The sequence below is a fragment of the Urocitellus parryii genome, chromosome X (genome assembly GCF_045843805.1).
Source record: "Urocitellus parryii isolate mUroPar1 chromosome X, mUroPar1.hap1, whole genome shotgun sequence".
Lineage (NCBI taxonomy): Eukaryota > Metazoa > Chordata > Mammalia > Rodentia > Sciuridae > Urocitellus > Urocitellus parryii.
In genome coordinates, this window is record NC_135547.1 from 52,343,565 (window position 1) to 52,415,653 (window position 72,089).

Here is a 72,089-nt window from a genome sequence, read left to right on the forward strand (position 1 = left end):
TAACACCAATACTTTTCAAGCTATTTCAGGAAATAGAAAAAGAGGGAGAACTTCCAAGTTCATTCTACGAGGCCAACATCACCCTGATTCCGAAACCAGACAAAGACACTTCAAAGAAAGAAAACTACAGACCAATATCTCTAATGAACCTTGATGCAAAAATCCTCAATAAAATTCTGGCGAATCGGATTCAAATACATATCAAAAAAATTATACACCATGATCAAGTAGGATTCATCCCTGGTATGCAAGGTTGGTTCAATATACGGAAATCAATAAATGTTATCCACCACATCAATAGACTTAAAAACAAGAACCATATGATCATCTCGATAGATGCAGAAAAAGCTTTCGACAAAGTACAGCATCCCTTTATGTTCAAAACTCTAGAAAAATTAGGGATAACTGGATCATACCTCAACATTGTAAAAGCAATCTATGATAAGCCACAGGCCAGCATCATTCTGAATGGAGAAAAATTGAAGGCATTCCCTCTAAAATCAGGAACAAGACAGGGATGCCCCCTCTCGCCACTTCTGTTCAACATAGTCCTCGAAACACTGGCCAGAGCAATTAGGCAGACGAAAGAAATTAAAGGCATAAAAATAGGAAAAGAAGAACTTAAATTATCACTATTTGCAGATGATATGATTCTATACCTAGCAGACCCAAAAGGGTCCACAAAGAAGCTATTAGAGCTAATAAATGAATTCAGCAAAGTGGCAGGATATAAGATCAACACGCATAAATCAAAGGCATTCCTGTATATCAGCGACAAATCCTCTGAAACGGAAATGAGGACAACTACTCCATTCACAATATCCCCCCAAAAAATAAAATACTTGGGAATCAACCTAACAAAAGAGGTGAAAGATTTATACAATGAAAATTACAGAACCCTAAAGAAAGACATAGAAGAAGACCTTAGAAGATGGAAAAATATACCCTGCTCATGGATAGGCAGAACTAACATCATCAAAATGGCGATATTACCAAAAGTCCTATATAAGTTCAATGCAATGCCAATCAAAATCCCAACAGCATATCTTATAGAAATCGATAAAAGAATCATGAAATTCATATGGAATAATAAAAGACCCAGAATAGCAAAAACAATACTAAGCAGGAAGTGTGAATCAGGTGGTATAGCGATACCAGACTTCAAACTATACTACAGAGCAATAGTAACAAAAACAGCATGGTACTGGTACCAAAACAGGCGGGTGGACCAATGGTACAGAATAGAGGACACAGTAACCAATCCAAAAACTACAACTATCTTATTTTTGATAAAAGGGCTAAAAGCATGCAATGGAGGAAGGATAGCATCTTCAACAAATGGTGCTAGGAAAACTGGAAATCCATTTGCACCAAAATGAATCTGAATCCCTATCTCTCGCCGTGCACAAAAGTTAACTCAAAATGGATCAAGGAGCTTGATATTAGAGCAGAGACACGGCATCTGATAGAAGAAAAAGTTGGTTATGATCTACACGCTGTGGGATCGGGCTCCAAATTCCTCAATAGGACACCCATAGCGCTAGAGTTAACAAATAGAATCAACAAATGGGACTTACTCAAACTAAAAAGTTTTTTCTCAGCAAAAGAAACAATAAGAGAGATAAACAGGGAGCCTACATCCTGGGAACAAATCTTTACTCCACACACTTCAGATAGAGCCCTAATAACCAGAATATACAAAGAACTCAAAAAATTAGACAATAAGATAACAAATAACCCAATCAATAAATGGGCCAAGGACCTGAACAGACACTTCTCAGAGGAGGACATACAATCAATCAACACGTACATGAAAAAATGCTCACCATCGCTAGCAGTCAGAGAAATGCAAATCAAAACTACCCTAAGATACCATCTCACTCCAGTAAGACTGGCAGCCATTAGGAAGTCAAACAACAATAAGTGCTGGAGAGGATGCGGGGAAAAGGGCACTCTTGTTCATTGCTGGTGGGACTGCAAATTGGTGCAGCCAATTTGGAAAGCAGTATGGAGATTTCTTGGAAAGCTGGGAATGGAACCACCATTCGACCCAGCTATTCCCCTTCTCGGTCTATTCCCTAAAGCCCTAACAAGAGCATGCTACAGGGACACTGCTACATCGATGTTCATAGCAGCTCAATTCACGATAGCAAGACTGTGGAACCAGCCTAGATGCCCTTCAATAGATGAATGGATAAAAAAAATGTGGCATTTATATACTATGGAGTATTATTCTGCATTAAAAAATGACAAAATCATAGAATTTGGAGGGAAATGGATGGCATTAGAGCAGATTATGCTAAGTGAAGCTAGTCAATCTTTAAAAAACAAATACCAAATGACTCCTTTGATATAAGGGGAGTAAACAAGGACAGGGTAGGGACGAAGAGCTTGAGAAGAAGATTTACATTAAACAGGGATGTGAGGTGGGAGGGAAAGGGAGTGAGAAGGGAAATTGCATGGAAATGGAAGGCGATCCTCAGGGATATACAAAATGTCATATAAGAGGAAAGGAGGGGTAAGACAAGAGAATACAAATGGAAGAAATGATTTACAGTAGAAGGGGTAGAGAGAGAAAAGGGGAGGGGAGGGGAGGGGAGGGGGGATAGTAGAGAATAGGACAGACAGCAGAATACATCAGACACTAGAAAGGCAATATGTCAATCAATGGAAGGGAAACTGATGTGATACAGCAATTTGCATACGGGGTAAAAGGGGGAGTTCATAATCCACGTGAATCAAACCGTGTAATACGATGTATTAAGAACTATGTAATGTTATGAACGACCAATAAAAAAAAAAATAAAAAAAAAATTAACCATTTTAAACAGTTATTTTTCATAGAAGTAGATGATAGATAACATCTCCTGCAATATCCCTAGTGCCCTGTATCCTAACCAGTGGTGTGCCTGAAAATAACAACTACCTTCCCAATGGCAGAGTGTGGGGGTAGGGAAAAAGTCATGATGATAGAGTTTACTGATTTCCACCAGGTAAATAATCTCAACATGGACAATTTCAGGATACCAATGTAAAAACAACTGGCTCACAAAAATCCTGAACATTTAAAAATCATCTCAAATTGGTACCAGTTGGCTCCAGTACAACATTGAGCTTAAGTCAGGCATGACTATGACTATACCTTCAATATATCTTGTTTTTTTATGATTAATTTATTACTGGAACTACTAAACAACACCCCACAACATAGGTTGCTATCCAGTTTTTGTACTTTGCTTTATAATCTGAAAACATCTATATAAAGTATTATCAATTAATTTTAAATGACTTGCTCTTCAACTAATATTTGTTCTGAGGGTCTGTCATGTGCATTGTTAGGATATTCACTAGTATCCCTTTCCTCTACACACTTGATACCAGTAGCATTCCATAGATATGACAACCAAAATGTCTCTAAAGGAATTTCATTAAAATACAGAAAACATCAGTAGAGTACATGAAGGGTTTTGAGCAGGAGGAAGAAGGGACAGTAAAAGGGAAAAAACAGTGGAATGAATCAGATTGAAATTTCATAGGTGCATACATGGATGTGACACACTCCTGGAATTGAATGTATTCATAGGACACTAATTTTAAAAAAGTAAATTGGAATTAAATGAAAAGTGATCCATGGAATTGAGAGAGGACAGTGGGGGGTTGGGGGGAAAGTGCTGGGGATAGAATTGGAGTGGGTTGTGTTCCATGCTTTTGTGATAATATCAGGATGTATCTTGCTGTTGTATATAACTAGAAAGAATAAGTGAAAGAAATTAAAAGGATTTTCAGACATCACTGAGTATCCCCAGTGTTATGGTTTGGATATGAAATGTTCTCCCAAAAGCTTGTGTGTAAGATAATGCAAAAAAAAAAGTTTACAGGAGAAAGATTGGGTTATGAGACCCTTAGCCATATCAGTGAATTAATTCCCTGATGTGATTAACTGAGTGGTAACTGAAGGTGGGTAGGGTGTGGCTGGAGGAGGTGGGCATTAGGGGAATGGCTTAGGGGTATTTATTTTGTATCTGGTAAGTGGAGTCTCTCTCTGCTTTCTGATCATCATGTGACCTGCTGCCCTCTACCACACTCTTCTTCCATGATGTTCTGCCTCACCTGGAGCCCCAAAGAGTGGAGCCAGCTTACTATGGACTGATACCTCTGAAACTATGAGCCCCCAAATAAACTATTCCTCCTCTAGAATTATTCTGGCCAGATCTTTTATTTACAGCAGCAAAAAAGCTTACTAAAATATGCAGGAAGGAAATTACTCCCTGTTTCAGTGTTTTATGCACACATAAATTCACACTTACATATTTATAACACTACTGAATTATAGGGAATGTATGAACCTAAGGAAGTCTTGAAGGCTGTTTACATGACACTGAACAGTTGAAAGGAAAGTTAAGAATGCGGTTAATCATCTGAATGTTTCCAAATATCCAGATGTGTTACCAAATAGGCTAAAAATCAGTGAGGGAAACTGAATTTTTCAAGTTTTCATCTGGAAGTTTATCATTTTGTAAATACAAGCTTCATATATTGGTCTAATGACTATACTGGTTTGGAAATTTGTTCATCTGGTGTTTTGAGCCGTCTTACTCTCTGATTTGGATCATAGCCCAGCTGCGCTGACTCAGTGTGTAATTCAAGATGACGCACAAGAAAAAAAGTTGATATTTTTTATATATTAGTCACGTTTTAGTACTACAGCTCAATAGCACTGCTATCCTATGTTCGGTATTTTTTAAGTCTCTTGTTATTTGGTATAAATGGAGCTTTAAAATATAGGGAAGAGAATTTAACAATAGAAAGCTGAACATTATATATCATAAATATAATAACGTTTCTTTCTCCCTTTCTTTCCCTCTTTTCCTCCCTTCTAGCAAATGTATCTCATCTCTGGACATTAGGTATCACTTTGCCAAATCACAAAGCAGAATCTTGCTTCAATATGTATCTCCATATTAGATTACTTCACTAAAGCATATTAATTACAGTAAAGAAATTAAAATTATATATGGCTCCCCTTATGAACTGCACTTTCATGATGACCAAATGGAGGCCCTTTCCAAACCTTTTGGTTATTTCTACATGAAAGCAAACTTCCAAGTATAAGGAAGAAATCTCTTTTTTTTTTTTTTTTTTTTTTGTGCTGCTGGGGATTGAACCCCCAGGGCCTTGTGCATGCAAGGCAAGCACTCTACCAACTGAGCTATATCCCCAGCCCAGGAAGGAATCATAAATAAGCATATAAAGTGTACTTTAGCCACAACAATAGGATCAACCTTGGTTTATCTTTCTTGTTTTTGTAGTGATCGTGGTAGTTATGGTTGTTGCTGCTATTTTAGGGGAAAGGGAATGAACACAAATTTTATTTTTTTTACACTTGCTTGACATGAACAAACATTTTCCTTATCAGAGGAAATTTTGATTCAAAACTAATCTTATTTCAATCACAACATTGTTGAGTGGTTTGACATTATTTTAATATCTGTCTTAATGATATTAGTAACAGACTGAGATGTAGAAAAAAAGTTGCTCTTGAAAATATTCAATTTATTAATCACATTTATCTTGTTTACATTTTTGATCATTAATGGTCCTAATACAACCAAATGAAACTGGATTTTAAGGGGGAAAACTCACATTAATATAGGAAGAAACACACAAATAATATAATCTAAATATGGAACTTCTTCCTTAATGTAGATATTATATTTAATTCCAAGCCACTTGCTCTTTTTCCAAGTTACTGTTTAGTCTGCAAAGAAAAAGAGATGTTAGAAGAATCATAATTTACATCCCATCTCCTCTTTTTTTCCTTTTTTAAACTAAATAAAGGTATCCAACATATCTTTTAGAATAAAACAAATCTACTGTACACTAATCTTTGGCACTTTTTATAATTTTCTGTCAATTATTTCAATTAATTTGGAAGTTTACCAAATTAATTAAACTACATATATTTCAGGCTCTTTTCCATTCTATTTAATTTTGGGATATCCTATTTTCTCTTTTCCATGGGAGATTGAATTTTCTTCACTTTAGAACACTATTCAGATTTTATATTTGGCTTGATACTTCCCAATGATTCATTATATATACAATCCAAAATGCATGGCCAGAAATTTACTGAGTAAAGGACAGAAATGTTGAGTTTAATTCTAAATGTTGATGTCTGGCAGACTTTCAGCAAACTTTGCAAGATTTTTATGGTTCATTGTGTTCTCAGGAAAGAGATGAATTTATGATTTAATCTCTTTTGTATTTTAGATGCTTCTATAATAAACTTGGCAGACAAGTAATTGTTACCCATTGACAATGGATATAATGCACAGTTGAGTTGAAGTTAAAGAATAATAAATGCATAAAATAAAATCACCAGCTAAATACTGTATCACTGAGTCCAATATAAATATGCTTACTAGATAAAATGTTCTTTTAGAATCGATGTTTTTAAAGAATATGCTCAACCACAAGAACAAATAAGAAAACTGGTTTTCCAGGGGTAAAATTGATCTAGTAATATTAGTCAGAAGGCAATGAGTAATTTTCTCCTCAAATTATTCAGTGGATCTTAACAAGGTAAAATTAATATATTCTTTTGATCTATATTTTCAGATAAATTCATTGTTATAGTCCTAAAAGCAAAACTATTTACTAGTCAATATTAAATTTGACACACTTTAATTAATTAATGACACATTTTCTAGGGAAGAATAAATTTATTCATGGCCCTAACAAATATTTTGCTTAAATTTGAAGTAAAAACTTCCATTGGTTTAATATTAAAATGTAAATATGAATTATAAATTATAGTTGCTGCAGAAGAGTTGTGCCGAATTATGCATAATTACACCTTGAAAATAGTTTTTTTTTAATCATCCTTTTGAGAAAAGTAGGCAGGATGACATTTTATAGATAACTGATTCATTTTATGCAAAATAATGTATCTTAAACAGGGTAGCAATCAGCTACTGTCACCAGTCTGCCCATAAAAGAGAACTCTTGCCAGAAGCTTCCTCTTCTTTCTCTTCAGCAGTCAGAATTTGCTTCTGGTTCCCTTTATTCCACATATATTTATTAATCAGTGAACTCTGCCACACTCTATACTATGCACTGCAGAACTTTTTCATCTTCTTATTCTTCCTTATGTCAGGTCCCATAAAGCATGACCAAAATGATGCTATTTGCTGTATATTCATTGTTATATTACAAATTAAAATGATTCCTTCAAATCCATGATGTGGTTGAATTACAGCCACAATGGGTGAAGGAGACACTACATTTGATTATACAATATTAGATTTGTTATTGCTGTTTCCTTCAAAACAATGCCTGATGAAAATATAAAAGATCCAGGCATGGTGGCTCACACCTGTAATCCCAGTGACTTGGAAGGCTAAGGCAGGAGGATTGAGAGTTCAAGGGCATCCTCAGCAACTTAGTGAGACCTTGTCTCAATATAAAAATGTGAAAAGGGCTGGGGAAGGGCTGGGAATGTAACTCAGTGGTGAAGCACTCCGGGTTCAGCCACCAGTTTAAAAAAAAAAAAAAGTAAGAAAGAAAGCAAAAGAAGGTAATCTTGTTACATTTCTAATCTTACAAGTAGGCTCTTTGAAAGAGACAGTATATAATATTTGTTTTCTCCTTGCTTCTGACATCATCCATGATATTTACAAAGTCTCCTGAACCTATGTCCTCAGTACCCCAGTGGATAGCTGAAACCATGGATAATAACAAACCCTGTGTATGCTATTTTTAGCATGAATATATAAACGTATTTCTTAAAGCAGCACTATCTTAGTCCGTTCAGGCTGCTTTAATTATTCAATTAGCCTAGCTGTTTACAAACAAAAGAATGTCTATTTCACAGTTTTAGAGTCTGGGAAGTGCACAAGAAAGTTGATGAAGGTTTACTTCTTAATTCATACAGGACCATCATTCACTATATCCTCAGATGGCATAATATATAAAGAAATTCTCTAACATTTCTTTTATAAGGGCACTAATCCTGTCTATGAGGGCTCTGTTCTCGTTATCTAATCACTTATCAAAGTCCCTACCTGCTAATACTATTACATTAGGGAGTAAGGATTTCAGCATAAGAATTTTGGGGCAACACAAATATTTGGTCTAGAGTAAGCACCTCAAGATAACTCCTGATTTAACTCAAAGATTAGGCTTTAAGAACTATTCATTTGAGTTAAAGTTCTTAGGCTTGGATTACAAACACTTTAGTGAAAATCCAGAGTTTAAAAGAGGTTATAAATAGGAAATAATGTCAAAACAAGAATAAGTGAGTCACATTTTTAGCTGAGGTTTGGTGCTCTGAAAATCATAATTGATGAATTGCTTGTAGCTTAAGGTTGTTGATAGATAGTACTGATATGAACATTCTCAAATATTTTTGGTAATTTGTGTATTTATACACACACACACTTCTGGAGGTAAATATCTAGGAAAGGGGTGGAATTGATGTTTCATAACATATGTGTATGCTCAGCCTAGTAAACACTTTCCAATGTGATCACACTAATTCACACTCTAATAGCAATATATGAGAGTTATAGTTGTTTTATATCCTTTCCCACAGTTTGTCTTTTTGTTTTTGTCTTAACCATTATTTTGGGTATGTAACTATCATGGGAGAAGAATGTCTGTGAAGAAGGGTCTGAGGAGTTTGGGGAGAGGGAGGAATTCAACTTAGGATCAGCAGGACTCTTGATATATGTGACAGAAAATAATTTCACAACCTACCAGTTAAAGTCATAGCAGAGGTTTATTTAGGAAGGAGATACACATTAAAGGGAGAATGTGGGCTTTCTCAAGAGTGAGAAGACCCTTCTTGAGTTGGGGCTCCAATATTTTTACAGATGCAATATTTAAGAACGGGACAGGAGGTTGAAACAGGGTGAAACTACATGATTTTATACCAATTTTCCTTGTGTTTGTGCACTGCCTTTTCATGTTTCTTTTTGCAAATGAGTACATGGGCCAAGGGAACAGACTAAGGTGGGGATCTTGCTCAGGAGTTACAGGAGTTCCTGGTCACTCTTTGCATCTTAGTGATCCCTGGGTGTTTTCTGCATCTCAATGTTCATGGGTACATACTTAGAGATTCAGTGTATCTCTCCCTTTTTTCTTAAATTCCTGTTTCACTTCCTCATCCCTGAGATTTAGACACCCTTATTCTTAAGGGGTTCAAAAATAAGAACTTTCATCTTTCCTATCTACTTCACGGTGATATGGGGCATTGTCCCCATCTACCTAGGGGATCTAAAGTCTCTTCCTATCTGATCTAATGAACACAGAGATAGATTGGTCTCAGTTGTTGAAATGAATTAGAATCCTTATGTTGCCATCATCTTAAAATAGAATTGTTGTAATCTGGAAGATATAAACTTTATTAGGAGATTAAAAATGTAAAGGTAAAATTTCTAAGCTGATTCTAAGCTGCAAAGCCTGAGTTAACGTGTAAAAGACCGGGCATTGTAAAGTTTCTAAACTGCAAGGCCTGGGTTAAAAAGTAAAAGACTAGGCATTGTTAAAATTCCTCTGCTACCTCCAGAACCTGTAATCCCTGTAGCTGTTAGGACAATATTGGAACTGCCCAGTAAATATTTTCACTGATTCTCTGGTTGTTTAATAGCTAAGGGCTCTGAGTAGCTCAGCACATAGGCATCCAGGTCCCAAAACCAATCAGTTTGAATGTGTACCCCGCTTAGGAGTGACCAATCACCCCTTCCCAGACTGTTCCCGCCAATGAATGTACTAATCATGTCTCAGAGTTGTTGTTCAATTTTCCCCGCACCTCATGATGATTTGTTCTGATGTATGCAAAGCCCCCGCCCTCTCCAAAAAGTGTACTTAAGCTCTGCTTGACCTCTGCTCTGGGCTCTGGGCTGCTCTATCTTCCTGAGTGAGCCTGGAACCTCAGCATGCTGAATTAATAAATCCCCTTTGCCAATTGCATGAAGCCAGTCTCTTGTGTGGTCTCTTCCTCCGACGCTTCGCCGGACCCTTACAAAAAGGCAAGAGTCAAACAATAGGAACACAAGTATAATTCTACATTATAAAACTATGTAGTATAGTCTATATAGTGGAGGTCCTAGTAATGGTAACAGCCATGTGAGGTTAGTCAAGGAAGCTTTAATAATTTTCCACCATTTTCCTTAGTATTACATGGATAAAGATTTTTAATCCAAACAGCTCTTGATAAAATTTTGTCAGTGGTAGTTTCTATTAGTCAAGACACATTGATATAAAAACAGCAAGAGATATTTACCAGAGCACAAACTCTACCTTCTCAAGATAGCAAATAGGCCAGAGCTAGCCTAGCTTTTATCATCATTTGCGCTTGAGGGTCTAAAGGTTTTTGTACTAGTTTAAAGTCTTTTCCAGTTTTTATGGCAATGTCCTCCATGGTTGCTGAAATGTTTTTGGTAATTACTACATTTTAAGTTATTCCTCCTGCTAATCATATGAGCAATCCAATTAGAGTTACTATTACAACTTAGACCTAGACTTCTTTTTATTCTGAGTCTGTGTAAGTTGAAATGATGTCTTGGGGATCTCTGGTGAAAAAATTAATTTGCTGGAGAGACAACATATCCTATTCCTAATGTTCCAGTCATCTCTTTCCAATCTATTCATAAAATTGCACTGTATGTCCTTCATAGGACCCTATATGGCTTTTTGTTTGTGTCATGAAGAACATGCCCTGGTTGAGCTTGGAAGTCCAGGTTTAAGAGTAGATATTTCTTATCTTTAGGAGTGTATTAAGGGTCACTAGTCCATTTTCTTAAAGGAGATAGACTGGTGTTTGTTAGGAGGCCATGGAGGCCTCTAATACTCATTGGTTGGTGTAGATTGTTAACCCATTGTTCCCAATGATCATGAATATCCCATGTGCTTTTGTAACCATGAGTGGGAGGATCACCTGTGTAGTTAGAAAAACCTGTGCCATCATATAATGATGACTCTGAGGAGTGGTGAGATAATCTGACCAAGTAATACCCAGTAATGTTAAAACACAAATATACAAGTTTTATCCCAGTAAAAAGACACTAGAAGATTTTTTGAAATGTATGAATAGAACTGGAGTTTGATGGCCATCACCTAGGATTCCTAGAGTTGATAAAATTGTATTAAAGTGTATTAGTCTACAAGGTCAAACTGAAAGTTGAAATAATGTGGTGGGGGTTCCTGTGTGGAAGTCAATTTTAGTTGTTGGGTTTGGATAGGTGGCATTAAGCTCAGTCAGGTAGATTAAGAATTATATCAATTTTGGGTTGGGGATGTGGTTCAGTGGTAGAGTGTTTGCCTGGCCTATATGAGGCCTTAGGTTCAATCTCCAGCATCATTAAAAAAAATGTGTCAGTTTCTGTGGGTACAATGGAACTTGCCTGTAATCACAACAATTCAGGAGGCTGAGGCATGAGGATGCAAGTTGAAGGCCAGGCTCACCAACTTACTGAAACCCTATATCAAAGAAAAAAAAATTTGAACGGGTTGAAGATGTAGCTTAGAGCACCCTGGGTTCAATCCCCAATAACACACACACACACACACACACACACACCAGAATTGTATCAGTCTCATTTGCTCAAATACCTTCTTGTATTGTCTTGACCCCCACACCACAAGTCCTCAGTGAGCTGGAGTTAGCAAATCCAACATACAGAAGAGAAATTGTTATTTTTTATCACATCATGAGTTAACATATAAAGAAAATTATTTTGCCAGTGAGGGGACATAAAGGGAGACATGAATAAAGGAGAGGACTAAAGTTTGTAACATAGTAATTACTGTTGGAATATGCATTGCTCTATGGTTCCCCAGCAGTCATACATAGGCAAATAAAGAGCAAAAGGATGAGTGTCGCCAAAAGGAAGCAGATTCCCAGCCAAAGGAATGGTTTATGATGAAGTAAGTAATTTTCACAGCCAAAAATAAGAAGCTCCACAAGAATAAGGAGCAAGATTAATTTGGCTTGAACAGGCTTCTTATTTCTTTAGAATAAAACCCATAGATTCTCTTATAACACACACAAATAGGAGTCATTTTTTATTCCTCTGTGGTGATGAGTCATCTTGATCCTCAAAACTTAAAGAGGGACAGGTTTATCAGGTTTTATTATTGATAAATTGGTCCATGATGTTTGGCCCTCTAGTTTGACAGCTGTTGTGATGCTTAGCAGGACCTGGAAAGGACCCTTCCATTTTGGAAGGAGCTGATCTAAAGATGAGTCAATCCTTTTGAAGGTTTTAAAAGTACATAGTCACCAGGCTGTATGTACTTTTGATATACAGAACCACCATGAGATGGAAGAATCATGTTCTGTATTTTAAGAAAGCCTTTTGTATTTGTTGCAAATTACTTATGTATTTAAACATTTTCTATGATTTAGGGTAAGTGCTGGGATCTGAAGTCACAGAAGGTCTTCTCTATAGCATTTTATAAGGGCTCAGTTGGAGAGAAGTTTTAGGAGCAATCTTGATTCTCAATAAAGCAACAGGTAATAAATGTTGCTTTATCTCTTGGCATGATATTTCCAAGGTGGTTTTGATATGTACCTTAGGCCTCTTTACTCTTTTGATGATTGAGAGTGTCGGGAGCATGAAGACAGTAAGGTATGCCCAAAGTTCATGAGACCTCCTGTGGTATCCTTGAAACAAATAAAGATCAATTATCACTTGGAAGTGACCTAAGAAGTCCAAACCTAGGAATAATTTGTTTTAGAAAGAATTTTAAAACTTCTTGGGGCTTTTTATTTCAGGTAAGATATGCTTTTATCCATCCAGAGAAGGTGTAGCAAAACCCAAAATATATTTATATCCTTGGCATGGGGGCATCTGAGTATAAGTGCCATTCTTTTTCAGGGAATGTGCAGAGAGGGCAAGATCTTATAAACTTTCATTTGGTATTCTCCAGGCCTTTCCTCCAAAGGCATGGGTAACCAAGACGCTCACTGCCTCTCTCCCCAAATGTCATCAGTCATGGATTCCTTTAGTAATTTTTCATTAATCAGCCTGGGGTAATAAAACTTTATGATCTCCTTTTCTAGTCCACCATTCATTTTCAGCTAATTTATATCCCTGCTGATTTTTCCATTCCTTTTCAGTTTTTGTGTAGTATGGGCTAGGATCAAAAATTGGAGTTAGAGGTATTAGAGGCATTTCTGATATATTTTAAAGTACTACTCATCTAGCACTTTGAACTCTTAGTATATTTTCCCATATTATGGGAAACTGCCCTTTTGATGTCCTTTGCATTGGACAGACAACCGTGCTGTTTCCAAGAGACAGAATTTTAGGTCTTTGTTAGATTGAGGTCTTTTTTTCTATTAAAAGTATCCCTTTTCCCCCACATAGTGGCATAAGCATAAGCATGAAGAACTAAGATATATATATATATATATAATCATTTATCTTTTCCTAGTTGCAAAACTCAGGTGAGGACAATTATTTCAGCCCTCAGTACTGAGGGATTTAGAGGAAGCAGCTTTGCTTGTACTGTCTCCTGGAGGCTAAGTACTGCATAACCTGCTTTTTGAGTTCCCTCACTCATGTAGCTGCTTCCATCTATGAACCCTTCCACATCAGGGTTAGCTAAAGCCTTGACTTTATGATCAGTTCTCCTCCAATAGACCTTTCATACAGTTTCCATACAAGAGATAAGGAAATTGTCTACTGTTCCTGAAGTGGGAAGTGAAATTGACAGATTTAGAGTTTGGCAACCTTTGAGAGTACTCTAGAAATTCTAACAGGTGAGTCTGATAATTAGATAATCATCCTTCTGTTAGCCATTGATATTCCTTAAGGTCATGAACACTCCAAACCTGGTGGGGGATTGGACCCCTACTTAGTGTCTTAAAGTTAATTTACTCAAGGAGTGTGGTAGGACTAGAGATCTCAGGTACCCCAGCCATCAGCATGCCACTGAATCCAAATGTTTAGAAAAGTAAGACAGAGGTCATGGGATACCACTGTATTTGAATGAGGACTCCCATTGCCACACACTGCATTGCTGCTACATATAGGGTAAAAGGTTTTTTAAAGTCAGGAATTCCCAGGGCTGGGGCAGACAGTGACAAATCCTTGAATTTTTGAAGAGCTTTTTGCTGGTTCTCCATCTAGTCTATGGGCGTATAATCAGGTCTTTATGTGGCTTTATAGCAACTATAATTCCTAAATTAGGAATCCAAATTCTGGAAAAAACAGTGATGCCTAGAAACGGTGTAAGTTACTTTTTTTTTTTTTTTTCGGTACCAAGGATTGAACCCAGAGGTGCTCAACCACTAAGCCACATTCCCAGCATCCCCTTTTTTATTTTGAGGTAGGGTCTTGTTGAATTGCTTTGAAGTTGTGGTCCTCCTTCCTCATCCTCCTAGCTTGTAGGATTATAGGAGTGTACCACTGTGCCTAGCTGTAAGTTATATTTTGGTCTGTGGTGGTCCTATCTTTAAACAGGATTCTTTTATCTCATGGGTGAGAGTTCTTTCCACTGATGTTAGGATGTGGCCCAATCATTATACCCTTTGTTGGGAGATCTGAGAGTTTTGCGGAGACACTCAATATTCTGTAGCTTTTATAAGAGCCCTGTTTAATGGGATTTTACATAAGAAGATCATGTATGTACTGGATCAAAAACCCCCTTTTCAAGAGTCAGATATCTTTATTCCTTTGTTAAATCATTTTCAAACAAGTGAGGTCTATCTCTTAGTATCAAGGGAGCACTGTACAAGTGTATTGGGCAGTTTCATGGTATCAGAATCAGTCCATTTAAAAGCAAATAAGTATTGTGAGTGAGGATGTAAAGCCTGAAAAAGCATCTTTAAGATCAAACTAGCTCCCCAAATCTACAATTTAAAGATTCTATAGATCACTTGGGTGGCTGGGGATATAAGTCAATTGGAAGGGTGCTTGTCTGGCATGCACAAGGCCCTGGGTTCAATCCCCAGCAATGCACAAAAAAGAATCATTTGGCTATAGGGGTATTTGTAATGCCAATTAGAAAGGGGTCCAGGAAATTTAAGCAGAGAAGAAAATTGAGCCCCTTATATCCTCAGGGAAGTTAATATCTTAACCTTTTTTACCTGCTATGTCAAGAATGAACCATACAGATCCATTTTGTATCTGAGTCATAATAGTATATGGGTTAGAAACTGTAGTATGTAGTGGGATTATGGCTTCATTAATTGTCTGTAACTCATGAACTAATCAATATTTTCCACTTGATTTTATTATTGGAATGATGGGGGTATTAGTAGAAACTGGCAATGAACTAAAGAACCATATTTTAAGAACTTAGAAATGAGAGACCAAAGTCTTCAGAGGGCCTCTGGCTTGACAGTGTTTTGTCATTTATGGGGTAAGCTTTTGTGTTTTTTAAATATTTTTTAGTGGTGACAGATCTTTATTTTATTCATTTATTTATATGTGGTGCTGAGAATTGAACCCAGTGCCTCACACATGTGAAACAAGCACTCTACCATTAAGCTACAACCCCAGCCCAAACTTGGGTTTTTAAGGAAAGAGAAATAGGCTGAGCATTAGTTGTTTCCCCTAGAATTTAAAATAAGAGATCAGAGGAGGACATTTTCCTTCAGGGCTATATCAATTAAAGGACAGGTCAAGATAGATATAATTTCTTCCTTCTAAGTATCATGTATGGGGAATGTGGAAATAAACACAAGAATCAGCATGAATTTAGTTAGAGCAAATCTTTGAGAATGCTTCCTAGCTGAAAGTAACCATATAGGACACAATAGTTTAGATGGAACATGAAACATGAAGATATGCAGAAATAGGTTAGAGAAGCGAGTAAGGGAAGACAGGACAAGAATTCATCCTCAGAACTTAGATAAATAGGAGAAGCTTAAAGAGTAAAGAGATTGGCCAGTGAAGTGTATTGGGTGTGAATATGGTGATTATTACAGTTGGCTTCCTTGACTGTTATGTCAAGGTCAGATTCCTCTAACAAGATGTCTTAGGTGAACTTCATCTTAGACCAAATGAGGTGGGGTTCAAGATACTGGAAGAACAATACCTCATATGTGTCTTCCAGACAAGGAGCTTATGTTCTCTTTCACCCAGGAATGGGATATGCTGGCCTAAGTCTGTCTCCTATATTTAGTGCTTTTATGAACAAGCACTCATCTTTTAAGGAAGAAAAGAGCTTTGGTCTAATAAAAGGAGAAAGAAAACAGAGGGAGAGAAAATAAAATAGGGCAGGGGAGATAGAGAGATAAATATTGGAAATATTGGGAGAGATGTCACCCATTGAAGTCCCACAGTGGATAGCAGGTCTTAGATGTCAGACAGACAGGCTGAGAATCCTATAGGAAATCCTGATATTCAGTAAAAAAAGGAGAAGAAAGAAAGGATTTTAAAAGAAGACCATTGAGCTTTTTGGCAGATTTAGAGCTCAAAGACTCAAACCTGATCTCAAGGATGGTGTATTACTCTAGTGCCACTCAAATCTACACTGCCTGGGGATTTCTTAGCCACCCAAGAAGGGGAGGCAGGGCAAGTGAGGTGGATCTAGGTTATGCACTTTGACCTTAGTAAGTGAAGGAAGGAAGGAAGGAAGGAAGGAAGGAAGGAAGGAAGGAAGGAAGGGAGGGAGAGAGAGAGAGAGAGACAGAGAGAGACAGAGAGAGAGACGGGGGGAGAATATAAGTACAGGAGCTTACAGAATAATTTACAGTTAAGGCAGAAGGTAAAAACATTTGAGTAGACTTAACAAACTCAATCCCTCTCGAGATTCCCGTATGGGCTCTCAAGATATATCATGAGAGAAGGGATGTCTCTGAAGAAGGATCTGAGGAATTCCCACAGAGAAAGGGAAATTTGACTCACAACAAGTAAGGTTTTTGGCATATCTGTTAGAAAAGAATATTGGCACGCATCAGCAAAAAGCATAGGCAGAGGTCTATTTAGGAAGTAGATACATATTCAAGGGTGAGTATGGGCTATCTTGAGAGTGAAAAGCCCCTCTCTTGGTTGGGGCTTCAGTGTTTATAGAGGGGCAGTTAGGGGCTACACTGGAGGTAGATCCAGGGTGAGGCCATACAATTTCTTGCCAATTTTCCCTGAGCTTGCCTTTTCTTTACTTTTTGCAAGTAAGGACATTGGTCAGTGACATGGGCCTAGGGCTGGGGGATGAATTATTCAGGAGTTGTAATGATTTATGGGCACTTTCTGAATCTAAATGGCTCATAGATATTTTCTGCAACTCAGTTGTTTAGGGGTGCTTTTTGAAACTCAGAATCTCTCTCCAATTATCCCCAAATTTATATCTCATAATGATATTTGATTGTTATTTATATCATTAGAAGGTCTAATGAAATAGCACAATTGTTCATATATTTTACCTACTTGAATATCTTATTTGTAAAGTATTTATTCAACTGCTTTGTTTGCTTTTTTAAAATAAATTTTAGAAGTTTATTTTTTATTGTTCAGAATATGAGTTATTTTTCTTATATATTATTGAAAATATATTCACCCACTTCATGGCTATTAGCTAGCATTTTCACTGTATAGATCATTACTTATCTAAGATGCTTGGGACCAGAACATTTTTAGATTTAAATCTAGGGGGAATTTGGAATATTTACTTATATATAATGAAATATCTTGGATATGGGACTCAAATCTAAGCAAAAAATTTATTTGTTTCATATACAATTTATACACATAACACGAAGGTAATTTTATACAGCATTTATAGTGTATCTGAATTTTGACAGTGACCTATAACATAAAGTTAGGTGGGTGCTTTTCCACTTGTGTAATCATGTCAGTGCTCAAAATTTTTGGATTTTGGAGCATTTCAGATTGAGGATTTATAAGACTAGGTTCAAATGGTATTAATAATTTCTTTGGACAAAAGCATTTCTTAAGTTTAATTTCATTTCCTTTATCATTTTATCCTTCTATATTTGCTGTTTTTAAAGTCTATTTCAGAAGTCTGCTTCAACCAAAGTCATGAAAATATTCTTTTATGTTTCATTATAAATGCATTATCTTTTCTAATTTGATCTATAATTTATTTGAAATTAATTGTTAAGTATGAGATATGGAAAAAGGCTCATTTTTAGGGCTGGGGTTGTGGCTTAGTGGAAGACTGCTTGCCTAGCATGTGTGAGGCACTGAGTTTGATTCTCAGCACCACATAAAAAATAAATAAACGTATTATTTCCATCTATAACATAAAAATATTTTTAAAAAGATTCATTTTTATATATATGGACATTCAATTGATTCCACACCACTTATTTATCAGATCTTTCCTTTTCTTTACTATAGAGTCACTTCTGCCATAAATAGGGATCTCATATATTTGTGGATCTATTTCTGTTCTATTGGTCTGTTAATTGTTTACCCTTGTATAAACAATTAAAAGTTCATTATTATTTTTTATAATAAATCATGATTACTAGTGATATAAGTTTTCCAGTTTTATATATACTTTTAAATTATTTTATATCTTTTTTTCCATGTAAATTTTAAAAGTTATTCTAGAAATTAATTCATCTATTACCAAAATTCATTGCTGACATTTCAGTTGGGATTTATTTTGTATTTTCAGTGTAAAGGTCATATATATATTTATTACCAAATTTATTCATAAATTCTAAATTGTTGGGTGCTGGGGTTGTGGCTCAGTGGTAGAGTGCACGCCTAGCACATATGAGGCCCTGGGTTCGATCCTCAGCACCACAAAAAAATAAATAAAATAAACGTATTGTGTCCAACTACAACTAAAAAAAAATTTAAAAAATAAATTCTAAATTGTTTTGTGTAAATGGTGATTGGAAATTGAGCCCAGGGTTACTCTACCACTGAGCTACATCCCTAGCCATTTTTTCATTTCTTATTTTTAGATAAGGTTTTGTTAAGTTGCCAAATCTGGACTAAAACTTGTGATGCTCCTGCCTCAGCCTCCCAAGTTGCTGGGATTACAGGTGCATGCCACCATACCCAGCTATGTTTTTGTTGTTTTGATGCTACTCTAAATATATTTTTATATTTAAGTTTTCTATTCCTTAATTTCTGGTATCAGAAATAATAATTGTTTTTATATATTGAGCTTAAACATAATGACTTTCTATATTCACTTATTAATTCTAAAAGTTCATTTGTAGATTATTTTGTATTTTCTGGGTTTACTGCAAATTGTACTTGTAAGAGCTTCACTTGAAGAAATGTGTTTATTTTGAGCAGTTTTGTCTCATTTGTAATCTCAGAAATTTTCACTAATTCAGCATTAAATACAGCATCTGCTAGAGGATTTTTGTATGTATTCCTTATCAGATTATGAAAGTTACCTTCTACATATGTACCTCAGATAGAGCATTATTTTCCAGGATGTATAAAGAACTAAAAACACTTAGCACAAAAGAAACCCACAAATAACACAATCAATAAAATGGGCAAAGGAACTGAGAAGTGTCTACTTCTCAGAAGAAAAAAAATAAGGATGGTCAACAAATACATGAAAAATGTTCAATATCTCAGCAATTTGAGAATTGTGAATTAAAAGTACACTGATATTTCATCTCATTCTAGTCAGAATGGCAAATATTAAGAATACAAGTAACGATAAATGCTGGCAAGGATGCAGGGGAAAGTGTATACTCATACATTGCTAATAGGAACTGCAAATTGGTTCAAGTACTCTGGAAAGCAGTATGAAGATTCCTAAAAAAAAAAAAAAAAAAAAAAAAAAAAAACTAGGAATGGAACCACCATTTGCCCCAGCTATCACATTCCTCAAAATATACACAAAGGATTGAAAATCATCATACTACAGTTACACAGCCACATCAATGTTTATAGCAGCTTAATTCACAATAGCTAAACCATGGAACCAAACTAGATGTCCTTCAATAGATGAATGGATAAAGAAAATGTGGTATATATACACAATGGTGTGTTACTCAGCCATAAAGAAAAATGCAATAATGACATTTGCAGGTAAATGGATGGATCTGGGGAATATCATGATAAGTGAAATAAGCCAGTCTCCAAAAGCTAAAGGTCAAAATTTTTGCTGATAAGTGGAAACTAACCCAAAATAAGGGGGACTATGTGAAGAACAGATATTCATTAGATTAGACAAAGAGGAATGAAGGGGAGGGAGAGGGGATAGGAAAAGGAAAGACAGTGGATGAATCCAAAATAATTTTCCTCTGTACATATATGAATACACCATAGTGAGTCCCACCATAGTGTACATCCATAAGAATGGGGTCCTAATTAGAATAAGATATATACCATACTTGTATAATTATATGAAAATTAATTCTATTGTCATGTATAACTAAAAATAACCAATGAAATAAAGTTACCTATTATTCCTTGTTTGCTAAAAGTTATGATATGAATGAGACTTGAACTTTTTAAAATATTCTGTTTTAGTTGTAGATGGTTACAATGACTTTATTTTATGTATTCATTTTTATGTGTTGCTGAGGATCGAACCCAGTGCCTCAGATATGCTAGGAAAGCACTCTACCACTAAGCCACAAACCCAACCTGAGACTTGAGCTTTAATAAGTGATTTTTCTGCTTATATTGAGAACTATATCTCAACATAAGCATGCACAGAAAAATGAATCTAAAATTGAATACTTACTTTTTGTTAAAAATCACTGTTTTTATTCCATTCAACTATGTATCAATATTGAGTAAGGAGGATATAAAAATTGGAATATTAGATTATTTAAGTGGAAAGTAGGCTCTCATTGAAAAACGTGTGTTATTAGAAAATTATTAAGTTTTATTTTTGGTTAAACCACTAGGAAAGATATGTATCCACTTGTATTCCAGAAAGCTATCTGCAGAGGAGTTCTGATCTTCCCTTGGTAACCTAAAGTCTTAGATTGTCTGCAAAAATGGATAAAATCATTCTCTTCCCTGTACCCATGCCTTTTTTAATGTGACTTTGTAACTCCTTCCATTAAGGAGGAGTTACATAAAATTTCCCCATTTCTTGGATATGGGTTATTCTTGAACTTCATTTGATCAATAGAAAATGGCTGAAATAGTGTGTCATTTTCCAACCTAGGTCTGAAGAGGCTTTACATACTTCTGTTCTTTTGCGGTACTCTGCCCAAGTACCAGATGAACAGTTCAAAATAGCTTTCTGGATGAAGACAGGCATATGACCTTTGCTGACAGCCAGCTAAACCTAAGAAGTAAAACTACCTAGTAGCTAACCTGAGACTGAATAAAAGGCATTGTTCAGCCCAGCCAAGAGCAGAACTATTTATTTTGAGTTCAGACAAAATTGCTGATCTATAAAATCATCAGCTAAATAAACAGTTGCTGTTTAAAAACACAATATTTGAAGCTGATTTATTATTTAGCATTAACTAATGACAACATCTGTATAAAATATTAGTTTGTTATTAGCCCACAATTTATTCATTCAGCCAGCCAGTCACTCATTTGACTAATATGAAAAAAAATTTATATGCCAGCCACTATTATATGCACTGAGATTGAGCCCTACAATACCAAAAACAATATACTTCTGATACTGGTAGAGGAGACAAACCAAACAATACAAAAAGAGAATAAATAATATTCTAGATGATAATTGATAACAAAGATGAAAACATTTTAATTTTATGTCATATTTCCAGGGAGCACTTCATTGAGAAGTTGACAGCTGAATAAAGTCTTGGATGAAGTATAGAAGTAAATTATATAGATATTTAAAAGAAGAGTATATCACATAGAGAAAATAGTAAATGTAAAGTCATTAGGCATGTTGCTACCCAGTGCACATTTTTAGGAGATTCAGAGGAGAGTACATAGTAGAGGAACAACAACAGAAGGTGATATCAGAAAACAAGAGGCTGAATCCTATGTCAATTTACTTTAGGTTTTATTTAGTATAGTATTAGAAACATTTCAAAATATTTTTTTTTTGTAATTTTCTTCTATATCATTGGAATACTCTGAACAAGGACATACTATTAGTTGATTTCAGTTTTAACAGGGTCATTCTGAGTCCTCTGCTGAGAAGAGACTAGAAAAAAAGAAAATACATCAAGGAGATAAATTAGGTTGCTATAGCAATATAGAAGGACTGAGGTCTGGCAGTGGAAGTGAAAGACAGTAAAATTCTGGATATATCACATTTTGAAGCTAGAGCTAAGTGGATTTGGCTGAATGATTTGGCTTTGGTCTGTGAAAGAAACAGAAGAGTCAAAGATGACTCTGGGATTTAGTCCAAGAAACTGGAAGACTGGCATTGTCATTAACTGAAATGAGGAAGGTTTCTGAAATGTAGCAGATTTAGGTGACTTTAGCATATCCTCAGCTTTGATATGCTGAGTGTGAGAGTGTCTGTTAAACATCCAGTGAGATGCATAGAATACACAGCTGGCTATGTTGGTATAAAGTTCAGAGGAGGGTTGGGCTAGAGACACTCATTTTGGAGTTACTCAGTATACAAAAAGTTTTTAAATACCTGAATTATTTAGAGAAGTGAAAGGGACCATGTACTGAGAACCCTTGTGTTTGAGTTTTCAGATCTGGAATATGAGGAGAAATAAGCAAAGGAGATTGAAGTATAGCCAGTGAGGTAAAAAGCAAATTCAGTTTGTTACATCCTGAAAACTAATCAAAAATAGTATTTAGAGGAGGATGGACTACCAACTGTGTCAAATGCTGCTGAAAAGTCAATTAAAATGAACACTGAGTATTGATCACTGGATTTAACAATATGGGGCTGATTGGTAACCTAGAGAAAGCCAAATTAATGAGCAGGTCATGGCAAAGCCTTTCTGAAGTGAAAATAGCTGGTGGAGCCAAAACTGTTGAAGAGTTTTGCTATAAAATGAAAGATAAAAATTAGACATAGTTGGAACAGGAATTGGTGTCAGAAGTAATTTTTTTTTTCTTTTTCTGAGAAAAATAACAGCATGTTTAAATATTGGTGAGAAAGCTCCTGTAGAGGGAGAGAAATTGGTGATGCAGGAAACATGACACTCATTTCTCCCCTCTGTAATAAGAATGCAAAAGGAACCTTGTATTTTCCATTGCAAATTTTCTTTCCTTCATTCAGGGTTGAATAGCCAAAGGGGAAAAATGGGAATGAACTGATTATTACAGCATACTAATGAGGGAAGCACATTTCTAGCTTGGTTAAAATGGCCAACAGCAACTTTTCTTTGTGTTCCAACTGTCTTCATGTAATAAGAGAAAAAATATAAAGAAAAAAGGGGGTGGTGAGAGGAGAGAAAAATGAACTAAGATTTTCTGGTTCTATATTTTCCTTGCCCCTCATACATTCAGATTTCATGCTACACAGCAGTTATAACATATATGCTCAGGCTGTGATGCTCAGGCTGTATTCCAAGCCTCTGTGCGGTGCGCAAAGGAGCTATAATGTCATAGTAAATGATAACATGACTAGGTATCTGCATGATTTCACCCCTACCCTACCTTTGGCTAGTTTTTAGGATAACTAATATGCAATTATAGTCAAATACTTTGAGACAGATGGGACCCATTGAAGCTGTAGAATAATACTATAATGATAATATTATCTCCTTATCCAAGCTGCCCCTACAGTGTCAAGGGATACAGGATAAACCCATAAGCCTGGGAAGTAGGACTATCAGCCTGTTAATTAGATAGCCAGGACTTTGCTTCTGACTCAGCTGCTGACTCACTCTGTCCCCAGAAAGTAATTTTGTCTCCCTTGGCAATATCATCACTGCAACAAAGAAAATGATTCTTGTCTTCTTGCATATATTGACAATATAAATTCAGAAGCTCCAAAAACATGGAAGGAAAAAGGCTTAAAATTCAAGGTATAATAACAACAGTGTTTTTCTTAAAATAACAGCAGTTTGTTTTCATCTTATTCAGAATACAAGTGGATAAAATACCTTTTATTTTCAGAATGACATCAAGCCATCCACAAATAAAACTCTCAAGTGCTAATTTCAAGGTTTTCTTTTTTGGTAGGCAGGAACTGATGTGTAATGAGGGAGACATTGGCTAAGAAAGCTTTCCCCCCTCTGGTTCTGCAAAGATGACAGCTGACTACATCAAAACTTACTGATAACATAGGAAAGAACTTTGGGATATTATGTTTCTGGTGAAGAGAAATTAATGGTTGATCAGCTCTAAATACCTCTACAAACCATAAACTTCATTTCATTCTAATTGATTTTTTTCACAGTTCTATAGAACACAGCTATGTCAGCTCAGAAGAAAACCCATATTCCCTCCAGGAAGCTCAAGTCATTAAGTTCATTTCTGAACACTGCTTTGGCTTTATGAAACCTTCCACAAATTCAAGAGTACTTTTCTTTTACTCTTCCAAACCAAAAGGGAATACGCTATTCGTGCATCTGTTTCAGTTTATTCTTTCATTAATTTGTTTAACAATATTTTTTGAGCAGCTACTATCTTCTAAGCCCAGTGCTGACAGCTAACATGGCCTTGTCTTCATGAAGCTTACCAAACTACAAAAGGAAAGGGACGAACTAGATTTGAGATATTTTGCATGAGAAAGAAAAGGAAATAAGAATTCAGGGGAGTTTATATCCCCGTTCATTTCCATGTGACTTTTGATACGTTCCCATGAGGGAAGTATATATTTCCTTGCCCTGTTGACATCAGGTTTGGCCATGTGATTGTCATTGGCTGGAGAAATATGATTCAAACTATGCCAGTTTTAAGTATAAGTTCTAGTAGGTAGCATATTGTTTCATGAACCCTCTTGCCTTTTCTGCTACCAAGAGGGTTATTGGTCCCAGTTGGGGGGCTGCTTCTTAGCATAAATCCAGGAAGGAAGAAATCATGTGGAAGAGTAGCAGAATTGCAGCCAACATGCAGTGCAAACAAAAAATTAACCTTTATCCTTGTAAACTAATGAGATTTGTTCATCACTTCTTACCTTAGCAAAACAAACACAGCTTTCCATTCTTAAACTTTATCAGTTCTGAATAGATTGGGCATTTAGATTCACAGATATCTTGATACAGAAGGACATTCTTTTCTCCCCATTGCTAGTTTGATCTAGTTTGATCTTGTCAGTCTCACAAAGTGAAATAAATGATATCCCTACCCACCTTTAGTTTCTTCCCAAGTGTCTGATAAATAGGAAATTCTTGATCCCTTTGAGACAATATGAGATATCATTGGTTTTCTAATTATTTATACACTTTCAAAGTGCAATAACCTTAATATCGAAGAGAGAAATGTATTGAGCTTTGAGTGATAAAATTTGATATATGTTTCTTTTTATGAAGTTCATTGACATAAGACTAAATCCATGCCAGTTTCTAACTAATGAGCCATTTCAAGGGGGTTATTTAACCTGCAAAAATTGCACACATCTGTAATCATAGCACCTCAGGAGCCTGAGGCAGGATAGCAAGTTCCAGAAGATACTGGGCAATGTGGTGAGACTCTGAATTAAAATAAAAAATAAAAAAAGTGCTGGGTAAGTAGCTCAGTAGTAAAGCACACCTCTGAGTTGAATCCTTAGTACTGAAAAGAAAGAAAGAAAGCAAATATTGAGGGAATAAAATCAAGAGTAGATCTTATGGGTGTTATAATAAAATATTCTATTTTCTCTCAACAGAATCCTTATTAGGTACACGTATTTTAGTCCTAAAATTAGAAACTATTATGTTAACTTTTTCTGAATTTGTTCTTATATGGAACATTATAAAACCTTATTCAATATTAGGCCTCAAAGAAACTTTCAAAATTACTTAGTTCTGGCCTCTTATTTTGTGATTAAAGGAAGTGGTATAGGATAATAGATAAGTTACTTAATTTAAACATGCATAGTGGTTCATGGTGAAGTTAAACCAAGCCTACTTAAAGGATATAGAAATGACAACCCCCCAAAACTGTGGACCCAGAGGAAAAGGGAGGAGGAAGGCAACCATTAATCCTCTCCTAGTAAATCCTTTCCCAATAACAATGGGCCCCTGAAGGAAAAAAACAAACATTCATCCCTTCCTGGGTTTGATCCCCAGCATCTTCACCAAAAGCAAACAATCATCCCTTCCCAACCATAGTGGGTCCTGAAGGGAGGAAGTAGATACTCAAAAGCTGGGCCCTGGACTTTTACCCTTTCCCTTTGGCAATGAGTCCTGGAAGGAGAAAAGCAAATAGTGAAGCTCTGGGTAACAATAGATCCCAGAGGAAGAAGATAAGCAGTAAATACCAAGTTCTGAGCTTTTCCAGTGACAATGAATATCAGACTTTTTAGAAATTTTTTCCTGACTGCCCAAATGGACACATTCTGCCTCAGTCTCCAATTAATTCACCCTCAATGTAAAGTATAAAACTCATACGCCTTCTATAACCTGTGGCCATTTTCCTACACAGAAGATGAGCTCCTCCAGTGCCTGATCGATTGACTCTGCTGCAAAATAAAGGAAAACTTGTGGATCCATTTGAGGTCTGCTTCCATACCCATTATTTGTGCTTCTATAATGGTGCCAAAGCTGTGTTGGTTATTTTTTCTTACACTATTAAATTTTTTTTTTTTTTTAAAGAAAGAGCGGGGGGGAGGGAGAGAGAGAGAGAGAGAGAGAGAGAGAGAGAGAGAGAGAGAGAATTTTTTAATATTTATTTTTTAGTTCTCGGCGGACACAACATCTTTGTTTGTATGTGGTGCTGAGGATCGAACCCAGGCCGCATGCATGCCAGGCAAGCGCGCTACCGCTTGAGCCACATCCCCAGCCCCAACACACTACTAACTTCTAAGTCCACATTTCTTTTCATTGTACTATACCACCTCCCTCATAGTGTTGTACTAGGGACCATATAAACTAAGAGGACTACATATATCAGTTATCTACTAAACATTATATATATATTCCCATTTATTCCTCAAAATAACCCATTTTATAAAGTAGATTAATGTACTTTACAACACTAGAATTGATAGTAAATGACTGAGTCAGGAATTGAATGTAAATCATCTGTAGAATCAGTTTTCTATAGCACAGACAAAAGTATATAATATTGAGATGAGGGGAAAACCAAGGATAGTATCAGTAATCATACAAAGTTATTTTTTAAATCAGCACTTTAATAAATGTATCTATCACCTTAAGTTCACTTGAAAAGTATCTCACAAAACTTATTAAACTCTTTTAAGTCTCTAAAATTCAGTTTAAAAGTCTCTGGCCTCCTTTGGTCCCACTATGCATTAAACAGACAATGACAAATTATGTGAAACTATGAATGACAAATTCTAGAGCCTACAAACCTCTATCTCAGAAGGAGCTGTACTATAAGCATATTCTGCATGCTACCATCCTCCAAACGCTGCTACTAACCAAAACAAAATATTTAACAGGCATGGGTAAAAGAGCAGAATTATAAGATCACAATAATTCTGAGAAAACTTTGAGAATTCTTTCAGTATACATTGTGCCCCTTAAACTGCATTAGAATTTGGAGCTCAGCTAAAGAGGAAACTCTGAAGGTTTCAGTCTCAATTCACATAATAACAAAGGTTTCCACTTCCAGAGGCTCTTTTGCCCAAAGGATCCTGCCTAAACACTCCCACAATGGCTTGGCATGAAGCTTTAATGGATATTAACTCATGAAATGACTCTGTAACTCAAGCAGTTGGAAATGTTTTATTTGACTTGGCCTAAGTATCATTAACACTATTGTGCAGAGTAAGTGAAGAAGAAAATGTAGGTTGATGCTAAAACCTTTCAAGTATGCCTTTCTCCCATTATCCAGGTGAGGTTATATGAGACGCTGTCAATCTGAATAGCACCATTTCATCACCCATGTGCTTTTCCATCTTGCTTGCTTTATTCTCTGGAGAGCCATATTCAAGTTCCATGACAACTGCTGGTTGTGCTTCACAACTAGCTTGGTGCTTGAGCAAGGTACACATGGGTTAGCAAGGCCTGTAGTACACTAAAAATGCCATGAGGTCATTCAGTGTTTAAGATCATGATCCCTGGGAGGATCATGGGAGAGCAGTGTTTAATTCCCAGCTCTGTCCTTTATTAATTTTCTGACCCTGAGGTATATCATGTAACCCATCTGAGGCTTTGTTTCCTCTTGTGTGCACTGCGGTAAGAAATAATACTTATCTCATTCAGCTCTGCTTTGCTGTGACCAAAATACCAAATAAGAGAATCTTAGAGGAGGAAAAGTTTGTTATTATTCAGAGTTTCAGAGATCTAGTCCATGGTCAGCCAATTCCATAGCTCTGGATCTTAAGTGAGGCAGAACATCATGGCAGAAAGGTGACAGGATGGACAGACCGTAAACAAAAAACATAATTAAGAAAATTATATAGTGTGAAAAAAGATGAAAGTACTATGGAAAAATAAATTATAGACTAGAGTAGGCAATGGGTGGTACTGGGATGGGGATTTGGATAACAGAGGTTTACTTTCAAAACTAAAATGGCTAGGGTAGGACCCACATTAATAAAGTCTTAGACAATGTTCTCTATTCTGAATGAAAACAGGGAGCCATTGTTGTGTACTGAGCAGAGGAGTGACATGGTGTGATTAACCTTATATTGAAAAGGATAATTTTGAAGAACATAGATCATAAAGGAGCAAAAGGAGAAACAAGGAAATCAGTGAGGAGTCTATTGAAGTGATTCAGATAACAGATGATGGTGGCTCAAAATATTAAAAGAGGATGATAACTGGATAAACTAAGATGTAGTCAGATTATAGATATTTTTGTGTCTGTGTGTGTGTCTGTGTGTGTGTCTGTGTGTGTGTGTGTGTGTGTGTGTGTGTGTGGTAGTGCAGATTGAAACAAGGCATGCTCCACAGCTGAACTATACCGCAACCCCCGCCTTTTTTTGTATCAAGACAGGATCTCATTAAGTGCCTGAGGCTGGCCTTGAAGTTGTAATCCTCCTGCCTCAGCCTCCCAAATCACTGGAATTACATGCATATCCCACCCTGCTCAGCTGACTGCAAATAATTTTATAGGTGGAGGAACTCAGTGTTTTGTCCTGAGTAACAGAAAGGATGGAATTTCTGTCCAGTGAGATGGGAAAGGCTTTCATAGAGCAGATGAATGTGTGGGAAAAAAGATCATAAGTTCAGTTTTGAGGCACCAAGTTTGAGATGTCTATTATAAACTCGAGGGGAGAAATAGAGTAGGTAATCAGTGATAAGGATCTGAAATTCATGAAAGAAGACTTGCTAAAGAAATAAATTTGGATATGGTGAGCATTAAATAAGATTATATATTTAAAGAACTAAAAACTATGTGACATGTAAAGAAAACTCAATATACATTTGATTTAAAGTGTTTAATCATAACAGCAACAATTATGATTCTCATTATCTTCATAGCAAAGTCCCCAGGACTTTGTAGGCTTCACATGTGTATTGAGCACTCAAAAAGCAACACTTTAAGCTATGTTTATATGGTGAGAACACAATGAAGTATGTAACCACTATATATATATATATATATATAAATTTTTTTTTGCTTAAAATGCAATTTTATTAGTTGATTATTTTTAATTTTACAGATATTTGTTGAGAAATAAATATGATTCTTCAAAAATAGCTCACATGCAAATTTTTACTCAAGGTTTATTACTACCTGCTTCATACGGATATGGCTGAACGCCAACAAAACTTTATAAAAATAGCCAATAGATCTGATGGCCATATTTTTCTATCTCTGGGAAATAGTTTTATTAGTTTATGTCTTAGTTCTACCTTATATAGCAAATCATCATAATCATCATAGAATGAGTGACTGAAACAACAAACTTTTTTTTTCCTCACAGTTTTGGAGGCTAGAAATCCAAGATCATGGTTCCAGCATAAACAGATTCTGATGAAGACCCTCTTCTAGGTTACAGACAATGTGTCCTTAATCAGGAGAAAGAGAGAGAACTAGGTCTTTGTCCCCTTATAATGGCATTAATCCCATTCATGAGGGTCCCACCCTCATGATCTAATTACCTCCCAAAAGCCCCACCTCCAAATACCATCAAACTGAGGGATAAATTTCAACATACAAATTTGAGAACACAAACATTCAGTCTGTGACAGTTTATTTTGTTTTTATGCATATTTATTCTCCCACTTCTTTCTTATGATTCTAGGGAATTTAACCCATTGAGCTACAATGCAGCCCTTTCTTATTTTTATTTTTATTTTGAGACAGGATCTCAAAGGCTGGCCTTCAACATGTGACCCTCTGGCCTCAGCCTCCTTCTAAGTCTCTGGGATCAAAGGAACTGTGTCTGGCCTGTGTCACTTTCTTGTACAAAATTTAGGATAAAAAATATACCACTGCTCTATATGTTGAAGCATTATATGTTACTTTGTATATTTTTGATATCTTTACAAGGTCTTTGGAAGCATCTTCATTTTTTTGTCTGCATTATGTTCCATTATATACATAAAAGAGAGTTTATTTAATCAATCCCCTCTTGATAGACTTTTATATTTATCCAATCCTTTATAATCATCAATAATATTTGGTGGAAAACCTAGAAATACAGAACTTCATATGTGTCTAGATATGTTAGAAGCATAGATGTCTAAACTTCTGATTGTTGGATCAAGGGATAAACACATTTGCAATTTTGGAAGCTATTGCTGGATTCACCTTTATGGGGATTTTAACATTTTCACTCTGAGTACAATACATGAAAGTGCCTGTTATAAAATTATGAAATGCTTCATGAATTGGTGTGTCATCTTTGCACAGAAGCCATGTTAATATTCTCTGAATCATTCCAATTATAGTATATATGCTGCTGAAGTGAGCACCATGAAGTCATTTTTAATTTAGTAATGGATGAATGCTTTTGGGTGGCATGTAGCCAAAGATAGGGCAGACTATAAAACTCCTCTTTCCATTTAACCTGATGTAGAGAGAGAGAGAGAGAGAGAAAAAAAAGTTTTTTCTGGACAGCTGCAGGCTTTTTTTTCCTGGAGTGCTGGTTGGAGGGGAGCCATGTCACCTAAGTTTCAGCAATACATGATCTGTGCTCTAGCTAATAGGGATATAAATGGTCAGAGTGATGGAAAGAGTTAATGAAGTTGCTAACCTTTGAGCAGTTGTACACAAAGATGGAATTCTTGCTGATTGTAAAACAGCTTTGATACATAGAAGTTACTCTTCCACAATAAACCACCATGGATTGCACTAGGATTCAGTAAAGAACAAGGAATGCTGAACAGATAGTTGATAAGAGGAAATTTGGTTAGGACTAAATAAAGAACTACTTAAAATTAATGATAGACAAAATTTATCAAGCAGAGCTGTATGATGGGTACTTTGTCAAAGAATATGTGTGTGTGCATGTATTCACTCATTTAATTATCATAAAACCCTATGACATATTGTTATTATATTTAGTTTAAAGATTGCTAAACCAAGACTACTTGACCAATGACATGTGAATACAGATTTGGCATGTGATCCGGGCAGCATGGGAATTTTTCTATTTGGTTATTCCCACTTGTGGTATAGGTGGGAAGATAATTCTAGAATTGGGTGAGAAAAGGAAAGTGCATCTTGACAGGATTTAAACTCAGGCAAATGGAGTTTTTCTTGACTTCATGATGAAGTTGTTCAAAATCTATAATTTTTTTGACTTTATGATGAAGTTGTTCAAACATTAAGAAAGAGTGTTCTAAGATGATAGTTGCAGTAACATTCTGGTACACAAAGTCAAAGTCATCAGAAGAGGCCAAAAGCACCCCTTGTATGATGGGCTCTGTTCAGCTGCAGGTGGCTTGGGCTATGCCTGCTTTATGACTCTGAAGCAAATATTTGGGATTTATGCCAAAGAAAAACACTTCAGAAACCACAGGGTTTTGCTGATCTGGCTTAGAGGTAGAAAACTTGAATTATTTTTCAAAAAACTTAAAGTTTTGTCTTATGTTTGCCAGGTTGGTTTACCCTCATTAGCCAAATGAGCTGCCTTTGCCATCTTCTTAATCTTTGTTGTTGGTGAACAAAGCCTGAATCTCTGACCCCAGCCATTGTTCAGCAAATGCTTTAGCAGGTGGCCAGAGAAAGAGGTTTTAGTTATGGTATTCATAATCTAGACTAAGGCATTTTCTCTGCTTTTTTCCCACTCCAAATAGCAGAGGGCTACCTGCTTTGAGGTTATAGTGTTCAGGTTCTCTCTCATGATTAGAGAACTAGGCTGAAAGAATGAATTTTTTTAAAGGGGCTATAAAATGACTGTTAGTTAAGCACTTATTACGTGCTTATGTGTACTAAGTTACCAATTCAGTTTACATGCATCTAATCATCCTAATGATACTATAAAGTAGGTCTAATTCTTATCCCTCCTTTGCAGATGAAGACACTGTTACTCAGAGATTCATTCAAGATTTGAAACTGCCTGACTCTAAAAATTGTAGTGATAGTAGCTAAGCTATACTACAGTCTATAAATACTACAATTTGTACAATAAAGTTGAATGTTCCTTTGTCTTCTAGATTGATTCACAGATCATGGCTATTACCATTTAAATTCACATAGTTAAGGCTTGGTAGTTTTTCCCCCAAAAAATGATGAAAAGACATAAATCTTTCTGGAATTATGTCAATCCAATACCCTTTCCCAGTCCCATCTTCTTCCCTTGTATGATGTCCATGAAGGTACATGATATGATTAAAATAAAATATAAAACTCCAGTATTTCAATGTAAATGTCAGAATTCAGAAGAAAATATGATGGTGACTTATCTTGTTTGTTAAGACCATTACTGATGTCAGTTTATGTCTTATTTGTAGTGCAACTGAATGGCAGGGCATTTGACTTGGTGAGTCAAAAAATATTTTAGGATAGAAATCTGGAGGATTTTTTAAAATAATATAACCATGTGAAATTGTCATTTTTGTTCATCACAAATAGTTAAATATCAGAAATTTCATTTGGTTCAAAACAATAAAAAGGGATGTGATACACGATAAATACAAGGGGGAAATACAAGTTGAGGAGTTTCAGTAGGTGGTTGATGGTCCTTGTCCAGAGAGCTGTAGTAAAGTGGAAAGTATATGGTCTAAATATTGTGGTATTATCTCAATGAATTAGCGTATAGAGATTGAATTTTTTGCCCATTTGGAAAAACTTTGACAGGCATGTATGCTCTGCCCTCTAGGTTCTAGGAGAAATCATAAGGATCCTGAGACTGATTGACTATAGCATATGTTAAGCACTTCTTGAAATAAATTTGAATATTCCATGTAGTTGAGTGTGTGTCTTGTACATGTGTCAACTTGGGGAAGGTAAGCCTTGCATACAAATAAATTTGGATCTATGGTACTCCTGTTAACCTGTCTCAGCCTCTTATTTTCATCAAGTTCTTATCTCAAGTTACATTCATGTTGTTTTTGTTTAATTTCGTTTCTATACAGAAAATAACTGTATAAGAGTAAATACATAGTTGGTCTTTTATATTTTTATATCCCCAAGCAGCTCGTAAAATGCTTGCCATTTAAAAATTATTTGATAAATGATTGATTGAAAGAATGAATGTTTTTATTGCAAGGATTCACTGTAACATGTCTAAACCCAGCGGATAGATATTAGGTTCTTTTAAGATATATGTGATTACGAACACTGGTGAGATAAATATTCTTATATAGTTGAATATTTGATTATGTTCTTATGATGGTTTTTTCAAAGGTATTTTTTAATCAAAGGTTTGTATTTTAAAGCCTTTAATTCATACTGTCAAAATATCTTCACATTGTTTACTGTTCTACACTTCCAATAATCATCATATATGAGAAGGTCCATATCCCCCATACAATGATCAATACTGGATATTACTATCTCTTTTTAATCTTTTGTTATTCAGATTCAAGAAAAATAGCATTTTCCTTTGTATAATTTTCACTTTTCGAAGTATGACAATTATAGGGTGTTTAGCCATTTGTATTCTTTTTTGAAATACTTTTTAATGTACTTTATCCATATTTTTCTGATTGGAATTTAGATAAACTATTAATTTTGAGGACTTTTACATATTTAGATCATTAACAGTTTCTCATTTGTTTTGAAAATTCTACTAGTTTATTTTTGTTAACATATTTGTTTCAATCTTCCAAGTTGTAGGTCCATTATTTTTAATGCAATTATTTCTTAAAATTTCAGTTAGTTTCTTGCTTTTGTGACTTGTTTTGAGTGTTAATCTTTATTTCAAGATTACTTATGTGTTTACTTATGTTTTCATGCAACATTTACATTTCAATTGCTTATTCATCAATAATTTATTCTAGTGTAAAGGGTAAGGTATTGATCCCACATTTTCCCACTTCATAGTTAGCCAGTTGTTCCAGCATGTTTTCCTCCAGTAATTTGTATTGCCACATTGATCATATGCAGTAATGCAGTAGTACAATATGGGCTTTGGAGTTAGCTGAGTGTAAATTTCAGCTTTCCCACTTATCTGTTCTGGTAATTTTAGTGCATTATATAAGCACCCTAGGCTTCAGTCCCAGAGTAACCAACCAATTAAGTTTGCTGGGAATTAGAGTATTGAGGGATTCTGGACTTGAAATGCTAACACTGAGCAGACTAAAATGTATAGTTTTCTCCTTTGTAAGAATGGCAGTATCTACCTGAAGTTGAGGGATAACAGATAACCAATATAAAAAGGCGAGCAAAGTATCTGGTTGGTAGCAAGTACTTACAAAAGGTCAAGGGTTCTTAATGCATTATTATAGATTCTTAGTCTCTTCTGACACTTGCACCACATTATATTAACAGTTGAAGCTTTTCAATGGGTTTTATCATCTATCTGGTTGGGCAAGTCTCTCTTCAGTAACAATATTTTCCAAGATTCTAATGGTAGAAGATTTTGATAATCATTATTCAAGACAAAATATGGAAGCATTTAGATGAGTTCAAAACTTGTATTGAGATTACATTAAATTTGTAGAATAATTTGATAGTAATGTGTTCTCATTAATACAAAATTTTTTAAAAATTTCACTTAGTAGAGCATATAGATTTCTCCACGTAATTTAAATAGTTTCTCTATATATTGTATTAAGTTTATGAGCAGGTATTTCATATTTAATTGCTGTTAGTAATATAATGACTTTAACTTATGTTTTCCTGATGAATGATGTTAAAGAAGAAAAATGTCTATTTAAAAGTAATATCATTTTACAATTTAATGTTTTTTTATCAAAATATTGCAGGTTCCTGAAATATAACAACTAAATAGAATAGCACTACAGATAATAGTAGAAATAAATATATTTATGACTCTACATACATGATAGTAGAATTAATACTAATAGTAATTACTAGTAATAATTTTATTAATGATTATACTAATAAAGAGAGATGTGTTCCACTACTACAGTTCTTTTTAAATTTTTTTATTTATATATGACAGAAGAATGCATTACAATTCTTATTATACATATAGAGCACAATTTTTCATATCTCTGATTGTATACAAAGTATATTCCCACCAATTCAAGTCTTCATTCATGTACTTCAGATAATAATGTCCTTCATATTCCACCATAATTTCTAAGATATGTTCCACTTGCACAATTCTTATCCCAAAGGAAATCATCATCCTTAGGTTGGAGCCTGTCATTTTATTAATTCTCTTATAGAGTTGACATATTTCTCTAAGTGCTTTGGAATGAACTTTAGATAAGTGAACTCAAACTGTATGTATTCTTCTGTGACTTGCTTTTTTTGATCAACATTTTATTCATGATGTTAACATATTATAATATAAAAGATGGTATTCTGCCAAACCACTGTCCCAGAAACTAGTTGCCATAAAAGCAGCATTTACATGAAACAAAAAATAAGTGTAAATAATGAGGAAAGAAACTAAAAACAAAATCAAAGATAATGAGGAAGAGTGCTCCTCAATGTTTTATAATGTACCAGCATTACAATAATTAAATGATATATTTATGATGCTGACACAACTTACCAGGAAAATAATTGAGAGCTATATAGGAATTTATGTGATAAAAATGATATTTCAAATTAATGGTATGGTAGAAATCATTTTATAAGTAGTGATTGGATGATGTATTAGTTTTAGAAAACTAGATCCTTATTTCACATTGTCTACCAAAATAAATTCCAAATGGAATAACTAATTAGGAGCATTAAATTAAACTATAGAAGTAGACTAAATAAAAATATTTATCTTATTGCAAGTTAAGGGAGTCTGTTCTAAACAGAAAAACAAAGGGAGAAGTAAAGGAAAATACTAATATATTTAAAATAATGAAGCATATAGTTTCTGTAGATATTTTTATAAAGAGCAGAATTAATAGGCAAATAAAAACAGTAAAACAATTACCAGTAAATATGTAAATTACAGATTAATACTCTTTTTTTTTTTTGAACCAGTGATTGAACTCAGGGACACTTAACCACTGAGTTACATCCTGACTACTTTTTATTTTTTGTTTCGAGATAGATTTCGCTAAGTTGTTTAGGGCTTTGCTAATTTGTTAAGACAGGGTTTGAATTTGCAATCCTTCTGCCTCAGCCTCCCAAGCCACTGGATTACAGGTGTGTGTCACAATGGTGAATATCTTAATACCTTTTAATATATAAATAATTTTATAATTTGATCACAATATGAAAGCATAGAAATATGGAAAATGGAATGAACATATATAAATTTTAAAACTTTAACACATGAAAATTAAAATACCTAATAATAAATGACAATAACTAATAACCCAATATTATTCTCATATGTTAAAATCGTAACACATTGTAAGAACTAGTATCAATTACATGTAAAAAAATGAGAATATTTATGCACTCCTTGGGAGAATGTAGACTGGAAAAGAATTTGTAATATGTATCTAAAATTTTCATTAGTATATATCTAGCAAATTATCCTAAAGAAATAACCAGAGGTGTGCACAAATTTCTAGATGGATATTTATCTAAGTCATGTTTATGCTAACAGAAAATTGGAAATGACCTGTATGTCTTAAAAATATCTAAATAGTTTATAACATATCCATATTCTAAAATCCTATGCATTCATTAAAATATTTTAGGAAATATTTAATAACATGAAAATGTTTTTTTATACAATTAAGTTTAAAGAAAATTGTAAAAAGTATATGTACAATCTGATTCCAATTTTGTTTGATGCATATATGTGTACAAGTGTATATTCATTAAATAAATTGATATTTATATATATGTACACAGAAAATGTTAAATTGATTATATCTGGGTTATGGAACTGCAGGTGACTTTTCCTCATTGCATTTTTCTGTATTTTATAAAACATTATTATACTCAGAATATGTTATTCAAAATGCATTAAAGCCCATGTTGTTCCTTTTTCTTTGCCTTACAATTAGAATTTTCAAACCGTGTGCAAAACTGTTCAATTTATTGTACATATAACATTTTATTACATTTTTTTCTTTTCTTGGCTAGTCCCCTTACTGGATTTGAAACTTTATATGTTCATCTCTGTAGATTGAGAATTTATCACAGGATGCATATAGTGGATGCTTAATAAGTATCTAATTAATATATTAATGAAAGAGTGAAAGTATAAATATTAAGGGTAATTTTATTTCAAGCTCTATTTTTCATGTTAGATTACAATGAATCTCTAAATTACAATATTTTGTTCTCTTTAAAGACAAAATGAAGGGCTGGTGTAGGAAAATGTACATGGTTTCATTAATGAATTTAGTTTGTTCTTGTTTCACAGCATTTCAACCTAATTTTATTGCTACCAAAAAATATTTGCTCTCTAAGATTTTATTTTTTAGGTTAAAACTGGTTGACTTAATTTGCTGGAAGAGAAATCACTGTTTTGATGCCATATTTTTCTAATCTAGCCATATTTTTTTCTCTTTCTACACAACACACACACACACACACAATGGAGAACAGATTTGTACATTTTTTCTATTGAAGATGCATCCAGTTTAGTATAGTGTTTATGCAAAGATGTTTGTGTCTGGATGATTCCTTTCAAAAGGGTTGTTTTTTTTAGTAAGCTACTCTAAAAAAATGTGTGTGTGTGTGTATGTGTGTGTGCGAGGCTTAATGTCTTTAGTAAGAATGGGATTTTCATTTTTATTTTGTTAAGAGTGTGAATATTAAAAGATGATACCTAGCATACCAACATGATTAGAAACAGCAATGTACCAAAAATTTTTTTGAATGGTATTTTGTGTTGATTCTTAGATTTTTTGTTGTCATTATTATTGTTTACTTATTAGCATGTATTTTTATTTTATTTTTTTAATGTAAAAATTCTATTTTTTAATTTTATTGATTTTTTTTAAATACGTGACAGCAAAATGCATTACAATTCTTATTACACTTATAGAGTATAATTTTTCATATCTTTGTATATAGAGTATGTTTATGCCAATTCATGCCTTTATACATGTACTTTTTTGAATTATAATTCTTATTATACATATATACCACAATTTTTCATATCTGTTTATATATAAAGTATGTTGACACCCTATTCGAGTCTTCATACATATACTTTCATTAATGATGTTCCTCACATTCCACCGCCCTTGCTAATCCCCTGCCCACTCCCTTTCCCTCCCACCCCTCTTCCCTATCTAGAATTCATCTATCCCTCCCCATGCTCCCCCTCCCTACCCCACTATGAGTCAGCCTCCTTATATCAGAAAAAACATTTAGTATTTGTTTTTGGGGGGGATTGACTAACTTCATTTAGCATTATCTTCTCCAATGCCATCCATTTGCCTGCAAAGGCCATGATTTTATTCTCTTTTAATGCTGAGTAAAATTCCATTGTGTATATATGCCACATTTTTTATCCATTCATCTACTGAAGGGCATCTAGGTTGGCTCCACAATTTAGCTATTGTGAATTGTGCTGCTAGAAACATTGATGTGGCTGCGTCAGTGTAGTATGCTGTTTTAAAGTCCTTTGGGTACAGTCTAAGGAGAGATCTAGCTGGGTCAAATGGTGGTTCCATTCCCAGATTTCCAAGGAATCTCCATACTGCTTTCCATATTGGCTATACCAATTTGCAGTCCCACCAGCAATGTATGAGTATGCCTTTTCCCCCACATCCTCTCCAACACTTATTGTTGTTTGTATTCTTAATAGCTGCCATTCTGACTGGAGTGAGATAATACCTTAGAGTAGTTTTGATTTGCATTTCTCTGATTGCTAGAGATGATGAGCATTTTTTTCATAAATGTTGATTAATTGTATATCCTCTTCTGAAAAGTGTCTGTTCAGGTCCTTGGCCCATTTGTTGATTCGGTTATTTATTTTTTTAATAGTCCTTGAAAGTCTAGCCAGAGCTATTAGAGAGAAGCAAGAAAAAGGGATATGAACAGGAAAAGAAGAACTCAAACCTTCACTATTTGCCAATGACATGATTCTATACTGAGAAGATCCCCCCCAAAAAAAATCCACCAGAAAACTTACAGAAGTAAAAATTGAATTCAGCAAAGTAGTAGGATATAAAATTAACACCCATAACATAAATCAAATGTATTTCTCTACATCAGCAATGAATCCTCTGAAAGATAAATTAGGAAAACTATCCCATTCACAATAGCCTCTAAAAATAAAATACTTAGGAATCAATCTAACAAAAGAGATGAAAGACCTCTACAATGAAAACTACATAAAACTGAAGAGAGAAATTGAAGAAAACCTTAGAAGTTGAAAAGATCTCCCATGCACTTGGATAGGCAGAATTAATATACTCAAAATGGCCATACTACCAAAAGTGTTATATAGATTTAATGCAATTCCAATGAAAATCCCAAAGATATTCCTCTAGAAATATAAATATCAATCATGGAGTTCATTTGGAAGACCCAGAAGAGCCAAAGCAATCCTTAGGAGGAAGAGTGAAGCAGGAGGCATCACAATACCAGCCCATTTTTTTTTTTTCACTTAGTGCTTCTGACTCAGTAAAATGTGTGTATGATGTAGATGTTAGTCACATCTTCATAAATATGCATCTCAAGACATTTTATTCAATGCTTTTATTTGTTTTTTTTTTTTTACATAGTTCTTAATACATCATATTACACGGTTGATTCACGTGGATTATGAACTCCCGCTTTTACCCCGTATACAAATTGCTGTATCACATCAGTTACCCTTCCATTGATTGACATATTGCCTTTCTAGTGTCTGATGTATTCTGCTGTCTGTCCTATTCTCTACTATCCCCCCTCCCCTCCCCTCCCCTCCCCTCCCCTTTTCTCTCTCTACCCCTTCTACTGTAAATCATTTCTTCCATTTGTATTATCTTGTCTTACCCCTCCTTTCCTCTTGTATGACATTTTGTATATCCCTGAGAATCGCCTTCCATTTCCATGCAATTTCCCTTCTCACTCCCTTTCCCTCCCACCTCTCATCCCTGTTTAATGTAAATCTTCTTCTCAAGCTCCTCATCCCTACCCTGTCCTTGTTTACTCCCCTTATATCAAAGGAGTCATTTGGTATTTGTTTTTTAAAGATTGACTAGCTTCACTTAGCATAATCTGCTCTAATGCCAACCATTTCCCTCCAAATTCTATGATTTTGTCATTTTTTAATGCAGAGTAATACTCCATAGTATATAAATGCCACATTTTTTTTATCCATTCATCTATTGAAGGGCATCTAGTTTGGTTCCACAGTCTTGTTATCGTGAATTGAGCTGCTATGAACATCGATGTAGCAGTGTCCCTGTAGCATGCTCTTGTTAGGGCTTTAGGGAATAGACCGAGAAGGGGAATAGCTGGGTCAAATGGTGGTTCCATTCCCAGCTTTCCAAGAAATCTCCATACTGCTTTCCAAATTGGCTGCACCAATTTGCAGTCCCACCAGCAATGAACAAGAGTGCCCTTTTCCCCGCATCCTCTCCAGCACTTATTGTTGTTTGACTTCCTAATGGCTGCCAGTCTTACTGGAGTGAGATGGTATCTTAGGGTAGTTTTGATTTGCATTTCTCTGACTGCTAGCGATGGTGAGCATTTTTTCATGTACGTGTTGATTGATTGTATGTCCTCCTCTGAGAAGTGTCTGTTCAGGTCCTTGGCCCATTTATTGATTGGGTTATTTGTTATCTTATTGTCTAATTTTTTGAGTTCTTTGTATATTCTGGTTATTAGGGCTCTATCTGAAGTGTGTGGAGTAAAGATTTGTTCCCAGGATGTAGGCTCCCTGTTTATCTCTCTTATTGTTTCTTTTGCTGAGAAAAAACTTTTTAGTTTGAGTAAGTCCCATTTGTTGATTCTATTTGTTAACTCTAGCGCTATGGGTGTCCTATTGAGGAATTTGGAGCCCGACCCCACAGCGTGTAGATCATAACCAACTTTTTCTTCTATCAGATGCCGTGTCTCTGATTTAATATCAAGCTCCTTGATCCATTTTGAGTTAACTTTTGTGCACGGCGAGAGATAGGGATTCAGATTCATTTTGGTGCAAATGCATTTCCAGTTTTCCCAGCACCATTTGTTGAAGATGCTATCCTTCCTCCATTGCATACTTTTAGCCCCTTTATCAAAAATAAGATAGTTGTAGTTTTGTGGATTGGTTACTGTGTCCTCTATTCTGTACCATTGGTCCACCCGCCTGTTTTGGTACCAGTACCATGCTGTTTTTGTTACTATTGCTCTGTAGTATAGTTTGAAGTCTGGTATCGCTATACCGCCTGATTCACAGTTCCTGCTTAGTATTGTTTTTGCTATTCTGGGTCTTTTATTATTCCATATGAATTTCATGATTCTTTTATCGATTTCTACAAGATATGCTGTTGGGATTTTGATTGGCATTGCATTGAACTTATATAGGACTTTTGGTAATATCGCCATTTTGATGATGTTAGTTCTGCCTATCCATGAGCAGGGTATATTTTACCATCTTCTAAGGTCTTCTTCTATGTCTTTCTTTAGGGTTCTGTAATTTTCATTGTATAAATCTTTCACCTCTTTTGTTAGGTTGATTCCCAAGTATTTTATTTTTTGGGGGGATATTGTGAATGGAGTAGTTGTCCTCATTTCCGTTTCAGAGGATTTGTCGCTGATATACAGGAATGCCTTTGATTTATGCGTGTTGATCTTATATCCTGCCACTTTGCTGAATTCATTTATTAGCTCTAATAGCTTCTTTGTAGACCCTTTTGGGTCTGCTAGGTATAGAATCATATCATCTGCAAATAGTGATAATTTAAGTTCTTCTTTTCCTATTTTTATGCCTTTAATTTCTTTCGTCTGCCTAATTGCTCTGGCCAGTGTTTCGAGGACTATGTTGAACAGAAGTGGTGAGAGAGGGCATCCCTGTCTTGTACCAGATCTTAGAGGGAATGCCTTCAATTTTTCTCCATTCAGAATGATGCTGGCCTGTGGCTTATCATAGATTGCTTTTACAATGTTGAGGTATGATCCAGTTATCCCTAATTTTTCTAGAGTTTTGAACATAAAGGGATGCTGTACTTTGTCGAATGCTTTTTCTGCATCTATCGAGATGATCATATGGTTCTTATTTTTAAGTCTATTGATGTGGTGGATAACATTTATTGATTTCCGTATATTGAACCAACCTTGCATACCAGGGATGAATCCTACTTGATCATGGTGTATAATTTTTTTGATATGTATTTGAATCCGATTCGCCAGAATTTTATTGAGGATTTTTGCATCAAGGTTCATTAGAGATATTGGTCTGTAGTTTTCTTTCTTTGAAGTGTCTTTGTCTGGTTTCGGAATCAGGGTGATGTTGGCCTCGTAGAACGAATTTGGAAGTTCTCCCTCTTTTTCTATTTCCTGAAATAGCTTGAAAAGTATTGGTGTTAGTTCCTCTTTAAAGGTTTTGTAAAACTCTGCTGTATACCCATCCGGTCCTGGGCTTTTCTTAGTTGGTAGTCTTTTGATGGTTTCTTCTATTTCCTCTATTGTTATTGGTCTGTTTAGGTTGTCTATATCCTCCTGGCTCAATCTGGGCAGATCATAAGACTCAAGGAATTTATCTATGCCTTCACTATCTTCTATTTTATTGGAGTATAAGGATTCAAAGTAATTTCTGATTATCTTCTGTATTTCTGAAGTGTCTGTTGTGATATTGCCTTTTTCATCCCGTATTTGGGTTCCCTCTCTTCTTCTCTTCGTTAGCATGGCTAAGGGTCTGTCAATTTTATTTATTTTTTCAAAGAACCAGCTTTTAGTTTTGTCAATTTTTTCAATTATTTCTTTTGTTTCAATTTCATTAATTTCAGCTCTGATTTTAATTATTTCTTGCCTTCTACTTCTTTTGCTGTTGTTTTGCTCTTCTTTTTCTAGGATTTTGAGATGAAGTATGAGATCATTTATTTGTTGGTTTTTTCTTTTTTTGAGGAATGAACTCCAAGCAATGAATTTTCCTCTTAGAACTGCTTTCAATGTGTCCCATAGATTCCGATATGTTGTGTCTGTGTTTTCATTTAACTCTAGGAATTTTTTAATTTCCTCCTTGATGTCTTCTAAAACCCATTGATCACTCAGCAACCTATTGTTCATTCTCCAGGTGATGTTTGATTTTTCCTTTCTTCTTTTATCATTGATTTTTCAGTTTCATTCCATTATGATCAGACAAGATGCATGGTATTATCTCTACCTCTTTGTATTGTCTAAGAGTTGCCCTGTGACATAGTATATGGTCTATTTTTGAGAAGGTTCCATGTGCTGCTGAGAAAAAAGTGTAGCTACTTGATGTTGGGTGGTATAGTCTATATATGTCAATTAAGTCTAGGTTGTTAATTGTGTTATTGAGTTCTATAGTTTCCTTATTTAACTTTTGTTTGGAAGATCTGTCCAGTGGTGAGAGAGGTGTGTTGAAGTCTCCCATGATTACTGTATGGTGGTCTATTAGACTCTTGAACTTGAGAAGAGTTTGCTTGATGAACACGGCTGCACCATTATTTGGGGCATATATATTTATGATTGTTATGTCTTGTTGGTGTATGGTTCCCTTGAGCAGTATGAAGTGTCCTTCTTTATCCCTTTTGATTAGCTTTGGCTTGAAATCTATTTTATTAGATATGAGTATGGACACTCCTGCTTGTTTCCGTGGTCCATGTGAGTGATATGATTTTTCCCAACCTTTCACCTTCAGTCTATGTACATCTTTTCCTATCAAATGCGTCTCCTGTAGACAGCATATTGTTGGGTCTTGTTTTGTGATCCATTCTACTAGCCTGTGTCTCTTAATTGGTGAGTTTAAGCCATTAACATTTAGGGTTATTATTGAGATATGGTTTGTTCTTCTATCCATATTTGTTTATTGATGTTACTAAACCTGATTTGTTATCCTCTTTGACTACTTTCCCCCCTTTACTGTCCTACCTCCCATTGTTGGTTATCAATGTTATTTTCCATTTCCTCTTCCTGTAATGTTTTGCCAAGGATTTTTTGAAGAGATGGTTTTCTAGCTGCGAATTCTTTTAACTTTTGTTTATCGTGGAAGGTTTTAATTTCATCTTCTAACCTGAAGCTTAATTTCACCGGATTCAAGATTCTTGGTTGGAATCCATTTTCTTTAAGCGTTTGAAATATGTTATTCCAGGATCTTCTAGCTTTTAGAGTCTGTGTTGAGAGATCAGCTGTTATTCTGATTGGTTTACCCCTAAATGTAATCTGCTTCCTTTCCCTTATAGCTTTTAAAATTCTCTCCTTATTCTGTATGTTGGACATCTTCATTATAATGTGTCTAGGTGTGGATCTCTTATGATTTTGCACATTCGGCGTCCTGTAGGCTTCTAGGATTTGGGATTCTGTCTCATTCTTCAAGTCTGGGAAGTTTTCTTGTATTATTTCACTGAATAGATTGCTTAATCCTTTGGTTTGGAGCTCTGTGCCTTCCTGTATCCCAATGACTCTTAAGTTTGGTCTTTTGATATTATCCCATAGCTCTTGAATGTTCTGCTCATGGTTTCTTAGTAGACTTGCTGAGCTATCTATGTTCTTTTCAAGTTGAAATACTCTGTCTTCATTGTCTGATGTTCTATCTTCTAAGTGATCCACTCTGCTGGTAGTATTCTCAATTGAGTTTTTAAGTTGGTTTATTGTTTCCTGCATTTCTAGTATTTCTATTTGTTTGTTTTTTATTACCTCTATCTCCCTGTGAAATTGATCTTTTACTTCCTGGATTTGTTTGTCAATGTGATCTTTCATTGTCTGATTTTGCTGTCTCATGTCTTCCTTGAGACTCCAGATCATCTGAAGCATGTATGTCCTGAGCTCTCTATCTGACATTCCATCTGTTGCAGCTATTACCTCTTCTAAAGTTGAGTTGACCTGCATTGCCTGTGGTCCTTTCTTTCCTTGTCGTTTCATACTGCTGGCGTTTCTTTCTGCTTGCTGAAATTGTTGTGTCTTTGATATTTTCCCCCTCTATTTATTTATATTGCTCTTGTATAGTTGAAAAATCACCCTTGCAGGGCAGGTAGTGGCTGTGATCCTCCTCCAATTAGTGTGATTCGTCTACCATGCTGGCAGGCCCTAGGTCTGCTTTGCTGGTCGGTCAAAGGTCCACCTACCCAGCAGGCGCCAGGGGCACCTGTGTCACTCCATAGTTTGCTGGGCCTAACCTCCCGATGGGTTGCAGGTTCGCCTAGCTTGCAGGCACTGGGGGAGGGGCCGGTTCCGCCCCTCAGCAGGCTTTGGGCCCGCTCTGCTGGTGTTCACAGTCCCGCCTACCTGCAGACACTGGGGGAGGGGACGGGCCTAGCCCTCAGCCGTCTGCCGGACCTGTCCTAGTGGGTCCGGTCCGCATTCCCCGACGGCGCGTGTAGCTGCAGTCACTTGGCTGGTTGCTGGGCCTGACCCGCCCGCCCGTGGCTTGCAGGTTCGCCTAGCTTGCAGGTACTGGGGGAGGGGCAGCCCTTAAAATATACTACAGAGCTATAGTAACAAAGACAGCATGGTTTTGGCACCAAAATAGAAATATAGACCAATGGTATGAAATACCACTTAGACAAACTCACATAAATATGGTTACCTCATATTAGACAAAGGCTTCAAAATATACATTGGAGAAAAGATAGCTTCTTCAACAAATGGTGGGAAAACTAAAAATCAATGTGTAGCAAAATTAAATTAAGCCCCTATCTCTCACCATGCACAAAATTCAACTCAAACTGGATCAAAGACCAGGAATTAGACCAGAGACCCTGTGCCTAATAGAAGAAATGGTAGGCCCAAATATTCCTCTTGTCAGCTTAGGACCTGACTTCCTTAACAAGACTCCTAAAACACAAGAAATAAAATCAAGAATGAATAATAGCTTCTTCTTAGCAAAGTAAACTATCAGTAATATAAAGATAGAGCCTACAAAATGTGAGAAAATCTTTACCACACGCACATCAGATAGAGCACTAATCTCCATGATGTATAAAGAACTCAAAAAACTTAACACCAATAAAACAACCAAACTAACAAACAAAGAATCCAATCAATAAATGGGCTAAGGAATTGACCAGACACTTCACAGAAGAAAATATACAATTGATCAACAAATACATAAAAAATGTTCAACAACTCTAGCAATTAGAGAAATGCAAATTAAAACTACTCCAAGATTTCATGTCACTTTAGTCAGAATGGCAGTTATCAAGAATACAATCAACAATAACTGTAGGCAGGGATGGAGAAAACGTACGCTCATACATTGCTGGTGGGAATACAAATTGGTGCAACCACTCTGGAAAGCAGTATGGAGATTCCTCAGAAAAATTGGAATAGAACCACCATTTGACCCAGCTCTTGCACTCCTCGGTCTCCACCCAAAGGACTTAAAATTAGCATACAACTGTGATGCAGCCACCTCAATGTTTATAGCAGCTCAATTCACATTAGCTAAACTGTGGAAGGAACCTAGATGCCCTTAAATAGATGAATGAATAAAGAAACTGGTATATATACACAGTGGAATATTACTCAGTCTTATAGAAAAACAAAATTATGGCATTTTCAGGTAAATGGATACAGTTGGAAAATATTATCCTGAGCAAAATAAGCCAATCCTCAAAAATCAAAGGTGAAATATTTTCTCTGATATTTGGATGCTGATCCATCATGGGAGTTGCAAGGGAAGAATGGAGGAAAATTTTATTGGGCAGAGGAAAGTGAGCTGTGGGGGGAGGGAGTTTAGGGATGAGAAAGATGAAGAAATGAAATGGATATTGTTACTCTATGTATATGTACAATTGCATGAATGGTGTGATTCTGCATCATATACAACTAGAGAAATAAAAAGTTATGCTCCATTTGTGTACAATGAAACAAAATGTACTCTGTTGTCATGTATAACTAATTAGAACAAAAAATATCCTTGAATGAAGGTATTTATTGCATAATTATTATAGTAACAAACACAATTTATGTGAAAGATTGGGGATAAAACTGTGAATAAAACAATTCTCTACTCTTATAGAGTTTACATTCTGGAGGAGGGAGTTAAACAATAAACACATAAGCAAAGAAATGAATGTGATTTATTTTTGTGTTAAAGCCAAGTGCCATGAGTGAAAGTATAACATATAATATGCAGAAAATGATTGGGATAGGGCTCTTTAGATCAAATGATCAGAAAAGTCCCTATTAAGATTATAAGAAGGTGTTACCATCTAAAATCAGGGAGAAAAATAATCTGAAAGAAGGAGAGCAAGGGGCAAAGGCATTGTAACTACAGCATAAAAATCCAGGATGAGACAGAAAGAAAATGATGTTAGAAGAATAGTCAGAGGTTACATCAACTAGGTCTTGTGGCTCTAATAAATATGTTGGATTGTTCCAAATATGATTGGAAGCTATGGAGGGTTGAGAGCAGAAAAATTACATGATCTGACTTGCGTATATGAAAAAAAAATCACTATATCCACTGATGGATAATTGACCATAGGGGAGCAAGGAGGGGAGCAAGGAGACCAATTAGTAGACTGTTGAAATAGCATGGGCAAGAAACGGTGGTATACCAAGTTCCTCCTCACTTCTGTGCCATTGCTCATGCAGTTCTTTTTGTCTGGTGAGATCTGATTCATAATGCAAAAGGGAGCTCAGCCATTACTTATGTGGAAAGCCTTCTCCAATCCACATCTACTCTCCACTGGACAAAATTAATTGCTCCTTTTTTGGGTACATATTGATCTTAAGACTTATATTGTAGCACTTACCCAGCAGAATAGTTAAATGTACAAGCTTGGAACTAGATTGTTTGAAATGAAATCCTATCTTTATTAACCTCATTGTGAGTTGCATTGTATCACCTTGAAATTCATATGGTAAATTAGCAATCTCCAGTAGCTCAGAATGTGAATAAATATAATTAGTTAGGATTAAGCCATACTGGCATAGGGTAAGGCCTCTAATCCAGTATGATTGATGATCTTATAAAAGGGGGAAATTTGGGCACAGAGATGCACACTGGGAAAGATTCACATAAAAATGAAGGCAGAGATCAGGGCAATGTATATATAAAGCCAAGGTGTAAAAGACTACAGCAAACCACCAGAAGCAAGGAGATAGGCATGAATAATTTTGTCTTGCACAGTCTTGTGAAAAAACTCACCTTGTTAACACTTTGATCTTGGATTTCTAGTTTCCAGAACTGTGAGAAAATATATTTCTTTTGTAAGCCATCCAGTTTGTGATACTTTATTATAGTAGTTCTAGGAAACTAACAGAGCCCTTTACTAGCTGTGCCACTTCAGGCAGCTTGTATAACATCTCTATACATCAGTTTCTTCATCTGTAAAAGGATCTGTAATCATCTCTTCCACATATGGTGCTTCTGATTATTATATGAGTTAATATACATAAAGGTTTTAGAAATGTGTGTGGTATATAGAAAGCATTTATTGCATATTAACTATTTTTTAACCAACTACAAGTTCCTAGAGGGCAGGAATGATATTTTATTGATCTTTGCATGCAAATGGCTTAACAAAGTGCCTGGAACAGAGTAGCAGCTCAATATTTGTTGAGTGAATTCAGGATTCCTGAGTAATAAAACTTCTTTACAGACCTGTGGTCTAGAGATCCTAGACTCTAATTTCTAAAGTCTTGCTCTAAGAAGTGTTGTCAGTACTATTCAGATTGTGGTGAACAATTTGGTAGCTGGTCTGCAGTTAAAACTATCACTCAGTCTTTCCAAGTCTCCGTTTGTTCATCGATTAGATGAGATCATTGAGTCAGATGATCTCTATGGTCCCTTCTAATTTCAAAATTCTGCAAGGCTAGGTCCTTGACTATAATTTGGGATGGCAGTCCATCTGAAGAATGAATTATATTTGATCATTAAAGAAATGACAAAATATCTCACAAATCAACCAGAAGGTACTCTTAGGGAATAAGGACTCTATTTGGCAGCATGTGCAGTATGCTTTTGGTGGGTCATTAAAATGAATAAGATCTTATGTGCACATCTAAGTAATTTAATGGTTCTATATTTCCACAAACTATTCAAAGAATTGTAAGCCTCACCCTTTTTTTGTCATGGGCTTCCCAGAACTGTTCACTTTTTCATCCCTGAAATAATTATTAATAAGAATTCCAAGCCCCATAATTTCTATCTATAAGCAGAACGTTCTGCTTTGCAACATTACATATTCTCTTTCAATTTTCAAGATGTTTCCTAGCCAAAACAATTGCTACTGCACATAGGTTGAAGTCCAGAATTGTCAGATTCGCTAATACTGATCTGAACAATAACAGAAAAATTAAAACTATGATTTCCAAACAGTAGTTTGAATTAGAAAAAAATAATTATTTGATTTAAAATGTAGCTTGCTGCCCACTCATGGCTAGTTTCTAGTTCAAGTCTGATGGGAGGGACTGGGTTTCATTATAGTCTGGTCATCATTTGAATACATCTCCCAGAGTTTTGATGTTGAAAACTTTGCCCTCAGTGTTGTGATGCTGGGACATCACAGAAACTTTTAAGAGGTAAGTCTTATCACCAGGTAATTAGGTCATTGGGGCACTGTCCTCCTAAGGGATTAATATGGGACCTCAGTTAGTTCCCATGAGAGTGGGTTGTTTTAAAAGAACAAGAATGGTTTTTCTCTGCCCTCTGTATTCCTGTCTTACAGTGTGAGCAACCCTCTTGCATGTTCTACCACCATGATGTCATCTCCTGAGGTCCTCACGAGAGGCTGAACAAAGGAGGTCACACAACCTTGAACTTTCAGCTTCCAAAAGAACTAATCAACCTGTTTTTTTTTTTTTTTTTTTTTGTGAAATGCTCAGCCTCGGGTGTTTTATTATAGCAATTGAAAATGAAATAATACATGTATAAAGTTGTATTTTTAATAATTCTCTAAATTCCTATGTAGGTTATCTCTAGACCATATAGGTATTTGCGGGCTTATAGTGTCTATAAAATTCTTTATCAATAAAGACCTCTTTATTAAATACTAAATTAGTAAAATCAAAATTTAACAAAACATCTATAATATTGGTGGAAAAATATCTATATATCACATATTTTATTGTATATATTAAGGTGTAACCATGATGTTTTGATATACTTGTCAAATGTTTGAAGAAAAAAAAGATGAGTTGGTATAGTTTGAAAAGTCATTAAGTAACTGTTTATTACCATTAATAATCTTGTGCACAGACCTTGATTAGCATGGTTCACATAGCCATTTTAATTTTCAATTTTCTGGTCTGCTGCTTCTTGTTGAAGAAGAATGAAGCTTTCTTCCCTTTCTGCCTCTACTTTAGTATGTTGACTTTTGAAAATATGCTGGTTTATGTCAAGTGAAATTTAAGCAAAAGTCACTTATTAGTCAGCCTTACTATTATTTTACTGTGACAATAAAAATCTCTCAAATCTGGTGGTTTACATTAGTAAACATTTATTTCTTGCTTATGCTATATGGTAGCTGGAGATCAGCTGTGGCTCTGTTCCAATCTGTAGCTCTGCTTCACTCTACTGCATATGTTTCTAATTTTCAAATCTTGGTTAAAAAAGCAGCCCGTATCTGTTCTCATGACAAGAGCAGTGACAAGAGACAGAGTTAAATGCGCAATCACGTTTCAATCCTCTTCCACAACATGGCATAAATCGTGTCTCCGCATTCCATTAATCAAAGCAAGTCATATGCCAATACTAAGAATTGGATGAGGAAGCGATCTTCACCTGCAAGGAGGCATTACAAGTTACATTGTGAGTGTGCGCATGTAGAACTCTCACAGGGGAGAAAATGAGTAGTGTGAACAAATTGATTATCCAACAGCTGGTTTAATTAACAGTTCTGATTTCAACTATAAAGTGTTTCTTTTAAAAGAAATCATCAATTTCCATAGATAACACTTCAAAACATATACTCAGATAATATGAGAAGGTTTTGAAATTGAAATTTATGTTCAATAGTTACTTTTTCTTTTATATATATAAAGGTTATGCCTTGGGCTTGGCATATTGCCATGAGTATCACTTTCTTTTTCCTTTGAATTTAACCTCCATTAAGTTCCCCATTATATTCTCAGTGTGCAGTGCAATGCCCGACTACATAGTTGAATCTCAAGAGGTATTTATTGAGTGAATAAATGAATGTGGCTTGAATTAAGAGGGTACATAATAAGGTATTTTGGATTAGTGTAATTTGGGTATATTTTTTAAAGATCCTTTAAACTTCATTGGCCCCTTACTTCCTTTATTGCTTATTGATAATATCAAGGTTTTTTTTTAATATGACCAGAGGTTATGAGAATAAACAAAAAGACTTAAGAGACTGGATAGTTTGTAAGTATTTAATTTCTCTTAGGAAAATAATGTTAGATATAGTTTATTGGATCAATTCAGGATCTCTGTTTTGCTGTTTTTTTGTTTTTGTTTTTGTTTATAGAGCACCTTCTAAGATGCCTGGTACATAGCAGGTTCTCAGTTAATGCATGTTGTTAACATTTTGCTTCTACTATTAGGCCACAAATGTTCAATCCTTTTTTTTTTTTTTTCCTATTGCTCTTTAAAGTCCCTCTTCACTTCCTCTAGTCTCTGGAAAGCCCCTGTGTGGACTAGAGAATGCAATTTTGGAATGAACTTTTGTGTCCTAATATTTTCTCCCCTAATGCAAGTTGCTTTTCCATCAAATGTCCTGTGAAGGAGATAAGTTGTGTGTGTGAGGGGTGGGGGTATTGTGGGGACGGCAAGAGAGTGTTTATGCCCCAAAAGCTTAAGGATCATAGATAGTTCCGAGGTATATATTTTCTGCTTCAATACTTCCAGGTATTCTTTCTACCATAAAGTTCATGCTTAGTCCCTCCTGGAAAGAACCAGGACAGGCTAACTCTTCATCTAGAGACCCAGAATACGTCTGAGTTGGCAGTGAACTCACAATTTAGGTCCCTCCAGGGTAATAACAATACTCAGCTAGTGTATGGGTTTTCTATAAACACAGGACTTCTGGGAAAGTTATAAATAATTTTAAACTTTAACTTTACTTTCTCTCTTCTCCCAATTGAGTAATTTCTATTTTAAAAGGACCCTTGCAGAGTTAGCCACAGTAAACTTTCAGTAAATTCAAAATCTTGTTAGCTATTTGTTCCAAATCAGAAATTTTTTATTTAGTTAGTTAAAGAACTCAAAGACTTTGGTTAGAATTTCTATTTGTTGCAAACTTAATTATGTCTATGAATATTTATTTTGCTTATAAACTTGCTATTTATTTACTTTAACCCTTTTTATTTGATCCCTATTTTATTTTATCCTGAACAAAGGATAGTATCTGTGTGTACAATATTATGAAATAAATGAGATCTCTGTACTCAAGATTATATAATTTTCAAAATACTATTTAAACTACTTTCTTAGGAAACAATGCTTTTTTGACATTTTTCAAAAAAGGTTTATAAATGGCCAACAGATACATGAAAAAATGCTGAATATCACCAAACATTAGAGACCTTAAAATTAAAACCACAGTGATATACTACATCATACATGTTAGAATAACATAAATAAAATAGATACAAAAGATGTTGGCAAGGACTGATGCTTAATCTTTATATTTTTAAAATCACATTGCTGCTCAAGAATGGTACCCTGTTGTCAAAAGACAAACATTCATAATTGTATATTTAGCATTGTAAATAACCTTATAAAATATTTTTGATTGAACCTATTCAAAGTAAAAATTTACCTATTTATTTATTATTATTGATTTTATTATTTTTTAAAATACATGACAACTGTTGAATGCATTACAATTCTTATTACACATGTAGAGCACAATTTTTTGTATCTCTGTATATAAAGTATGTTCATGCCAATTTATACCATTATACATGTACTTTTTTTTGCATTACAATTCTTATTGCACATATATACCACAATTTTTTGTATCTCTGTATATAAAGTATGTTGACACCCAATTCAAGTCTTCATACATGTACTTTGGATAATAATGTCCATCACATTCCACCATCATTGCTAATCCCCTGCCCCCTCCCTTTCCCTGCCACCCCTCTTTCCTATCTAGAATTAATCTAATCTTCCCATGTTCTCCCTCCCTATCCCACTATGAGTCACCCCCCTTATATTAGAGAAAACATTCAGCATTTGTTTTTTGGGGGGATTGGCTAACTTCACTTAGCATTATGTTCTCCAACGCCATCCATTTTTTCTCAGAAAATTTTGATTTTTTTCCCTCCCTGTTGAAGGGTCTAGAAAAGACTTACTTTTAATGTCTAATCTCAAAAAAATGAACTCTAGACAATAGTCATATAAATATTTTATGTATTGACTACTTTTATTAGTTTTCTAGGGCTACCATAACAAATACTAGACTGTGCGGCTTAAGCAATAGAATTTTGTTTTCTTTTTTTAAATTCTTTTTTTTAATATTTATTTTTTAGGTGTAGATGGCCACAACACAATGCCTTTATTTTTATGTGGTGCTGAGAATCAAATCCAGGTCCCGCCTGTGCTAAGCGAGCGCTCTACTGCTGAGCCACAATCCCAGCCCCAAATTTTGTTTTCTTATACTTGTGGAGGTTTTAAATCCAAGATGAAGATGTCAGCAGTGTTGATTTCCTCTGAGGCCTCTGTTTGGCTTTCATATGGCCACTTTCTTGCTGCCTCTACAAATGGTCATTCCTGTATAGAGGTGCATGTGTATCCCTGGTGTCTCTTTCTTTACTTACAAGAATACCAGTTATATTAGATTAGGGCCCCACCCTACCAGCTCATTTTAACCAAATCATCACTTTAACTACTTTATCTCCAAATATAGTCACATTTAGTGGGATTAGAGCTTCAACATATACATTTTTTTAACATCAGAGAGGAGGGCTTTATTCTGCAATATGGAAGAAACATGCTTTGCCCACCTGCACCAAACATATAAATTGTTACCACTCAGGAACTGGCCAGCAATGCCCCTTGTGGACCCCCTGCAGGGTTCTAAAGTCAAACCAGAGCCTGGAAATTCTTTCTTCCCGTAAACACACCCATATCATTATTTACAGAATTCACTTTTATATTGGTATCAAAAATTATACTAGGGGCTGGGGATGTGGCTCAAGCGGTAGCCCGCTCGCCTGGCATACATCCAGCCCTGGTTCGATCCTCAGCACCACATACAAACAAAGATGTTGTGTCTGCCGAAAACTAAAATAAATAAATAAATATTAAAATCTCTCTATCTCTCTCTCTCCCTCTCTCTTTAAAAAAATTATACTAAAAATTTATCACTAGGTTAACTTTATTATGTTTTTCCCTCTTAATTTCTTTGCTAAATATCTTCACTGTGCCAGCAACTTCTGCTTCTTATTTTCTTTGTGTGTACTGTGTCCTTATCCTTCTTTAGGTTTTCTGCACATCTCTTGGCACCTCAAGTGACTCTCTGCTCAGATTCACTCTCCAGTCTAAGCTGCATGCCCCACTTTCTGGACCTCAGACAAAATTCACAAAAGTACCAAAGGATATACAAGGCAAACGTGTAGTATTTTATTTCTCCTCACAACCTTTTGCTGAAGTAAGTAGGGCTGATTATTTTATTTTACATAGGTAATAGTGACATGTGGCATGGTGATGATAATTAACATTGGATTGGGATGTTTTTCTTTGACAGTGCTTAAGCACAGGTCAGTGAATATTGACAGTTGTAAACAATCATGAATCCATTACCCAGATTGAAAGAAATAACCTTTTTATCACAACATAAAGTATCTTTATACCCATTTCCCTTAATCCCTTCCTCCTAAAGGCAGCCACTATTCTAATTCCTAGCACCATAGATAAATTTTACCCATGCATCAACTTCATATAAATGTAACAATGTGGCATGTACTTTTTTTGTTTTTGGCTTATTCTGTGCAACATAATATTTATAAAATTCATGCATTTTACATTATGTTGTTCCTTTATTGTTATTGCTGAAGAGTATTACATGGTATGAACATATTATAGTTTTTAACCATTTTCATATATCTGTACTTGCTTTATTCTTAGTTTTTGGCTACTGTGAATAGAACTGCTATGAACATTCTTGTCTTTAAAACTTTATTTTTAGAGCAATTTTAGGTTCATAGCAAAAGTGAGCGGAAAATATAGAAATTTCCTATATACCACATGTACTCCTAACCACATACAAAACCTCCCTCACTACTGATATTCTACTCTAGAGTGGTTAATTTATTGAAATAGATGAACCTATATCATCATATCACAATCATCCAAAGTTCATAAGATTCACTAATTCACCTTAACATTTACTCATGACCTTGTATGTTCTATGGGTTTGGGTACATATATAACCTATTCTGTGGGTTTCAAAAAATATATAATGACTATTATTCCTTATTATAATGTAATACAGAGGATTTTCATTGCCCTAAAAATCCTCTATACACTACCTCTTCATTCCCCCACACTAAACAACTACTAATAGATTTTTTAATATTTAATTTTCAATTGCACTTGGACACAATACCTTTATTTTATTTATTTATTGTCTTTAGGTGGTGCTGAGGATGGAATCCAGGGCCTCACACGTGCTAGGTGAATGCTCTACCACTGAGCCACAACTCCAGCCCCCTACTGATAGATTTTACTCTATCCATAATTTTTCCTTTTCTGGAATTTGATATAGCAAAAATCATACCATATGTGGTCTTTTCAGATTAGCGTCTTTCACTTTGTACAATGCATCCATGCCTGTCCTTCATGTCTATTGATGGCTTAATAGTTCACTTTTCAGTGCTAAATAAATTTCTATTGCTGTATGTCCCATGCATACATAGAGATAATGAATTTTAATTTATAAATTAGGCATATGAAAAAATTAACCAAAACTTAGCATAGAGCTTAACAACATCAGGATAAGATTTTTTTCTTTCCTTAAGTAAAGGACTTTGTCCTTTTTACTTAAAATAAGCACTTCACAGCTTCAGTTTGATGTATTCAAACTTCCAATATCACTATTATTGCAATTTAGGACCATTATTTAGCAGAATAAGTGTTACCTTAACACAAACACAGTGATATCACAAAAGTTTATCTGAGAATCAAGATGGCTACCTAGTGATTGATGGGCAGGAACCATATAGAGCATGTATATACTAGACAAAAATATGATCTACATCCCAGGTGAGATGGAACAAGATGACTAGATATTTCATAATTTATAAATAATTTTAAACATGAAATTATTATTTTTGGAATTTCTCATTTAGTATTATTAAACTACAGTTCACCACAGATGACTGAAGTCATGGAAACTAGAATGACAGATAATAGGATACTACTGTAGTTTTAAGCCAACTGTACTCTAAATGTGTTTATCATGATAAAAGATTTATTTATAATGTTAAACCAAGCTGATGAATTAGCAGATATTTAGGGGAAAAAAGGTGTATATAAAATAAGAAGCAATCACCATCCATATTTTCCGAGACTTTTCTATTTTCTTATTTAGAGTACATATAAAACAGTTTGTCTTAAGATACAATGGAATATCACTTATTTCATAAAAAAATCTATAGAGAAACAGTTGTGTCTTGCTAAACATATGTTCTATATACTAATCATCTGTTATTCTGGTTTCAAGTAAAAAATTTAGTGTTCACCCAAATATGATTATTATTTCAATAAAAGAAATTATTGGATGAATGAGCATGGTAGGTTTAGCATCCTGGGGTGGAGAAAAGTGGCCTTCTTCTTATGTTGGATATATTATATACATATCCAAGATTTTTTTGTGTGTGTCACTTGTTTTGAAAATGTGAATTTATTCCAAAACATGTGTTCCTAAAACATGTGCTATACAAATCATGTAAAAACTACAGGGCTCATGGGGCAAAAAAAGGTTAGGTACACAATACTTTAAAATGTTGTCTTTTTTTATTGATTGTTCAAAACATTACAGAGCTCATGATATATCATCTTTCATACATTTGACTCAATTGGGTTTTGAACTCCCTTTTTTACCCCAAATACAGATTGCAGAATCACATCGGTTACACACTCACATTTTTACATAATGGCATATTAGAGACTGTTGTATTCTGCTACCTTTCCTATCCCCTACTATCCCCCTCCCCTCCCCTCCCCTCCCATCTTCCCTCTCTACCTCCTCTGCTGTTGTTCAATTCTCTCCCTTTTTTCCCCTCCCCCTTGCCCCTCATAACCTCTTATAATTTTGTGTATCATTGAAGGTCTCCTACCATTTCCATATGCTTTCCCTTCTCTCTCCCTTTCTCTCCCCCCATTCATCTTTGTTTACTGTTAGTCTTTTCCTCATGCTCTTCCTTCCTGTTCTGTTCTTAGTGGCTTTCTTTATATCAAAGAAGACATTTGGCATTTGTTTTTTAGGGCTTGGCTAGCTTCACTTAGCATAATCTGCTCTAATGCCATCCATTCCCCTGCAAATTCTATGATTTTGTCATTTCTTAGTGCTGCATAATACTCCATTGTGTATAGATGCCACATTTTTTTTATCCATTCATCTATTGAAGGGCATCTAGGTTGGTTCCACAGTCTAACTATTGTGAATTGTGCCGCTATAATCATTGATGTGGCCGTATCCCTATAGTGCGCTCTTTTTTTTTTTTTTGTCCATCTAAAACTAAAAATATATTTTATTTTATTTTTTTTGAATTGTTTTTATTATTATTGGTCTTTCAAAATATTACATAGTTCTTAATACATCATATTACACGGTTTGATTCAAGTGGGTTATGAACTCCCACTTTTACCCCATATACAGATTGCTGAATCACATCAGTTATCCTTCCATTGATTGACCTATTGCCTTTCTAGTGTCTGATGTATTCTGCTGTCTGTCCTATCCTCTACTATCCCCCCTCCCCTCCCCTCCCCTCCCCTCCCCTCCCCTTTTCTCTCTCTACCCCTTCTACTGTAAATCCTTTCTTTCATTTGTATTATCTTATCTTACCCCTCCTTTCCTCTTATATGTCATTTTGTATAACCCTGAGGATCGCCTTCCATTTCCATGCAATTTCCCTTCTCACTCCCTTTCCCTCCCACCTCTCATCCCTGTTTAATGTAAATCTTCTTCTCAAGCTCTTCGTCCCTACCCTGTCCTTGTTTACTCCCCTTATATCAAAGGGGTCATTTGGTATTTGTTTTTTAAAGATTGACTAGCTTCACTTAGCATAATCTGCTCTAATGCCATCCATTTCCCTCCAAATTCTATGATTTTGTCATTTTTTAATGCAGAGTAATACTCCATAGTGTATAAATGCCGCGCTCTTTTAAGGTCTTCAGGGAATAGTCCGAGAAGGGCGATAGCTGGGTCAAATTGTGGATCCATTCTCAGCTTTCCCAGGAATCTCCATACTGCTTTCCAAATTGGCCTCACCATTTTGCAGTCCCACCAGCAGTGTACAAGTGTACCCTTTTCCCCACATCCTCGCCAACACTTTAAAATGTTGTTTTAACCCCATTTTACCATAAGCCCTGTAATTTTCATTGTGCAGTATACATAGTGAAGTGATTTTTAGGAGGAACATTCATACCATGTTATAACACTATAGCCAAAATAACTATGTATACATAATTTATTATATATAATTTTATATGCAATACTTATATTAGTTTATGAATTATCTTTGTTGTTAAATCAGCAAAACAAACCTGGATTAAAAGGACAGCAGAGTTATGACAATAGAAAATTGATAATTAACTGTTCTTATCTAATTCTGGTTCTCTTACCAAAGGTAGATTGGAGTAGAGGAGACTTGGAATTGTCTTTGAAAATGACTGAAGCTATTCTATTTAAACATGTTAAGTTTAAATGCAATAATCCTTAGAAACCCTTGTTATTTTTATTAAGCGGAGGTCAGTGTTAAATATATAAATAAAAGAGAGCACTTATTACACAAAAGCCGATACATGAAAAGTCCCCCAAAATGTTTTTATCCTTTATCTTATATTCCTGAATCTTTACTGATGATAATTGTCATCACAATTATATTAATACATAACTGGTTTAGCTGATAGACTGAGGTGATTGGTTGCATATTTTCTATTTTGTTATGTTTTCTCAGTTCCTCTTCTTTTGACAGTATTTGAATAGCTTTTTTTGTGCCACACAAAACAAAACCCATCTCATATGGCCCTGGCTCACTAGCTGGTATTCCCTCCTGCCTCTTCCTTTTCTTCTTTTATTTTGAAATTCTTGACTTTCATTTTCTATTTAATATTCTATATGATGTTGGCAACCCTGATTGCAACTGCCAAATTCAATCTCTATCCAATAAATAGGTAGCTGCAATCAATTTTAGAACACTAGCAGTACAACTGGGACTGATTTCTAGCCATTTTTTTTTTTTGAAAACCACACTTCAAATAATCTTGTTCCCCGCAGGGGACAGTTTATGGTCAACTGTATAGTGAGTAGGGGGTGTTTATGATTTTAAACATGTTTCTATCATGGTTCCCCCCTGCTGTTTTTCTGACAGCCTCAGTTGTTAGTTCTGTCTTCCCTGTGCTGAAAATAAACCCTGCATGGTAAAAAATATGTGCTGCCTTGGCAGCCCACTGAGGAGTGGGGATTACTTTAGCTATAGCCCCAGATTTCTTATAGTAAAAGAAATATCTCTCAGAATTTTCAAACTGGACCAAAGTTACAAACACTTGTAGCCTGTCATTGAAAACATCAGTTTCTCAGACTATTTGGCCTGCATTTTGCTAAAATCTATCCATTTATGAGATTTATTGCTCAGGATTCAATTTCATATGTAATAACTTTATATTCCCTAGTTTTCATAAATCAAAGTGCATGATATATTTTTATGTCATACCACAATCAAGAGATAGAGGTGTTCAAAAATACCTTATAATGTTAATGATAATAAGTGCCATAAAATGTAAGCCTCTTTATATGGATAAAGCCTTAACTTTCATAGCTTAATATATTTCCTTCATATTTTACCTAAGTCTTAGTTATCCTTATGAGACATTAAGATTGTTTCATTCAGATTGTGTTTTGCAGGAAGTAGATAGGTGGTGATGATTAATATATAATACCTTTCATTAATCCTAATGAGATCTGTTGGATATGGTTGCTATATCTGCTTGTCTTACCAGAGGTGTACATGTGTACCATAATCTGGCTTACTGACTAGCCTTAGTCTTCTAGAAATATCTTCACTTTGTGACCACTTTTCATGTACTCCTCTGCCTTCATAACAAACAGAACAAATATAATTTCTTTCTCTCATTATACTTGGGTTACATATTAATTGAGATTAATGTCAAAAAGCATAAATTATCCCTATTAACTGCAAAAATTTCATTGTTACACTTGTCTGGTTATTATAAAGATTTCATTTTAGTATCAGAAATCTAATGTGGGTGGTTTTTTAAACATTTTTAGTTTTAGAGGGACACAATACCTTTATTTAATTATCTTTCTGTGGTGCTGAGGATTGAACCCAGTGTCTCACATAGGCTAGGCAAGTGCTCTACCACTGAGCTATTGGCCCAACCCTAATGTGTTTTTAATTTATATTTTTCTCTATATTTCACAGCTTTATTTCTGCATCTATGAAACCAATATGTTAATAATATGATACAGGAATTATTTTATGTAGCCATTTATACTTGAAACAATTTATCTATTCAGTATTAACTTGGATATATATTTACTTTACCAAAGCTATAACAATTCCTATTGTATTTTGGTTGAACTGCAGATATAATGCTTTATTAAGAAAAAAATGCAGACTATTTTTCTAGTAGAAGAAGTAAATATTGTAAAGGTTTACTACTGAACTTATCATGAGGGTGATTAGAATTAGTTTGACCATTGTCTGACCTTTGAAAAAGTTAGGTAATACTATCGCTTCCATTTCCTCAATTAAAAACATGAAAAGAAAAGTCACATTTGCTTTCAAGGAAAAAAGAATGTCTAAATGAGTGTTCAGTGTTCTGAGTCTGTGGAGAGGAGTAAGGAGGGACACAGACACACACACACACATACACAAACACACACACAGTCTATATATCCCCTGTCATACAGGAGCTATCAGTGCTTTTTAAAAAATAACACAAATAATGAAGCTTAAAATTAAAAATTTAATTATGCTGAGGGATTTTGTTTGAAAATAGTGGTAAATTCACTTGAGGCAGTTGGTTTTATGCCTGTGTTTATATTTTTATTTGTGCATGAGTATGTATGTACGTAAGAAAAACTGATGTAAATGTCAATGGATATGTAATGTGCTCTGATATCTGGGTCATATTTTCCAAATTGTTGATGTTCTTGTTACTCAGTGGACTAGAAAGCATAACCAGTGATGGGATTTTGACACTATTACATACAAGGGTGTATGATTTTGAACAAACAATTACTAGAATCTCAGTTTGACCTGTGAAAAAAATGGAAATGTTTTTAAAACACAAACATATAACACAGTGCTCATCTTGTTATATGTGGATAATAATAATAAAAAGAAAGAAAGAATAGAAGGGCCATTCCTTGAACTTTTCCCTCAGTACTCCCAGATTTAGTAAGTTACAAGGAAATGGTCATGAGTGAGACACAATCTAATTCTGTTTTCTCATATTTTGTCTCTGCCCTCCATCTTGAATGACAGTTCACAATCCAAGGAAAAGAGCATCAAAGTTCACAATCCAAGGAAAAGAGCATCATATATATGTTTAACAAAATGTTAAGAACTTTGGTCCTATTTCTAAATATCTCCTATTTCTGAACCTTCTTCTGTGCAAACTTAATTTTCTTTGTGTCTTTTGACAGTGAGATTAAATTCTGACAGTTGTTAATAAACAAACCCTAGAGGAACTAAATGTCAGGACAAAATTGTGAGTGTTAGAAAGAAGATAAATACATGTTTAAGGAAACAGGCATAGCAATAGAAACAATCCAGAAAATAAGCAATGCAAATGTGAATTTAGTGGCTAGCATTCTTGTTAACAAATTCAACTAATAACACTGTTCTCACAGGAGGAAATTTATGCAAATCTTACTCTCTAGATAAAAAACGGATTGAAGAACAAATTTCTAGTCTTTGCTGATATTTCTGACATACAAAGAAATAAGACCAACAAAATAAATAAATAAAAGGAAGAAGAACACACCACAATGTCTGATAAAATGTATAGATCTATCTGAGATGATTCTGTTCTACATATTCCTAGACTTGAGAATTAAGAATCACTTTTTTTTTGCCTCATCTGTTCAAAAGTTTTGTACTGATTAAATTATTTAATCCTCAATTAGGAACCTCAGAAATAGATACTGTGATTATTCCATTTTGCAGATTGCTATGCCAAGGCAAGGAGAAATCAAGTAACTACTCTAATGTCACACGGTTAATAGGAAAAGCTGAGATTCCATCTATGGCAATACATGCTTTTAAACTTTACGCCTATGTTCTCATCCTCTGTGGAAGATAGCTTTCCAGACAACTGAAAAAGCATAAAAAAATCGTAATTTGGGACTGGGGTTGTAGTTAAGTGATAAAGCACATGCCTACTATGCATGAGGAACCGGTTTCAATACTCAACACCTTATAAAAATAAATAAATAAAATAAAAGTATTGTGTCCATCCACAAGTATATAAAATTTTTTAAAAAATTAAATTCATAATTTTAGATTCATTTAACTATAAAAACAGAGTATTTGAAGTGATGGAGATGTTAATTATCTTGATTTAATCATTCTACAATGTACACATACATCAAAGCAGTTCATTGTTCTCCATAAAAATATACAATTATCATTTGAGAATTAAACATAAAATTAAAAATTAAAAAAATACCAAAGAAATGGGAACATGAAATTATTATGTATATATATGTTTGCATGCGTGAATTTGAACAGATATTTTTTGGATGACATATTTCCCTATTCTAGGTTCTACTACATTTCCAAAGCTTAAACTTCTATTGTTAAAAGGAAGAATCTCTCTAAATTGAAGACATGAAATAAACATATTGACATACAAAGAAATGGTCCTTAGACAGATGAAATTTTGCAGGATAAAAAAGTTTAACCAAATACCTTTCCACAAAATAAATTATTTTAACATAGAAGAGTTTTAGGTTTCACTGGTTAGAAATGTCAATCTAGCTATATAAGAACAGAGTGATAAACTCATAGCTAGGAATTATGTAAAGAAATAGTGGGTGACTAAATAAGATTAAACAATTTATTACTCTAGACTATCAGCAGACACCCCAAATTTATTTCTTTTCAAGATTATCTTACTTTAGTAGAACATATCATAGGTGATAAAGTCTAAAAGCAAATTGCCACATTGCATTCTTTGTCTGTCTTCTTTAAAAATACAAAAGAAGGCAGCTCTTGTACCCCAGGGTATCTGAGTTATAGGATGAAAACATTTTTTTTTCACTTTTTGTGAGTTTAAAGCAGATTTTCTTAAAAACTCAGTTAATAAGGACTCAGTATTCTCTTGTTTAAATACCTTCACACTGTTGTATCATTTTTTGCAGTTATTATTTCATAGGAAGCCAGCCATCCTGATTCCTGAAAATGATCTCTCTTGTGAATACTTCCTCCATTACCTCTCATTTCCTTCTCAAACCACTGCTACTCATGCTTCTCCTTTAAAGCTTTAAGTGGCACATGATGACTTGATCTAAGAATCCAGGGAGAAATAGGCATTGTGAGACAGGTTGCCACAGTCTGGCTGGGCAAAAAATCACGAGCCACTCAAGCAGGAACAAACTTTATTTCCAAAAACTCCCGAAAATGCCACGCAAGCGGCCTTCTCCTGGGACACACTACACCAACAGGAATTCCGTCCTACTGCACTTTCCCAACCAATGGGAACTCTCAGGAAGTCCCACTAGAGCTCCAAAGTAGCAAGCCAAGGCGGACAGCAGGGGTCTAATCTCCAATTGAATGCACATCTTAACATAATCATCTCAATGGCTTGCTGGAGTCACCTTTCAACCAAAAATGCCATGCATCATTCCTACTTGGCTATGGCTCTCAGCAACAGGTGATGGGCATATGTGAGAAAAAAAAAAAAAAACTAAAGGTGAAAATAAAGTTAACAAAAATTGAATATAACATTTGACCTTAAAACTTTAGTAAGAATAGGGATGATATTGATGTTGAATTGAATGTAAAGGGATAAGTGAAGTTCTCATTTTGTTTTAGTTATTAGGTTATTACATGGATTCCTATCATATAGAGTTAGAGAGGTATTATGAATAAAATCTAGCTTCTGAAGCTAAAAGCACAAAATGTGTCTTGTCTGGGGATGGATATATATATGGATATATATATATATATATATATATATATATATATATATATATATATTCATTCCACATTTGCCTATCAATAGGAATTTTTTTTCCAGAGGAAAAATGCTAACCTATTGAATAAGCCAGCTTTTCAGCACTATCATAAATATCTAATAAAATCAACTTAAAAAGAGAAAAGGTTTATTTTTGACTCAGAGGTTTAGAATTTCCAGGCCATGGTCAGTTGGCTCTACTGTTTGGGGCCTGTGACAACACATCATGGTCAGAGTCTGTGACAGTACAAAACTGCTCACCTCATGGCCTGAAAGTGAAAAGGCTCTACAATCCCCTTCAAGGGTCTGCATCTAATGAACCAAAGACCTTCACCAAGTTTTACCTTTTTAAATTTTTTTGAGGGATGATACTGGGAATTGAACCCAGGAGTGCTTTAGCATTCAGCTAAATCTCCAAGCCCTCTCTATTTCTTATTTTGAAACTGAAACTACTAACTTGTTCAGGGACTTATTAGGTTTCTGAAGCTGGGACTTCAAGCCTGTGATCCTCCTGCCTCAGTTTCCTAAATTACTGGGATTAGGTTCCAAATCTTAAAAGTTTCCACCACCTCCTAATAGTGCCAGTATAGAAAGTGAACCCTTAACACATGGACCTTTGGGGGATGTTTCAGATCCAAACTTTAGCATTTTACCCTGGGACCCCAAAGGTCTAGTCCATCTCACATTCATTTTATCTCCAGAGTTCCCATATCCTATTTTTCAGTATTGCTTTAAAGTGCAAATCTGAAGTCTCCTCTGAGCTCAAGGCAAATTCAGGCTTGAGACCCTACAAAAATCTACATGATGTTACGTACATTTAAGATACAAAGCTGGGGAGCATTAGCATTCCTATTTCAAAAGGAAGTAATAGGAAAAAATAAGGAATGATACAATCAAAACAAGATGAAAATCCAACAGGGCAAACATGAAACTCTGCAGTCCCAAGTTCAGTATCCAAGGCATACTGTGGTCGGATGTGGACTCCTAAGGGCTTGGTCAGCTTACTCTCTGCAGTCATGTATTTTATTTATTTATTTTGGTACCAGGGATTGAACTCAGAGGCACTCAGCCACTGAGCCACATCTCCAGCCCTGTTTTGCATTTTATTTGGAGACAGGATCTCACTGAGTTGTTTAGTGCCTTGCTTTCTGCTGAGGCTGGCTTTCAACTTGAGATCCTCCTGCCTCAGCCTCCCTAACCACTGGGATTACAGGAGTGCACCATCACCCCTGGCTCAGTCTTGCTATTTGAAGCCTATATGACCACTTTTTAAGTCTGGCTCTGTACAGTTCCTGCAGTTTCCCTTGGTAGCAGAACTATGTTCCTGGCATCTCTTAATTCCTGAGATATTCATTGTAGCTTTGGCCCTCAGTATCACAGCCCCATGCATTGCTCTGGCAAGGATTACTTGTAGGAACTCTGATTCTGTCACACACTGCTTGATTTCCCAGGCTCTCCTTTGACAGTTTGCTGGAATCCTCCATGACTCCATAACTCCTGCATCATGTATACCTGCAAAACTAGCATCATGTTGATTATGCCAAGGTCTGTTGCCAGCACAAGCTGTACCTGGGGCCTCTTGAACTACAACTGTAGCAGCCTCTAAGTGTCTTGCTGGCTTATGTGTCTCTGGGCAATCTGGGTACTTCTTAAAAATCTCTGCCGTAGAAAATATTTGAAAACTGAATTTGCATTTCTCTCTCTCTGAGTATGTAATGGCTATTGCCTTGCAGATTCCTTGATTCTCTCAAAGCACCTTTCCTGTTGTTCCACTACAAAGCACTCAGTTTATTTTTTCAGTGGCTTACTCTCGTTAGCAATTGCACGTTCCTTGGCTGCATGTTTATACATGCTCCTTTTTTGGCCATGCTATATGTTTTCCAATTCTTTCTACTCCTTTCCTCCTAGCTCCTAATTCTCACTGTAAATCTAGCTAAAAGCAGCTAGTAATATATGTGCGACCCATTGAATGTTGTGCTACCTTTAGATTTCCTCTATCATATAAACTACCTTATCACCTTTTAGCTCAGCAACCCACTATTATCTCAGGGCATTGACAAAATGCAACAAAATCCTTTACTTTGGTATAAGAACATGGCCTTGTGTTGACTAGCTGTCCGTCACTATCACAAATATCTGTGATGATCAACTTAAAAAGAGAAAAAGTTTATTTTGGCTCAGTTTCCAATAGAATTCTCATTTCCACTGAAATGTCATAAGCATAACTTTTCTGGTACACATTCTGCTCTTCTGAATCCTCACCACAATTTCCCATTAAGTTCGGTTTAAAGCATACTAGAGTTTCTGTAGCCTCTGTCTCCAAATGTTCCCCAAATCTTTTAGCAAACCAATTCTAAAGGCCTTTCCACATCATTTTAGTTATAGTAATAATTGCCCTACTTCTAGGCACCAAATTTCTATACATCCCTCAAGCCAGTCAAATTGACAACCAAAATTAATCATCACACTCATAGAACCAAGAATATAAGTATATTATGTTTGTGACTACATAATCTCACACACTCTAGGAAAATAATGTTAATTATCTAAAAATTTTGTTGACACACATGTTATACGTGTATATCAAGATGTTTTAAATTCTAGATTTTAAAAAAGCACACTGAGGTTGGAAGATATAATTAGGATCTTAGATAAAATCCACTGAGTGTGTAATCAATAAGTGAACACATAGTTTAAAGATACAAAGCAAAAATAATAAAATAATTGAAAATAGTAATAGCAACAATTAACAATAATAAAATAATAAATTAACAATAGCAATAGTTAACAATATACATTACTGTTCTTCAATAGCAATTATGTAAGTCCAAGTTAGAATCACTTTAAGGTAGCTTTACATAGATAATAAAGCTCCAAAAATATAAAATTTATCATAGTCAATTTTGTCCAACCAAGCTATAAAGATCTGATCTCACAGATTTTTTTTCTTGGATCACTGCCAATTGGTGAGCATCCAGAAATATGAAGCAGGCGATAAAACTAGTAGTACTCTTTGAGGTGGAAATTTCCCTCTGGGAAAGTCACTTCTGAAATAAACCTTAGGAAGTGAAGGTTATTTTTATGAGGCTTAGAACAATAATATTTCATTATACAAAATATAAATACTTGTTATTCTGTGTCAAAAAAAGATATGCAGTTTAAAAAATTATGTTGCAAAACAGTACATGTAGTGGGAGAGTACAATATAATGGAATGAGTCCATATATGTAAAGATGCTTGATAAAGACTAGCCAAAGTGATCATGATCATTACGGTGATGATGATGATAATGACATCATTGATGTAAAAATTTAAAACAATAAAATAATAGCAATCTATATGTCTGTACAAAATTATATCAACCACAGGAATGTTATACTTTGACTCTGAGAATAGTGCCTGTCTCTGGGGTAGCAAAAGGCAGTAGAGAATGGGCAGAGGAATTTTTTACTGTAATACATTTTTTTTTTCTTTAAGAATAAAAGAAAACCAGGTGGGGGGCATATGCTTGTAATCCCAGTGGCTCTAGAGGCTGAGGCAGGAGGATCACAAGTTCAAAGCCATCCTCAGCATCTTAGTGAGGCCCTAAGCAACTTTGCTAGACCCTGTCTCAAAATAAAACATAAAAAGGGTTGGGGATGTGGCTCAGATGTTAAATGTCCCTAAGATCGATCCCCAGTACCAAATAAATGCATAAACAAATGATGAAATATGTAAGGCAAAATGGTAATACTATAGTTGATATTGTTTACAAGAGAGCTTGTTTCATTACTTTTTGTAGTTTTCTCTATATATGTGAAAAAATATAGAGAAATAAATGTGAAATTTCAGTATTTAAATTTTAATTTAATGAAGCTATCCATACTCTCTTTAAAAATTATTCATAAGTGTATAATATCCCTTGAAATTTTATAACTCAATGATAAATTGTTCCCATTTTAGAGTATATGCTCTAGATTTTCAAGAAAATTTCAGGTGCATATCATTTTATTTATAATAACAATAACACCACACTATTTGTTATCTGTATCACTTAATATATTGTGCACATATTTTGCCAAAGCCAGGAAACAGTCTCTTATCATCAGTTTTACTAGCTCTATTTTATCACATGGGTATACTATATCTTACATAACAAATCCCCTATCATTAGTCTTATAGTTATTCCATTGTATTATGTTATAGACAACACTGTGTCAATAATATTGAAAATATTATTTGAGCATCCCTTAAGTCTCCCCTTAGGACAAATTCCTGGGAAGGGAATTGCTACCTATAAAATCATAGACATCTTTAAGGCTTCTTGAATACATTGTTGAGCTGTAGTTCCGAAAATTTCAGATTCTAACCATCATTGGGTATTTTTGTACTTTTCATGCTTGGCTAACTTAATGGATAGGTAATTTTGTTTTCATTTGCATTTCTTTGATACTAGATCTTAAGCTTGACAAGAGTGCAAAGACAAATTATATATGATCTCAGCTTGTGAGGGACTTACCCAGATTGTTTGGATGCAAGTTAGTAAACTTTAAAATAAACATATAATTTCAATATAATGTAATTTATACCTCTGAGTTTATACTGCTGCTCCCCTTGCTTTTGGATGAGAAAGGGTCACAAGGATTCTATTAGACAAACGCATCCTAATCTCACAGAGAAATGTTAATTGAAAATCCATTTGCTAAAGAATTCTAAAAGATGTGCAAATGTGAACATGACCCCATTAACATTTCAACATCACTTTGTTTTATTGTTTTTTGAAGTCTTCTGGTTGTTCTTTCCCTGATGCATCTTGATTAAAGCATATGAAGGGTGGTTTGTGAGGAGACTATAAATAGCAGCCAAAGGAGGAACAATGGATAGTGATGGTAATGTTTAGGATCAGGAGTAACCACCCTGGATTTGCAAAGAAAGCCAGCAATGGCCAGCCACAGTGGCAGTTGCAACAGTTGAGAATATCCCAGACATTGAAATGGCAGTTACCAATACAGTCTCTAATAACTGACTCTTATTGAACCACCACCTACCACCATGGTAGTTTCTCTACATTCATTGCCCCATTTCATTCACACAATGCTGTGATATAATAATCATTCGCTTTATTAAACATGAGGAAACAGAAGCTGAGAAATGTATTTTCCTTTCATTGCAAGTAGATGAGTGTTAAAATAAGGATGTTAAACCATTTGTATGACTAAAAAGCCTCCTTCTACCAAGCAGTATAAGTAGTAAGTAGTACAATAGATAATCTAGGTAAAACAGATTGTCAGTTTTGCCCAAACTACCTTAGTATTATTCTCCTTTTCCTAGCTGTAAAAATATGGATTTTGGATTTGGTTTTGAATGACTTGAAGATAAACCTTTAACTGCAGTGAAGACTGACTCACTCTGAGTTTCAAAACACTTTATTTTTGTAGCAGCTATGAAGTTACACCCAAAGGGATGAGATCTGAGTTAACAGAGCAGGTAACTGCTTGTTAACTAGATCATTGGTTGTATGAAGTTCTGCATCTCTGCTTTTTTGCAGTAAAGCAATGTCTGCAACACTGAGCTATAAAATGACACTGTGAAACGTGTTCCCTGCTAAAGGTTGCCTAGCAATAATTCATTAGAGATAATAATAAAATGGTATGTTCCCCTTTTTAAAGCATTCAACTTCCCAGATGAGAATAAATAAGATAAAAGTTATATAGACAGCTAACCTTAAATATTAGACTTGAAGGAAACGAATAGCCATAGAAAGATGATTCGGATGTCTCCCTCATCATAAGGTCACCTGAAACAACTACATCATAGACAAGGAAAGGACATTCACACAGATGTGAACTCCTAAACTTCTTATTAGTGTTTTATAATACCCAGAGACTGGATTGCATGGTGTTCTCATCCGTGACAGCCTCTCTGAGGAAGGTTTTAAAATATATTGATACTGGCCCTATCCTGAAACATTCTTCAGGCATCATCATTTTTTTTTTAAAACATCCCAGATGACGCTAATACACAAACAGGGCTGCGAACCGCTGTAATAATGCACATAAAACGTTATGTAAGTCTTGGACGTAAGTGGATACTGCCTAATTGTGGTCTGGAAGGCCGCGCAGACTCACTTGCTCTGCGGAAAAAATCAGAACAAGCTCTGGGCTGTTGCAGCTGGGGTGGGGAGGTGTGGGGGGAGGGGGGGGAGAAGGGGAACCAGAAACAGCAATGCGGCCTAGAGATAGCACCCCCTCGTGGTGGTTTCTTTAATAACAACGCAAAGTGGTGCAGCTAAGTCTAAACAGTTTTTGGAGAACAATGTTTAGTTTTAAAAGACAAACTTTTAAATTAAAAAAAAAAAAGATCTGGTTAACATTGTTATTTGACCTTCAATTTTATTTCAGCACGATTGAATCAGAAACTTTGGTCATTTATTTCAACTGTATAATTTCTGTTTCCTGTTCAAAGCAATTATGGTTCTCTCCTCTTTTCTGACTCAGACTTGTTGCAATTGAATCTGAAGCAATTAGTTTGTCTTTTTCCTTGTATTGAATAACATGATGTCATTTTTTGGTGAATTGAGCTTTATCAGTTTTCTTTCTCCTTAGCATTTTCACCTGCTTATTCCATTCTCTTATTGCATGTTTTGTTTCCTTTTTACTTTGACTCTAGAATGTTCCTCTATGTGAATCTCATTTCAAATGAGTTTTGGAATTAATTTTTAAAAGTTAATTTAGTTATTAAAGTAGCAGATATATCCTTAAATTATTTTTGTTGTATAGTCATGGCCAATGTCTCAAGTTTCAAAAAAAAAAAAAAACAACAAACTATATACACACACACACACACACACACACATACAGGTTTTTTTTTTTTTTTTAAAGAGAGAGTGAGAGAGGAGAGAGAGAGAGAGAGATAATTTTTTTAATATTTATTTTTTAGTTCTCGGCTGACACATCTTTGTTGGTATGTGCTGCTGAGGATCGAACCCGGGCCGCACGCATGCCAGGCGAGTGCGCTACCGCTTGAGCCACATCCCCAGCCCACATACATGTTTATGTTCAATTACATTGCTGCAAATTCAAGATAATGAAGTTAAATTAGAAACATTCTTATTAGATCAATGGTATTGCTTCTCTGGACATAATCTGAGTACATAATTCAAGAGAACAGTCCAGTGTCTTAGAAATGACTTTTCTAGTCTGTGAGCTTCTGGTAGATTCCTCCTGTTATTCAGGCTCCTATAGACCAGTCATTGAAAAACATGACACATGCATAGGGACCCAAAAGTTGCATTGTTACCTGTCATTTTGTTTTTTTTTTTCCTTGGCCTTAATTCTCCCATGACTTCACCTAAA

General features: G+C 35.1%; 1 non-coding gene across 1 annotated transcript; it reads right to left on the bottom strand.

Moving 5' to 3' along the window:
* Nucleotides 1-30,683: 30,683 nt before the first annotated feature.
* LOC113199423 (U6 spliceosomal RNA) lies at nt 30,684-30,790 on the bottom strand. Its single transcript, XR_003302959.1, has one exon. It is a non-coding gene; the product is annotated as a U6 spliceosomal RNA (small nuclear RNA).
* Between the last annotated feature and the right edge of the window lie 41,299 nt (nt 30,791-72,089).